Source organism: Vicia villosa, linkage group LG1 (genome assembly GCF_029867415.1).
Source record: "Vicia villosa cultivar HV-30 ecotype Madison, WI linkage group LG1, Vvil1.0, whole genome shotgun sequence".
Classification (NCBI taxonomy): Eukaryota; Viridiplantae; Streptophyta; class Magnoliopsida; order Fabales; family Fabaceae; genus Vicia; species Vicia villosa.
Window position 1 is genome coordinate 47,360,452 of NC_081180.1, and position 72,089 is coordinate 47,432,540.

Consider the following 72,089-nt stretch of genomic DNA (forward strand, 5'->3'; position numbering starts at 1 on the left):
TTATTTTTATTTTGTTTGGAAGTTGAACTGTTACTGAACTGAAGTTTTTTTGTGTTAACATAGCGTTGTGTTTTGGTGTTTTGTGCTGTTATTGATGAAATGGTGTGATTGATAGGTGAGGTTATTTGTGTTACTGAGTGAATGGCGTCCAATGAAGGATTTCTGACTGAAGGACAGAGGGAAATGTTGAAAATTGCTAGTGAAAATGTGGAGAGTTTAGCGGCTTTATCGTCTTCGCCCAAGTCACCGTCGTCCTTGCTTGCTGATCATCATATCAAAGCTCCTGCTGGTGGTAAGGCTCAGACTGCTGGGATTGCTGTCAGGCATGTGCGGAGGTGTCACTCTGGGAAGTATGGGCGGGCGAAGAAAGGTGAGTTGTGTGTTCTTCTGATATTTTGTTTTGAGTAGATTATTATCGATGGTGTAATTTAATCCACGTAGCCGACCCTATAGTGTGGGATAAAATTGATTGTTTTTGCTGTGGATTATCTATTCTATGTTTGTTGCTTTTAAGTTCCTATGCTGAGCAGTATTATCTAATAGCGGCGCCATGGCAGATATATGGCAGTTTTTAGGCTTGCCGCAATGATAGATATTGGCCGATATTGATATTGATATTGTGGGTTTTTCCATCATAATCTGTTATAACTGCGCCACAAAGCGGTTGGTATGGCAGGATTTGGATTTTAGTTCTCCACCATGGACTTCCATCCGCCATCGACAGCACTGATGCTAAGTGATTACACAATAACTTTGTTTAGGTTGTTGGATTTCTTGGGAAGGTTTTAGAAGTAAGATATTTGAGAGGGAATTGAAGATATATATATTTAGATGAACAGGTGATGTATTAGGATCTTCAAAACTTGTGGGATTAAGCTGATAGCTGGGATAAGAAAGTTTTAAATACTATGATCCCTCCTCTCGTGCCGCCAATGACCTTTTTTTTTTGCCATGGAAAATATTAAGATTAAATGTTGTTATTATGGTTTAGTAATTATTTCTGATAATTGTGGAATTATTAATTTTATTATTATGATTTAGCTGTAGGATTAGCCTTCCCAATCTATAAGAATTAATAGGTAACAGTGTCATCCAAGACATGAATATTTGGGCATCGAGTTGCTTCCTTCCCCATCATTCTCAAGGGTGGAAAATCATTCCTTAATTCCAAGGGCGAAGCTGTGTATCTATGCTAGTTCACACTATTACCAACAAAATGTATTTTGCTACCACGATGTCAATCTCATTGATCTTGAGGCATAGTGGTAGACATCAGTGCAAAACAAGACTGGAACTTGAGGTGAAAAATAATTGGTTATCTAGTGTTAATGGTGATTTTGTAACTAGCTTCCAAGTGAAAAGGTGTAAACTGATATGGCTACTAATATGTGCCTATGGATTTTGTTTATAGGCATCACTTCTGCCTTTTTGTCTAGATAAACTTTTGGCTTTTTGAATTTTAATTTTTTATTGGCAATTTTCATTAACTGGAGACGAAAATTAAGCTTTTTAGTTGGATATTTTTTTCCTTTCCTTTCTCCATAATTCAGGGCCAATATGTGATCATGCTGTCAATGTTCTTTAGTTGTTTTTTTTAATGATGTTCTGTAGTTGTTTTTTTAATAATGGTCTTTATGTGGCAATTGTTAATCTTTTGGATGCAGATGGTGCTGGTGGTAAGGGCACCTGGGGAAAATTGCTGGACACAGAAATTGATTCTCACATAGACCGCAATGATCCAAATTATGACAGTGGAGAGGTGAAGTATTTTTCGACTTTTGTGGTTTTGTTGACAGTTTCTTGCAGCATTTACCATGTTATATTAGCTGCTTAAAAATTTGATATGATGCTAATTGTAGCAGTGCAGGTTGTAGTATTTTTTTCTTTTTATTTATTTCTTGTTAGCTCTGTACCTGTTGCGCTTTATTCTCCTTCTCTCTCTGTTATATGCAAATGAATTCTACAAATAAGCACATAACATGCACCTATTTGCATACTTTTGCTATATATAGGAACCCTATCAGCTGGTTGGAACTACTGTTACTGACCCCTTGGATGATTTCAAGAAAGCAGTGGCTTCCCTCATAGATGAATACTTCAGTAATGGGGATGTAGATTTGGCAGCATCTGACCTCAGAGAACTTGGCTCAAGTGAATATTATCCATACTTCATTAAGCGGCTTGTTTCCATGGCAATGGACAGGCATGATAAGGAGAAAGAGATGGCTTCTGTTCTGCTTTCAGCATTGTATGCTGATGTCATTAGTCCCACACAGATTAGGGATGGATTTTTCATGCTTATTGAATCTGCTGATGATCTTGCAGTGGATATCTTGGATGCAGTTGACATCCTTGCTTTATTCCTGGCACGTGCTGTTGTAGATGACATTCTTCCACCAGCCTTCCTTGCCAGGGCAAGGAAGGCTCTTCCAGAATCTTCCAAGGGAGTTCAGGTAATCCAGACTGCTGAGAAGAGTTATCTCTCAGCTCCACACCATGCAGAACTTGTGGAAAGGCGATGGGGTGGCAGCACTCACATTACTGTTGAAGAAGTTAAGAAAAAGATTGCTGATTTACTTAGAGAATATGCGGATAGCGGTGAGACAGTTGAAGCCTGTAGGTGTATACGTGAGTTGGGAGTTGCGTTCTTCCATCACGAAGTTGTGAAGAAGGCTCTGGTGCTTGCCATGGAGATTCCTTCATCAGAACCTCTACTGTTGAAGCTATTAAAAGAAGCAGCAGAAGAAGGACTGATTAGTTCCAGCCAAATGGTGAAAGGGTTTTCTAGATTGGCAGAAGGTCTAGATGATCTTGCTCTTGATATTCCATCAGCTAAAGCCTTGTTTCAGTCATTTGTCCCCAAGGCAATCTCTGAAGGATGGCTTGATGCCTCCTTTACCAATCCAGCTGGTGAAAATGGGGAATTTCAAGTTGAAGATGAGAAGGTGAGGAAGTACAAAAAGGAAGCTGTGACTATAATTCATGAGTACTTTCTCTCTGATGACATTCCTGAACTCATTCGAAGTCTAGAAGATCTTGGAGCACCTGAGTATAACTCAGTATTTTTGAAGAGGCTAATAACACTTGCTTTGGACCGAAAGAACAGAGAAAAGGAGATGGCATCTGTCCTACTGTCTGCACTTCATATAGAGATATTCTCAACGGAGGATATAGTTAATGGTTTTGTTATGCTTCTGGAAAACGCAGAAGATACAACACTGGATATTCTGGATGCTTCAAATGAGCTTGCTCTTTTCTTAGCTCGGGCTGTGATTGATGATGTGCTTGCCCCATTGAATTTGGATGAAATTAACAGCAGGCTACCACCAAAAAGCAGTGGTAGTGAAACTGTGCGTATGGCTCGAACACTTGTTTCTGCTCGTCATGCAGGTGAAAGGCTATTGAGATGCTGGGGTGGAGGAACTGGATGGGCCGTGGAGGACGCTAAGGACAAGATCATGAAGCTCTTGGAGGAATACGAAAGTGGTGGGGTTGTCAGTGAAGCATGCCAATGTATCCGTGACTTGGGAATGCCTTTCTTTAACCACGAGGTAGTGAAGAAAGCTTTGGTTATGGCCATGGAGAAGCAGAATGATAGGCTGCTAGATCTGCTGCAGGAATGCTTTAGTGAAGGCCTTATCACCACCAATCAGATGACTAAAGGGTTCACCCGAATTAAGGATGGTCTTGATGATCTGGCTCTGGACATTCCAAATGCGAAGGAAAAATTTGCTTTCTATGTGGAGCATGCCCAGACCAAGGGATGGCTTCTACCATCATTTGATCCCTCTGCCACAGATGTCTAACCAAAGTACGTACCCAGGGGGCTGGTGGCTTTTAAGGATGGCATATGTATGTTCATTGTTTCTCCGATGTATGTTGTCCTCCCATTGGAGATCCATAAACTTGACATGATCCTTTCCATTTTCTGAATTGACATTTTTCTTTTAGAATCATATCTCACTGAGGTTCCTGCTATCTCGGTTGTTGTATAAAGTCGGTCTTTATTTTATTTACATCTTTTCAGGATGATGTTGCATCAAGAGGTAGTTGTCTTTTATCATGTACTCTCTGGATGAATGGGTCTGTTGGGTTGGGGTTGTTTACTTTTTCTTTTGCACCATTAGATCAAGTTTGAAAGATATATCAATATATCAACGGTTGTCCTTAATAACGCATAGATTAGTGAAATTTGCATCTAGTACTATGGTTAACAACAGGATTCATAATCGTGTGCATATTTGACAACAACAACAAAATGGGGAAGAAAATTGTCATCCGGTTAAACTAGGGAATATGACAAAATGTTTACCAGGCGACTGTCATATTCGCTTTGAATGATTAAAATACAAATTTTTGTGATCTTATCTTAAAAATGATTAGTTTCTACAATTGCATTTGTGCAAAAAGAAAATTGTTTACCAAAAATACAATATATTACTTCCATACCAGACACCAATTTTATTGTGTACACCAATTTTATTGTGTACATAATGTGTACTATTTTGTGATGTACCTAAATATAAATTAATGATTTTAATACAATTATAGTTATAATTATTATCGTCGATTTGAGAATCAGTTCTAGTATCAAGTGGGTCAAGCCCCTTTTCGATATTTGATTATTGTTTATATTTTTTATGAAAAAATTGTCTTATTTTAATGAAAACAAAAATTTAGAATTTGTAGAGATCAAAAAATTATTTATTCTTGTATTTAATTGAGAGATTTTCAATCACATCACTACTGTACCAACTAATGATTAGTAGAGTTAGGAGAGTTTTGCCATCAAAGTAACTCATGAATTTTTGTTTATATTTTTCGTGTAAATAAGATTTGGTTCTTGTTTATATTTTTTATGAAAAAATTATCTTATTTTAATGAAAACAAAAATTTATAATTTGTAGAGATCAAAAAATTATTTATTCCTGTATTTATTTTTAATGACGTGTGATTTATCACAAAAATTAAGGGATTGATTATATCCCTTTGATTTCTTTAAATGAGTTCTACTCAAATTTTTTATATTATTTTACTCTTTTCAATTATTTAAATAATTCTATTACATTTTTCAAATATTTATTTAATCTGTCAAAAATTTAAAATTGAGTGCCACCAAACCTATAATACATCTCACGTTTATTTTTCTTTTAATTTTTTTTTATAAAAAATACCTGTAGAAGCATTTTTTATTGTAACAACGTTGGTGAATTTAGAAACGGAAGTGACATAAAAAAAATAGTGTAGGAACGTTCAAATTCTACCGATAATTATGCTCTTAAATGTTAAAATGGAAATTAAGAAGAATCTTAAACAAAAATTTGAAAAAATGCTTCAATTAGGCTTTGTTCTAAAGAACATCCAAATCCAGTGTTTCTATCATAATGTATGTTAGAAGAATAAATTGTCTGACAATCTTTTTGTTTTAAAGTTTAATTTAATAATTTTTTTAATATTTTTGGGGAATCAAATTGCAATGCAGCTACAAAGGCCAAAATATTCCTTAATAATTTTAATAAAAATAAAAATCACTTTCTCTTTGAATATTTTTTCTCTAACAAACATAAAATTACTACCTTCATTTTTTAATATAGGCTCCTTTTATAAAAATTACAAATATATGTTTTATATAAAATGATTAGATGCTTGTTTACTTTGAATAAGATTTATATTTGAATGTTAATTATTTTGTCTTAGAGACAAACAAGTAAAATTGATTACACAAATAATAATAGACAATAATAATAATATTAGAAACTAGAAAAAAAAACAGAAATAGGGCAAAAAAATAGAGGATATGGTCCAATCCAATCCTACTCCCAGAACGGTCCAGTGATGTTGGCCCAATTACCTGAGGACAGTGGAGGCGCCATCACCTCTGCCTGTTACTGTGTTCGCTCCTCTCAGGTCGGGGACTGTCCTCTCGACCGAACAACTTCCATCTCAGTAGTAAGGCGCACACCCTGCTCCCATCAGGGGCGGAACAACCTCTGCATGATAAACGAATGTGTCGACCAAAAATACCTCTCTGCTCGACCAACGACTACTTTTTGGAAGTCTTTCAGGATTCTTGGACATACTCCTAGAAACCTGGCAATCACGCGTTTTTGGCCTAGATCCACGATCCAACTCAAAACGTGGACCAATAGTCAAACACTAGGGGACAATATAAAAACCCTCTCATTTGAGGGTCAAATAACACAATTTTAAACCCTTGAAGCACTCTCACGTATCTGGACTCTTACTTACTTACTCGTCAGAGTGCCTTGCAGGTACACTCCCTCTTTCTCTTCATCAGCACCGTACATACGTCTCTCTCCCACTTTTTGATTTCTCTGTCCCACTTTTTGATTTCAATCACCCTCTGGATCAATATACATTTGTTTTAATTTTTTATTTTATAAAACTTGTTTTGCTTTTACTCTATTTTGGTTATATTATGTATTTTGCTACTGTTTGACAAATACTCGCGTGATAAATAAAAAAAGAACATTGATGAAGAAGACTACTCTTACTTTACTGACATTTTAACATGTGGTGGTCTTATTATGTTAGGTTTCTACCACAAAGGCGGTTCTAGCAACCGTCTTTTTGCAAAGATGTGAGCGTTGCACATTGGCATATTTTTTGTGTGAGCAAGAACATTATTTGTGGTTAGAATTCAATTTCTATTCTCTTAGTAAACAAATATTTCTAGAACATGTAATATATATTTAATATTTGAGTGACTTTATATATATATATATTTAATATATACTTAATATTTGAGTGATTATATACACAAAATTATGATAATGAAATTATGATAATGAAATTTTTTTTTTATTTTTAAAATTGTCTTTTGAGAGCGTGTAAAACGTGCTATCAGATAGAGTTTTAAATTTTTTATAATTAAATTATAATTAAATAAGACTTCATAAATCTTTCTCTATTTAATAAAATCAAATATGATCTCTAACTATTTTGTCAAATTGTCATAATTAAACCATAATTTATTTATACAGCTTCCAAATAATTAAGACGACTTATTTATTTTCGGAAATGGATGAAATCTTTATTCTTGCTTTTGAAACTAATTCTCTCACCGTTTCTTTTTTTTTAAATGAGGATATATTAATAAAAAGAAGCTGTTACAAAAAGATAGGGGGAGCCAAGTCAAAACCCTATCAAAACGACACAAACCTAAAGAACGGTATACCGAGCCTGTTCTTAACAAAATCCGCCCTTAAGAAGGAAGGAATGGAAAAAAAAATGTATAATCAGGTAAAGTTAACCCATGATTGGCAAGGGCATCCGCACAACTATTCCCTTCCCTGAAAATATGAGAAACCAAAAAATTCCAATGAGTAACTGTCGCACGCTCGCGAAAAATGAACAGAGTCGCCACCAATATATTTATCCCATAAGGGAAAGGAATATCAGAAAACCTAACAAAGGAAGGAACGGGATCTTGCGACCAGAGAATCAAGGTACGGGAGTCGGTTACGCAAGGGGAAGGTATTAGCACCCCTCACGCCCATCGTACTCGATGGTATCCACCTATGTTTGTTTCTATCTAAAGGGTGTGTATGTCTATGTCTATATGCGAAATGAATGCAAAATGTAGGGAAAAGAAAGAATTGTACTCGCACGGGCCCTACCCCGCTGCCTACGTATCCTTTTCAGGAATCAGAGTTACCGTAGCTCGGCTAAAGATTTTCTGTTTGTTTTTGTGTTTTTTAGTTGGGCGGCGTTAACGCTCACGCTCTTGCATAAAGGATCGCCTAGGATGCAATGGAGCGGAGATAACTTGCCCTTAAGAAAAGAAAAAAGAGATTGGTTTGTGTCTTTTAGGGTAATTCCATGATGACAAAACCTACTACAAGGTCTCGCATCACTTCCTCACTTTTGTTTTAAATCTGACCATTTATTAGTGTTTTATGAAGTACTTTTGGTTGGTGTTTTTTATGGGGATTTTTAATTTGTGACTTAGATCATACCAAAAAGAGTTTTTGTCTGTTTTTGAATATTTAGATAACGCACATCGAGGCCTACGCCACAATCGTTTCTCTAAATAACGGTTAAGAAATACATCGAGATCTACATTCCAATCATTTCTTTTCCGTTTAGTAGAAATAAAAAAGGAGTTCCTTTGTGAATATTTAGAGAATGCACATCGAGGCCTACGCCACAATCGTTTCTCTAAATAACGGTTAAGAAATACATCGAGGCTTCACACCTCAACCATTTCTTCTCCGCTAAGTAGGAAAGAACATACATCGAGGCCTACGCCTCAATCATTTCTTTCCTACCATGAAATATAGCAACGGTATGATCTTCATCGGTTTTTTATTAAGTATTTTAAAAGTTGAAAAGAAGAAGAATGAAAGGGAACTAGCCTATTTCCTAATCTATGTTTATTCAAGAGAAATCCTAAGTCTAATGATCATTATAAATTGCATAAATGCATCGAAAATAATAGACAAAAACTAAACAGTTCATCAAGGAACATATAAAGCAAACAAAAGGGATTTTATCATACCCAAAATTATTTACAAAAGGAAACCAAATTACAAGTATACTATGAAAGCAATGATTTATTTAAAGGTATCGAAACAATTAAAAATCAACAAAAATATGACAATTATTTACATACCCAAAAACAATTTTTATGTATTTTTGTATTTCATGGAAATTGCAATTATCAAATAGGAAATAAAAGAAAACACATTTTTATTATTTATTTTTTTAAAAAAACTGCCAACAGAGGGGGTGAATTAGCAATTTCAATATGAACTGACTTCTTGTTCAGTGGCGTATCCGGGCCAAACAGGAGGGTGTGATTATTAACAAGATGCTAGGCCCAATTACGAGGCTGTAGGTGCATTAGCAAAGCGAGGGTGTGATCTAGAAAAGGTAACAAAGTCCAGGATCGTGAGGCCCAGCGTCACAAACCAATTAATCCATCTCTATTTCATTATTGTTTCATTATTGACACAGCAAGCACTTATTATTATCATGATGTAAGAAAAGAAAATAAGTGTAGCATGTGAACCTTTTATCAATTGGTGCAGGCTCCACTTAAGTGAGTAAGACAAAAACAAAATTCAGCTAATCACACAGGGCCACGTCACTACTCAATTATTGCAACACCAAAAGAGTTGGAAAGAGAACCAGTAAGGCAGCGCCACGCACGCAGACGGAGGGAGACATGTTAAGCAGACTCAACCGCCGGAGATAATCACCGATCACCTTCTCCGGCGTGCACCACCGTCCTCCGCCGCGACTCAAGTCCAGAAAAACAAAACTCAACCACTATTCTACTCGTAATCTCGCACTGAATCTAGATCCGGTCTCCATTCTTTTTGATTCCTCTTCTAATCCTCTAACCGAAGGCAATTGTAAAACCCTAGCTAACAAGATTTTCACTAACACTTGTTCTGATTTCAATTTCATACTCACACGCATTCAGAGAACCTAAGCACATAATCTAAACACGTAAACCGCGTACACAAATAGAATCAATCTTCAGAATCAACAAGCAGAATACAGAGAGAGCAAAACTAGCTTAGATATTGGCAAATGCGCATGTTAGCGTTATGATGCTGAGGCAGATCTGAACACTTACTTGTTTGACGAATCTTTGAATGAAGAGCAAGGATGAAGCTCCGCAACTCCTTAGCCGATGAACGCGAGACCGAGATGATATGAGCTAAGCTTCAGGTTCGAATCCGATCTTCAAGAGATAACGCTCAGAGATCTCGTGTGTTGGGGTGATGCTTAGATCTTGTTCAAGGATATGCGGCGTACACGACGAAAGTGATGATGATGCTTTGTTGAAGCTTGACGAAGATTGTTGCCGATTGATGAAGGTGACGATGGAGTATGGTGGTTGTTGTGAGTGTGATGATGGTCATGGAGATTGAAGGAGGTTGAAGCTATGGAGGTTGAAAAACGGTTATGAGTTTGTTATGGCGGTTATGGTAGTTACATGGAGATGAAGGTGAGAGAGAGAAAATAGAGAGAGAGAATGATGAGAAAGGTAAGGGATGAAGAGAGGGCTCGAGGGGAGTGAGAAGAGAGGTTTTGGGATGATGGTGTGAAGTGAATCCCTCCCAGGTGAATGAGTGGTGGCAGCTTTATATAGGGAGTATGTGAGCTTCCTCTTTGGTGAATGAGAGAGGTGGGGCCTGTAGTGTAGATTTGCAAACTTAATGAACAAGTTTGCAACTTACAGTAACTTTCACGTGCCTTTTCCTTTTCAGCTTTTGTGCATGGGCTTTTGTAGTAAGGGCTGGTGATGCAAAGGTTCATGGATTACTCGTTCCAACAATGTTCATGACACTCACTTTGGGTGTTCATAACTTCCTCTACAAGTTCTCAAAAGGTGTAATCTTGACATCAATTTGAAAAGAACATGAGATAGTGCAAGTTTCGTGTTGGGAAGATTGGAGTTGCAAGCTTGCAAGTCATTCAAACTCGCCTGGAAACATGGATGCGCATCTGGAATATGCCACGCGCGCATGACCTGGATCTGATGCTTGTGCCTTGGCAAGAATACGGTTAGGTTGGAGGATGACTTTGCAGTCTCATAACTTGCTCAATATGTGTCCAAAATCAATATTGCTGGGCTTATTAAGTAGAGGACATGGCAAGGAGTGGTTTAGAATCAAGCTTGTTCAAGATGGTGGCTTGTGGAGGAAGAAATTTGAGTTTGAGTCTGGCCCACCATGTGTTTGACAAAAAGCCTTGCGCATGCCTTGAACTTCTGCTCAGCCAGACGCATCATTGTGACTTGATGAGGACATGACTTTGAAAACTTACATCTCATTCCATATTTGTCCAATTATGCCAATTCTTGTTTCAATGGATAGAGGGGATGGCAAGGAAAAGAATGATACCAAGTTTGCATTCATGGCATTTTTGTAGGGCTCAAAAAATGGCTGGAGATTTGGCATGCCATGTGTTTGTGAAAATGCCAGGTCATGACCTGACTTGTGACCTGAAATGTGACTTGATTCAAATGAGTTTCCAGCAACTTCTGAACACTTTGACTCTTCATACAAGCTTCAAATGAAAAAGTGTCCAACTACAAAGTTGTTCTCCTCCATGAGAGGAACAACTTTGATGTTGGAAATTTCTTCAAAAAATGTCATTTGCCACGTGTAAATCAGGGCTGAAGTGGACTGCTCATCAAGATTCAAAGTGCCAAAATATTTTCTAAGTGTTGAAATTTTCCATTTTTGTCTCTTTTTTGCAACTTTTTGTCGAACTCCCGATTTTATCCATTCTTCGACTTTTCTTGATTAATTTTCCACCAAAAGTCAATATTTGAATAATTTTCCGATTTTGACCCGAAAGTCAACTGTTCCGACTTTTCCGACTATTGATGAAATTCCCGATTAAACCTCTTCCAATCAATTCTAGTCAAACGAACACCTCCACAAGGTCAGCATGAGAAGTTTTCCGCACATAGGAGCTATTCCTGATTAAGTGTTGATCAGAAAGTCAACGGGTTGACTTTGGTCAAAGAAACCCTGGCTTAAAGAACCAGACGATTTGCAAGCTTGCCCTGATTTGAAGTAGAGAGACACCCCAATCCAGGAGGACTTCAATGAACATAGAGCCACATGATTACCTCAGTTTCCTTATTCTCTTGATCAAACTTCTTTGCACTAGAGCCTTTTCTTGCTAGCCTTTGAATAGTACCCATGGTATGGATGCATGCATGTGGATTATGACCTAGGTGATGTATGTACATGAATGCAAAACCTAAGCCAGTTAGAAGTAAAGGGTAGGACAAATTTGGGGTATGACAGCTGCCCCTATTTAATCGTCTTACACCTGAAGGCGAGGTTGGCGTTAGCCTTTCGAACATTCAAGGTGAAAGAAGATTAAATACCAAGACCAGAAATTTGTCCTGAAGAGAAGATGGTGTAAGTGTTATCCTTATTTTTGTTTTGATATCTGCTGGGGAAAGAGAAATTTATTGTTTTTCTGGTGGAAATTTATGGTGAGTAATTGGAAGAAGGGTGATAGCTTGTAACGTAGCCTGAGGTGCCAATACAAGGTTCTCAATGGAAATGATTGTTGTATGAAACTGTGACTGAAAGGAAGAGATCTTGTGCGACTTATGACTCCACATCGGGGTGAGAAATAACAAACTCACGACTCATGAGAATTGAAAAAGACGAGGATAAGGTCGTCAGACCTACGATCCACAGGAAGGAAAAAGATGAGGATAAGGTCAACGGACCTACGATCCACAAGAACTGAAAAAGATGAGGATAAGGTCGACGGACCTACGATCCACATGAATGAAAAAGATGAGGATAAGGTCAACGGACCTACGATCCACAAGAATGAAAAAGATGAGGATAAGGTCAACGGACCTACGATCCACAAGAAATGAAAGAGATGAGGATAAGGTCAACGGACCTACGATCCACAAGAAATACAAGAGATGAGGATAAGGTCAACGGACCTACGATCCACAAGAATTGAAAAAGATGAGGATAAGGTCAACGGACCTACGATCCACAAGAATTGAAAAAGATGAGGATAAGGTCAACGGGCCTACGATCCACAGGAATTGAAAAAGATGAGGATAAGGTCAACGGACCTACGATCCACAGGAATTGAAAAAGATGAGGATAAGGTCAACGGACCTACGATCCACAAGAATGCAAAGGATGAGGATAAGGTCAACGGACCTACGATCCACAGGAATTGAAAAAGATGAGGATAAGGTCAACGGACCTACGATCCACAGGAAAATTACTGAAGCACTTAGACTGGAGATTGGGGATTGGTAAAACCAAGTATCGGCACCGTGGGTGGAGGAGATTTGTAATGGAGTAGCAGATATCAATGGGAGTTTGTAAGGACATTTTATGTGGGGTGTATCATTGTCTTGATTGAGGGATGATTTGCATTATCTGGCTTATTCTTTGTATGCATGTTTGACTTTTCTGTGGCGTAATGTTCCGCTTTGGACGGATATGCTACGCTTTTGAGGATGCAAATGCTATATGCAATGGATTCTATATGCAAAGAGTGCCAAATAAAGGCCCTTGGGGGAACAGAAGAAGGATCATTGGGGTCCGTTGTCTTGTGATCTTGAACCATCATTGCGAATTGATATCAGAAACCCTACAGTACCAAAGATTATTGGTAACTGCGTTGAGGGTTGGAACATAGCCCCGCTGGGGATGAAATGATCTCGCTCGACTTTCCTTACATCCTATGCCGCTTGGGGAATCATGAATTTTGAGAGACCGCTCTTCGTCTGCCACATGGAAGAGGGATATGGACCTTTTCATGTGCTCCATGCTTACCAGTACTTGATGAATTATACTCTGGAACTTTCACGTGGGATGATGATGACCTTTGTGGCATGTCATAAGCCAAGATGACGGATAGAAACTGCAACCTGCACAGGGAACAACGTTCGGACGCAAATGGTGCCCCTTAGAGCACTTTTATGTTTATGCAACATCATGTTTCGTTTTGATTTTGTGATTATTGTTCCCCATGCTTTCAATGCAACGTTTAATAACGAATTAAATCACATCTCGCATGCGAAAAAAAGAAAAGTAACAAGGAAAGCTTTTTATCAAAAGATCATTTTATTGATGGAATGCCTATGAATAGGCTTTTGTACAAGGAAGCAACTCCTAAATGAGGTAGTTGCGAAGAAGAAAATAAAATGCAAAGAGCAAAATGGCAAAGAGAAATGCTCGGATTTCCATTAAAACCGATATTGCTACAGTTCCCATATCCTCGATCCTCTCAATGCTTTGCTTCAGAAGGGAAATGGTTGGATTGATCTGTCCGTTCTGCCAAGGGCGTATAGCGGTCTTTGTGAAGGATATTCAGACTGCAGCCTCTCGCTTTTGATCCCTAACTTTTGCCTGGATCGCCCTTTCGGGTTTTCAATCCAGCGGGATGCCCCTTTTTGCCTAGGTCGCCCTTTCGGGTTTTCAACTTAGCGGGTTATTCTTTTTTGTTCTATCCCTAATTTTTGCCCAAACCCTTTTGGTTTGCCGGGATGCCCTTATTTTTGCCTAGGTACGTCGACCTAGCGGGTCTTTTATGCGTAGTATTTTTTGACTGAGTCTGAATTGACTGGAAGCGGAACGTCTTCCCCATCCATCTTTGTCAGGATTAAAGCACCACCTGAAAATGCTTTCTTCACAATGTATGGTCCCTCATAGTTGGGAGTCCATTTGCCCCTTGGGTCAGTGTGAATTGGCAAGATCTTCCTTACGACTAGGTCACCTGTGTGGAACTCTCGAGGCCGAATCTTCTTGTCATACGCTTTCTTGATCCTCTTTTGGTACAACTGGCCATGGCAGATAGCAGATAAGCGTTTCTCCTCAATTAGATTGAGATGATCAAGCCTCGTTTGAACCCATTCTGTTTCATCGAGTTTGGCGTCCATCAAGACTCTCAATGAGGGAATTTCCACTTCGACAGGTAGTACGGCCTCCATGCCGTAGACAAGAGAGAAGGGAGTTGCCCCAGTTGAAGTACGAACCGAAGTTCTATAGCCATGCAAAGCAAATGGCAACATCTCATGCCAATCTTTATACGTTCTAACCATCTTCTGGACAATCTTCTTTATATTCTTGTTAGCAGCTTCGACTGCGCCGTTCATCTTTGGCCGATAGGGTGATGAATTGTGATGTTCAATCTTGAACTCTTCACACAACTCTGCCATCATCTTGTTATTAAGATTGGACCCGTTATCAGTGATGATCTTGTTTGGAACCCCATATCGGCATATGATCTCCTTCTTGATGAAGCGAGTAACGACTTGCTTGGTTACGTTCTTGTAAGAAGCAGCTTCAACCCATTTGGTGAAGTAGTCGATAGCAACAAGAATAAATCTGTGTCCATTTGAAGCTTGTGGCTCTATCCGTCCGATCATGTCTATGCCCCACATAGCAAAGGGCCAAGGCGATGTCAGGACATTCAGAGGAGTCGGAGGAACATGAATTCTGTCAGCATACACTTGACATTTGTGACATTTCTTCACGTACACATAACAATCACTTTCAATCGTCATCCAGTAATATCCTGCTCGCAAGATCTTTTTGGCCATAGAATGTCCACTGGAATGAGTTCCAAAAGATCCTTCATGAATTTCCCGCATGATCAATTCTGCTTCGTGTCTATCCACGTATCTGAGCAAAACTGAATCATAGTTTCTTTTGTACAGGACGTCTCCTGACAAGAAGAATTTGGATGCTAACCTTCGAAGCGTTCGCTTATCACCAATCGTAGCATCTTCGGGATATTCTTGCTTCTCAACATACCTCTTGATGTCGTAATACCATGGCTTTTCATCATACACATCTTCAGTAGTGAGACAATGAGCAGGGAATGCATGGGCAGGCTCTTTGTAACGGAGGATCGTTATGTCTGGCACTTCCTTAGGGGAGCTAACTCTGAACATAGCCGCCAAAGTAGCCAAAGCATCTGCCAATTGATTTTCCTCTCGGGGGATGTGATTGAAAGTGATTTCCTCGAAAGCGGGCAACAACTCCAAGATATAGTCCCTATAAGGAACTAAATTGGGGTGTCGTGTTTCCCAATCACCTCTTACTTGATGTATAACCAGGGCAGATTCCCCATAGACCTCAAGGATCTTGATTCTCATATCAATGGCTGCTTCGAGACCCATTATGCAAGCTTCGTATTCTGCGACAATTTTTGTGCAATCAAAGCATATTCTAGCTGTGAAAGGGATGTGAGTTTGACGAGGAGAAGTCAAAACTGCCCCAATACCATGGCCCATAGCATTTGATGCACCATCGAACGTGAGAGTCCATCGCTCTCCTGGTTCGGGTCCTTCATTATCATCTAATTTCATGATATCTTCATCAGGAAAGTCGAACTTCATCGACTGATACTCTTCTAATGGCTGATGAGCAAGATGATCTGCAAGGACACTTCCTTTGATGGCCTTCTGTGTGACATACTGGATGTCATATTCTGATAAAAGCATTTGCCATCGGGCTAGTCTTCCTGTAAGAGCCGGTTTTTCAAAGATGTACTTTATCGGGTCCATTTTGGAGATCAATAGAGTAGTGTGAGTTAACATATACTGCCTCAGTCGGCGAGCAGCCCATACCAAAGCACAACAAGTTTTCTCGAGTAGTGAGTAGCGGGATTCACAATCGGTAAACTTTTTGCTCAGGTAATAAATGGCGCACTCTTTTCGACCAGACTCGTCATGTTGGCCTAGCACACACCCCATAGATCCTTCAAGCACAGTTAAGTACATAAGAAGCGGCCTCCCAGGAACCGGAGGCATGAGAATTGGCGGCTCTTGGAGATACTGCTTGATCTTTTCGAAGGCTTCCTGACAATGATCATCCCAACGGATATCTTGATTTTTACGCAGCAGTTTGAAGATGGGTTCACAGGTGTCAGTGAGATGAGAAATGAACCTGGCTATGTAATTCAATCTCCCAAGGAACCCTCGGACCTCTTTTTCATTCTTTGGTGCTGGCATATTCTGTATTGCTCTTACCTTGTCAGGGTCGACCTCAATCCCTCGTTGACTCACAATAAATCCAAGTAACTTTCCAGATCGCACTCCAAAAGTGCACTTATTTGGATTAAGCCTCAACTTGAATTTTCGCAAACGAGCAAACAATTTCTCAAGGTATACCAAATGTTCCTCCTCAGTTTGGGATTTTGCAATCATATCATCGACGTACACCTCAATCTCCTTATGGATCATATCATGGAAAAGGGTCACCATAGCTCGTTGATATGTTGCACCAACATTCTTAAGACCAAAAGGCATCACCTTATAACAATACGTACCCCACGGAGTGGTAAAAGTAGTCTTGGTCATATCTTCAGGAGCCATTTTTATTTGATTATAGCCAGAAAAACCATCCATGAAGGAGAACACCGAATACTGAGCAGTGTTGTCGACTAGCACATCAATATGAGGCAGAGGGAAATCATCCTTCGGACTTGCCCTATTCAAATCTCGGTAGTCAACACACATGCGTACCTTTCCGTCCTTCTTAGGAACGGGTACTATGTTTGCAATCCAAGGAGGATACTCACACACAGATAAGAAACCAGCCTTCAACTGTTTTTCAACTTCTTCCTTGATTTTCAAAGCCATATCAGGTCGAGTTCTTCGTGGTTTTTGCTTTACAGGCGAACATTCTGGTTTGAGAGGTAGCCTGTGCATAACTATATCCGTGTCTAAACCGGGCATGTCTTCATATGACCAGGCGAAGATATCAACATACTCTCGAAGCAACTCAATCAACCTTCTCTTTACATCACTTTCCAAAGCGGCACCTATCTTGACTTCTCTCTTTGTTTCTTCTGAACCGAGGTTGATGATTTCTATGGCTTCCTGATGTGGCTGAATAGATTTCTCCTCTTGTCTCAAAAGTCTTGCCAATTCCTCGGGGACTTCACAATCTTCCCCACTATCCTCATCAGCTTGGTCAATTGGATTCTCAAGGATATTAAGACGTGGAACTGTAACATTATCATTTTTGATGGAATTCGAGCCGGATCTGCACGATGGATGATTTATGCCTTAGAATGCAACACATAAAGAAGAAAAAGGGAAAAACTTTGCCATTTTTGAAAAAAAGTTTTTTTTTAAAGTAAAAACAAAAATGAAAGGAATGGAACAGTAATTGCATGCGAAGATATGATTTTCATTCAATATTAAACAAATTGAAACAACATGGGGGCCCTTCTTTGTACAAATGGTCAAAATGCTTAGGGCGAAGCATATGACTTATTGAAACAAGAAAATTACATCTCCATAAAAGTGACTCTGGGGATGTCCAAGATAGTCCAATTGTTGAGCTCCTGTCCAGGCGCAGCATGGCAAATGAATCTGGAGAGATCTTCTTCATCATCATCATCATCCACAGCGAGGACCTGACTTCCAGAACTGGTGCTTGCACTGACGAACACTTGAGAAATGGGGGGAATCACCTTCTTTCCAGGAATTATGCTGAGCTGAGTAGAAGAAGATGGTTGATACCCGAGGCCATACTTGTCTCGCTTCTCATGAACATCAATCAGCTTGCCCCAGGCACTATGGGGAGTACCAGCTTCTAAGAAGGCCTTAGCATCATTTAAAGACGAGAGTGGTGCTCCGAGTTCCCTCTTATTCTCAACCACGGGGAGTTTATCAACCGACACAATCTCTAAGGCCTGAAAAGGTGTCTCTTGTATCTCTCCTTCCACTTCAACATAACAGTATGATGCCAGATTATTGACTATCAAATCCTCTTCACCAGTGATCACAACAATCTTGTCGTTCACAACAAATTTCAAGCACTGATGGAGAGTAGATGTCACAGCTCCAGCAGCATGAATCCAAGGACGACCCAAGAGGCAAGTGTACGAAGGGTTTATATCCATAACGTAGAAGGCAATGTAGAACATGTGAGGACCAATCAAGACAGGCAGATCAATTTCTCCTTCTACGGACCTTCTAGAACCATCAAATGCTCTAACACTCATAGTGCATGGTCTCATCATAATCCCATCCATACTCGGCTTAAACAAAGTGGCCTTGGGCATCACATTAAGAGAAGAACCTGTATCAATCAGAACTCGAGACAACACAGCATCAAGACACTTGACGGAGATATGCAATGCTTTGTTATGTGCCCTACCCTCAGGTGGAAGTTCATCATCAGAAAAACCCAAATAATTACCAGCAGCAATGTTGGTCACAACCCCTTCGAACTGAGGTACAGTAATATCTTGAGTTACGTGAGCGGAAGCCAGAACTTTCATCAGAGCATCACGATGAGCTTCAGAGTGTACCAAGAGAGACAAGATGGAGATCTTGGCTTGGGTCTGATCAAGTTGGTCAATCACTTTGTAATCACTTTTCTTAATGATTTTCAAGAGTTGTTCGGCATCTTGGGCATTACGTGTTACAGGAGGATCAACAGCAACTTGCTTTCCTTTTGCTTGTGTACTAGCCTCTTTGTTGGTCTCTTTAGGAGGCGGAGGAGGGGCAGCAAAGATTCGACCACTACGGGTAATGCCACTAGTGCCAGTAATATTAATGATGCTCGAATTACCCATTGGAGGACAATCATATTTCTTCCCTCGAATATACACGGCATTATAGCTCCAAGGGACAGCCTTAGAATCATTCACAAGAGACGAGGTTGGAGGAGTCGAAGGAGCATTTGGAACCTGAATAACCAATGGAGTCCTCGGAGCCTGAATGACCAAGGGAGTACTCGGAGCACGAATGACCAAAGGAGTACTCTGATTCTTTGACACCTCAGCAGGATAGTAAGGTATCTCTAGAGTAGCCACATCTTCGACAGGAACGACCCTTTCCACTCTAAGAACACCTTCATCCATTAGTTTCTGGATTTCTTCTTTCAACCTAGTGCATTCCTCAGGGTTAGAAGAACATTGCAAACAGTAGTCGTGTAGTTCACACAAAACCTTTTGTTGCATAAGATATTCTCTGACAACTGCTAGCGGCATCCTTACCTCATTAACATCACTTACTAGGGTCTGATCATCACATGACTCAATAGCATTGGTCGCACCAGCATGAGGAGGCATAGGATTATTCTGCACATTAGGACCAGTAGGAGTGAACGAGATGAGCTTGTCATCGAGAAGATCCTGGACTTTGTATTTTAATGCTTTACACTTTTCAATCGTATGGCCTGGAGCGCCTGAGTGGAATTCACAGCGAGCATTAGCATCATATCCTGGAGGAAGAGGGCTAGGCGGAGGGCCCATTTCACGGAGTTGCACCAACTGACCAGCAAGTAATTGGGGAAGGAGCTGTGCATATGGCATCGGAATTGGATCTATACGCCTATCAGGGTACCTCTGCCTTTGTGGAGCTCTTTGACCTTGAGGCCTAGGATTCTGTTGACGATTCTGAGGAGCAGCAACTTGTGGTTGTGGTACGAAAGGCTGTTGGGGTGCCATCCATGGTTGTGGAAATGCAGCAGCGTATGCCTGAGGGGCATACGGATTGGGAACAGTATATGGCATCGGGTAGTAAGGAGGTGGAACAGCAGAGTATACTGGAGTTCTACCTTGGTCAACTGAAGCAGTACTGGTTTCACCTTCTTTCTTCTTCACAAACCCAAAATACGGCTTCTTACCATTACCACTTGAGTTGCTAGGACTAGTAACACCTTGAATGGTACCAGCTTTTACACAGTTCTCAACCCGTTCACCAATGATAACCACATCTGAGAAGGACGGAGAAGTATTACTAACCATGTGTTGAAGGTACGGCCCTTTCAGAGTACCCATAAACAGATCAATCAATTCTCGGTCAAGAAGAGGAGGTTGAACTCGAGCAGCAAGTTCACGCCACCTCTGGGCATATTCTTTGAAAGATTCTTCAGACTTTTGTGACATATTTTGTAGTTGGGCACGGCTAGGAGCCATAGCAGTATTGTAGTGGTATTGTTTCAGAAAGGCATCAACAAGTCCTCCCCAAGTACTGACATTGGCCCTCTCAAGTTTCATATACCACTCCAACGGAGCTCCTGTGAGACTGTCCTGGAAGAAATGCATAAGCAGAGGTTCGTTCTCGGCGTGAGCGGCCATCTTACGACAGTAAGAACGAATGTGAGTTTCTGGACAAGTAACTCCCTTGTACTTATCAAAATCTGGCACCTTGAACTTCGGTGGAATAACAATTCCAGGTACCAAGCTCAGGGCAGCGGTATCGAAACTCGAAGTTTTAGCAACCTCAACGGCCTTAAGGCGTTCTTCGAGAGCTTGGTACATCTTAGCAGTCTCGGTCAACTCAGCAGTAAGATCATGTTCAAGATCAATAGCCTCATGGTGGTCATCCACTACCTTTGCTATACCCTCAACAGGAATCTCCTTAGTTTTTACTCCCCCATCAGCAGAGTTAGTAGGAGTATCCTTGATCAATCCAGCAACGCTCTTTCTGAGCTCTTCTTGTCCTTGGACAACGACATGGAGAGTCTCCATAAGTTGGGTCATTCTTTCCCCCATAACATCCATATCCCTACGGAGGGCCGCTTGATTCTGTTCGAACTGATCCATGATTCTCTCGTTGCTCCTGGTGCGGTAAGGATGTAAGAAAGTCAGCTTCGTCGTCGGAAAAGAAATCTGTGTTGTAAGGGACCCCAATTAGTGTCTTGTATAATAACCTGAAAAATGCAATGTGACAATGTGAATGGATGTGTGCATGTGTGCATATGATGTGTTGTGTCATTTTCAGGGTATCCAAAGTAAGATTGATAGTCAAGAACAAATAACAACGTGACGAGAGAGATATCAAGTGAATACGGAAAGCAATTCATTTCATTCATAATAGCCCCCTAAGGCGAGTAGGTTCAAACACAAATAACAATGTTTCAATATAAAGAGCAATAGAGACCCCATCCAACAAATCTGGTGGTGATCTACAAACAAATTCAATTATCAATTCATCTCAATGTAGAACAAAGGCCCTCCTTGTCTGAAATGGGCGTCACTCCACTTCTTTGTTTCGTCAAATAGCTTCTTAGTCGTCTCCCGATCTCTTCCTTTGACAAGGCTTTGGATCACTTCATCCTTTCGGAACAACTGCGTGTCTAGATTCTTGCAGCAATCCCTAAGTTCGTCACACCCTTTGCATTCTGGGATATAGGTCTTCTCAAGTGCATTTGCTTCACTCATCATTTGATCTCTGAGCTTGACATTCTCTTCAGCTAGTCGGGCGGTGCGAAGGTGACTTCCTTTCAATTGGGTCTCAACTGCTATTCTCTGAGTGGTCTCTTCTTCCAGTTTCCTCTTCATGGTCCTCAACTCATATTTGGTTTCTTTCTCCAGTCGGAGCTTGTGGGCTTTCAGGTCTTCTTGGTACTCTCGTCTGAGCTTCTCTTTTTCTTCCTTTATAATCTTTTCTATAACCTTTTGAGGGTCTTCAGTAGGAGCAACAACAGCTTTTCCGTCCTTTTCAGTTCTAACTCTCTTCCTGGCTTGAGAAGACTCTCCTTTGAGAGTTTTAAGTTCACGGGCCAGTTCATTCTTTGTCTGTTTAAGGAAATAGCGCTTCAAATCCATATCCCTATCTTTCTCTTTCAGTCTCAAATTGGCGACGCGGACCTGGTCAAAACGTTCCCTTGACACCATAGTTTCCGATATCTTCGGAGGTTGTGCATACAAGAGAGGGACCCTCGGGAATGGTAACAAAAGTGTCTTGACTCTCTCCTTAACCCAATCGGTATAGGGCTCCATAGCAATGGCATTCTTGGCTCCCAGAGTGGATCTCTCACCTATATGAATGTTATTCCAGGCTTTCCTGATTTCCTCAAGCGCTACAGGGTCAGCTCCCTTTTCAAAGTACACGGATTGGTAAATCTCCCTATCCGAAGGCCCACTCTTCATGGTATAAACCAACTGACGAAGAGCTAGAATTGGGTTGTAGTTAATACATCCTCTTGTCCCAATGAGCGGGACGTTACCAAAGTTTCCGCACCTAATAATGACTTCAGATATGCCTGTTCGGAATTGATACCATACGATATCGTTTGCAGTAAGTCCCATGATTCTCTGAGACCATTTCTGAGTAGAGGTAACAAACGGACCACTAGCAGGCAAGTGAGATTTGAACCATTTATATAACAGCGGCAAGCAACCTCGAATAGCCCCCCTTTTACCATGCCTAGAGTGAATAGAATAATATGTGTCAGCCAATAGGGTGGGTATTGGATTCTTGTCCATAAAAAGACATAGAGCAGCCAAATCAACGAACTTGTGAATGTTGGGAAACATCACAATTCCATAGATCAGAGCGGCCAAAATAGCATTGAAAGCCTACCATATTCCTTTGTCAGCAAAATCTTGAGCTTTTTCAACCAGGAAACTCATGTAGAAGCCATGAGTATCACCATTCTTCTTCCAGTTATCATGAACATCTCCCAAGCTCAAATAAAGAGCGTTGGCAATGTAATCCAACCTAGGTTTCTCTGGGACACAAACAAAAGGCACTCTGTGTTGAATCTTGATGTTGAGGAGGTAAGAGTACTCTTCGAGAGTGGGAGCTAGCTGATAATCTGAAAATGTGAAACAACGGATATCTGGGTCGTAGAACTGAAGAAGAGTAGATAAGGCCCATTCGTCGACACGCGAGTACAGAAGAGATAATATGTTGCCATAATTGTCACCGAACACTGTTTCATTATGACCAGTGACCAATTCACCCAATTGTCCCAATTGAACCATACCCTCGCGATGGAAAGTATAAGTGTGTGTGCGCCTTGTAGCTCCTTGATTGACGGTCACGTTGTTATCCATCCTTGACAGAGATTGATATTTTCTGGATACCCTGAAAAATGACATGCAAATGAGAATTAACTTTTTCTTTTCTTTTTTTTTTTTCCTTTTTTTTTTTGAAATGTAAACATGCTATGATGAAAATGATGCATATTGGGTCTCCACGACATAGAGGGACCAAGGCAATAATTCTGAGCAAGAAGATATCATAGGATCAAAGGTCCGGCATAGATCAGAGAACCAGAAGAACCATAATCATCAATAGAACCAAATAGTCAACAACAGAACCAAATAGTCACCAACAGAACCAAATAGTCACCAACAGAACCAAATAGTCACCAACGGTACCTGTCATGTATATCCCTCCCCACTCACGGGTGTAGTCTAGGTCAGGGTAGGTCAAAATGGCAACCAGCGTTATCAGTCCTCCTGAGGCACCAATGTTGTTGCATCTACATGCCAACAATGATACCCCATTTGGACCTCGACTGGGCGTGGGTCTCATGATCGCACTAGACAAGACCTGACATCTCATCGGCGTCATGACTATCCACTCTATCCTAGGTATCCTATGTGTCACTCTGGCCTGGGTATTGGGCCTTTTACCTCATAGAAACAATCCCACCCAACCTGCAAAACAGAACAGAAGACCCCAAGGAACACAGAATATAATCCATATGCATGATGTGCAAACAGAAATAAACATGATATGCAAGCAGAAAAATAAACATGCAAACATATATACAAGGTATAGACATAAAAACAAATAAACACCCAGTAAATAAACAAACAAACGCAGGCTAGGATCGACTCGCTAAGGATGGACCAGCAACAGGTCTAGCAACATCCCCAGCAGAGTCGCCAGCTGTCGCACGCTCGCGAAAAAATGAACAGAGTCGCCACCAATATATTTATCCCATAAGGGAAAGGAATATCAGAAAACCTAACAAAGGAAGGAACGGGGTCTTGCGACCAGAGAATCAAGGTACGGGAGTCGGTTACGCAAGGGGAAGGTATTAGCACCCCTCACGCCCATCGTACTCGATGGTATCCACCTATGTTTGTTTCTATCTAAAGGGTGTGTATGTCTATGTCTATATGCGAAATGTATGCAAAATGTAGGGAAAAGAAAGAATTGTACTCGCACGGGCCCTACCCCGCTGCCTACGTATCCTTTTCAGGAATCAGAGTTACCGTAGCTCGGCTAAAGATTTTCTGTTTGTTTTTGTGTTTTTTAGTTGGGCGGCGTTAACGCTCACGCTCTTGCATAAAGGATCGCCTAGGATGCAATGGAGCGGAGATAACTTGCCCTTAAGAAAAGAAAAAAGAGATTGGTTTGTGTCTTTTAGGGTAATTCCATGATGACAAAACCTACTACAAGGTCTCGCATCACTTCCTCACTTTTGTTTTAAATCTGACCATTTATTAGTGTTTTATGAAGTACTTTTGGTTGGTGTTTTTTATGGGGATTTTTAATTTGTGACTTAGATCATACCAAAAAGAGTTTTTGTCTGTTTTTGAATATTTAGAGAACGCACATCGAGGCCTACGCCACAATCGTTTCTCTAAATAACGGTTAAGAAATACATCGAGATCTACATTCCAATCATTTCTTTTCCGTTTAGTAGAAATAAAAAAGGAGTTCCTTTGTGAATATTTAGAGAATGCACATCGAGGCCTACGCCACAATCGTTTCTCTAAATAACGGTTAAGAAATACATCGAGGCTTCACACCTCAACCATTTCTTCTCCGCTAAGTAGGAAAGAACATACATCGAGGCCTACGCCTCAATCATTTCTTTCCTACCATGAAATATAGCAACGGTATGATCTTCATCGGTTTTTTATTAAGTATTTTAAAAGTTGAAAAGAAGAAGAATGAAAGGGAACTAGCCTATTTCCTAATCTATGTTTATTCAAGAGAAATCCTAAGTCTAATGATCACTATAAATTGCATAAATGCATCGAAAATAATAGACAAAAACTAAACAGTTCATCAAGGAACATATAAAGCAAACAAAAGGGATTTTATCATACCCAAAATTATTTACAAAAGGAAACCAAATTACAAGTATACTATGAAAGCAATGATTTATTTAAAGGTATCGAAACAATTAAAAATCAACAAAAATATGACAATTATTTACATACCCAAAAACAATTTTTATGTATTTTTGTATTTCATGGAAATTGCAATTATCAAATAGGAAATAAAAGAAAACACATTTTTATTATTTATTTTTTTAAAAAAACTGCCAACAGAGGGGGTGAATTAGCAATTTCAATATGAACTGACTTCTTGTTCAGTGGCGTATCCGGGCCAAACAGGAGGGTGTGATTATTAACAAGATGCTAGGCCCAATTACGAGGCTGTAGGTGCATTAGCAAAGCGAGGGTGTGATCTAGAAAAGGTAACAAAGTCCAGGATCGTGAGGCCCAGCGTCACAAACCAATTAATCCATCTCTATTTCATTATTGTTTCATTATTGACACAGCAAGCACTTATTATTATCATGATGTAAGAAAAGAAAATAAGTGTAGCATGTGAACCTTTTATCAATTGGTGCAGGCTCCACTTAAGTGAGTAAGACAAAAACAAAATTCAGCTAATCACACAGGGCCACGTCACTACTCAATTATTGCAACACCAAAAGAGTTGGAAAGAGAACCAGTAAGGCAGCGCCACGCACGCAGACGGAGGGAGACATGTTAAGCAGACTCAACCGCCGGAGATAATCACCGATCACCTTCTCCGGCGTGCACCACCGTCCTCCGCCGCGACTCAAGTCCAGAAAAACAAAACTCAACCACTATTCTACTCGTAATCTCGCACTGAATCTAGATCCGGTCTCCATTCTTTTTGATTCCTCTTCTAATCCTCTAACCGAAGGCAATTGTAAAACCCTAGCTAACAAGATTTTCACTAACACTTGTTCTGATTTCAATTTCATACTCACACGCATTCAGAGAACCTAAGCACATAATCTAAACACGTAAACCGCGTACACAAATAGAATCAATCTTCAGAATCAACAAGCAGAATACAGAGAGAGCAAAACTAGCTTAGATATTGGCAAATGCGCATGTTAGCGTTATGATGCTGAGGCAGATCTGAACACTTACTTGTTTGACGAATCTTTGAATGAAGAGCAAGGATGAAGCTCCGCAACTCCTTAGCCGATGAACGCGAGACCGAGATGATATGAGCTAAGCTTCAGGTTCGAATCCGATCTTCAAGAGATAACGCTCAGAGATCTCGTGTGTTGGGGTGATGCTTAGATCTTGTTCAAGGATATGCGGCGTACACGACGAAAGTGATGATGATGCTTTGTTGAAGCTTGACGAAGATTGTTGCCGATTGATGAAGGTGACGATGGAGTATGGTGGTTGTTGTGAGTGTGATGATGGTCATGGAGATTGAAGGAGGTTGAAGCTATGGAGGTTGAAAAACGGTTATGAGTTTGTTATGGCGGTTATGGTAGTTACATGGAGATGAAGGTGAGAGAGAGAAAATAGAGAGAGAGAATGATGAGAAAGGTAAGGGATGAAGAGAGGGCTCGAGGGGAGTGAGAAGAGAGGTTTTGGGATGATGGTGTGAAGTGAATCCCTCCCAGGTGAATGAGTGGTGGCAGCTTTATATAGGGAGTATGTGAGCTTCCTCTTTGGTGAATGAGAGAGGTGGGGCCTGTAGTGTAGATTTGCAAACTTAATGAACAAGTTTGCAACTTACAGTAACTTTCACGTGCCTTTTCCTTTTCAGCTTTTGTGCATGGGCTTTTGTAGTAAGGGCTGGTGATGCAAAGGTTCATGGATTACTCGTTCCAACAATGTTCATGACACTCACTTTGGGTGTTCATAACTTCCTCTACAAGTTCTCAAAAGGTGTAATCTTGACATCAATTTGAAAAGAACATGAGATAGTGCAAGTTTCGTGTTGGGAAGATTGGAGTTGCAAGCTTGCAAGTCATTCAAACTCGCCTGGAAACATGGATGCGCATCTGGAATATGCCACGCGCGCATGACCTGGATCTGATGCTTGTGCCTTGGCAAGAATACGGTTAGGTTGGAGGATGACTTTGCAGTCTCATAACTTGCTCAATATGTGTCCAAAATCAATATTGCTGGGCTTATTAAGTAGAGGACATGGCAAGGAGTGGTTTAGAATCAAGCTTGTTCAAGATGGTGGCTTGTGGAGGAAGAAATTTGAGTTTGAGTCTGGCCCACCATGTGTTTGACAAAAAGCCTTGCGCATGCCTTGAACTTCTGCTCAGCCAGACGCATCATTGTGACTTGATGAGGACATGACTTTGAAAACTTACATCTCATTCCATATTTGTCCAATTATGCCAATTCTTGTTTCAATGGATAGAGGGGATGGCAAGGAAAAGAATGATACCAAGTTTGCATTCATGGCATTTTTGTAGGGCTCAAAAAATGGCTGGAGATTTGGCATGCCATGTGTTTGTGAAAATGCCAGGTCATGACCTGACTTGTGACCTGAAATGTGACTTGATTCAAATGAGTTTCCAGCAACTTCTGAACACTTTGACTCTTCATACAAGCTTCAAATGAAAAAGTGTCCAACTACAAAGTTGTTCTCCTCCATGAGAGGAACAACTTTGATGTTGGAAATTTCTTCAAAAAATGTCATTTGCCACGTGTAAATCAGGGCTGAAGTGGACTGCTCATCAAGATTCAAAGTGCCAAAATATTTTCTAAGTGTTGAAATTTTCCATTTTTGTCTCTTTTTTGCAACTTTTTGTCGAACTCCCGATTTTATCCATTCTTCGACTTTTCTTGATTAATTTTCCACCAAAAGTCAATATTTGAATAATTTTCCGATTTTGACCCGAAAGTCAACTGTTCCGACTTTTCCGACTATTGATGAAATTCCCGATTAAACCTCTTCCAATCAATTCTAGTCAAACGAACACCTCCACAAGGTCAGCATGAGAAGTTTTCCGCACATAGGAGCTATTCCTGATTAAGTGTTGATCAGAAAGTCAACGGGTTGACTTTGGTCAAAGAAACCCTGGCTTAAAGAACCAGACGATTTGCAAGCTTGCCCTGATTTGAAGTAGAGAGACACCCCAATCCAGGAGGACTTCAATGAACATAGAGCCACATGATTACCTCAGTTTCCTTATTCTCTTGATCAAACTTCTTTGCACTAGAGCCTTTTCTTGCTAGCCTTTGAATAGTACCCATGGTATGGATGCATGCATGTGGATTATGACCTAGGTGATGTATGTACATGAATGCAAAACCTAAGCCAGTTAGAAGTAAAGGGTAGGACAAATTTGGGGTATGACAGTAACAATATTGATGCAATTCAACCATATATTCCTAACTTGCCAAGGAACCTTATGCGGAGAATTGAAAGCTTTGACAACTGCGGTTGAGTCCGTCTCTAACCAAATATTATTCCAATTTCTCGCAAAGGCGAACTCAATTGCTAGGATAGCACCATAGAGTTCGGCCGTGAGAGAATTGGCTCCATCCAAACAAGATGCGAATGCTCCCAAAAAAGCACCATCACTGTTTCTAGCTATCCCACCACAACCAGAAGGACCCGGTAAAGTAGCAGCCCCGTCACAATTAATTTTGAACCAATCATTAGGAGGGGGCTTCCAAATAACCTCCAATATATTCAGAGCTCTAGGCGGACGGATAGAGACATCGAAACTCTTTATAATCATAAAATATTCCATGTTGATATAAGAACTAACAGAGGAACAATTCCCCGCTAAGGAGACAACGTCAAGAATATAAGAAATGGAGGAAGAAACAGAACAAAACATGTTATGGAATCTAACCTTGTTTCTAGCTATCCAAATTGCATTGAAGATGAAAATGAAAGCCGCTGTCGAGATCATTTTGCATTGGGCAGAAAAGGCCTTTTACAAATGCTCCAAATGTCGGGCCATCCGGAGATAGGAAAGGGAAGATTAAGAATGTTTTGCAGCCATTTCCAAAGATAAGAGGCATAATCACAATCGAAAAAAAGGTGTTGATCGGTTTCTTCTGCTGCACAACACAGGCCACATTTGGAAGCCATAGAGAAATTCCGACGTCTCCATTGCTCATCCGTTGGCACCTTCCGATGCAAAATTCTCCAAACCAAACAAGATCTTGACGGAGGTATAGATTTGGCCCAAATCCACCGCCACCACTCTTTCCGATTACCGTTAAGCCGCTTAAACTCATACACAAGCTTTGTAGATAAATCACCAAACTGAGAGTGAGACCAAACACGCCTATCCTGCAAGGGCTCTATAGGAATGTGACATTTAGAAATTTGCACTTGCATATAAGGAGGAATGATGGTGTCAGCTTTAGAAAAGTCCCAATTGCCATTGACAATGATACTGCTTACATTTTGATCCTTAATCGATGTCAGGTCAGTGAAGCTACTAAACAGCGGCGCACCACACCAATTATCATACCATGAGCTAATATCCTTACCGTTGCCCAGGCACCAAGAAGAGTTTGCAAGAACAGAGGGCATCTCCGATTTGACGCTAGACCAAATGGAAGAGAAGATATAATGATTAATGATCTTGTGTTTTCTCATAACTCTCTGCCTCATAAGGATGGCCCAGGAGTCCGAAGAAGAAAGAAGATCCCAAGCCAGCTTAAGATTCGAAGCTTCATTAAGCTTAACTAAAGATCGCAGCCCAAGGCCGCCTTCATCAGTAGGAAGACACATATCACTTCAAGCCACGGTAACCACTTTGGTTTTATTGGAATCACCACTCCAAATAAAACACTTAATCGCGCGCTCCAGACGGCGCATAAGAGAAATCGGCCATGAATAAATGGACATGCTATGAGTTAACATCCCTTGAATAGAGGACTTCACTAATTCCACCCTACTGGCAAAGGACAGCAGAGAACCTTTCCAAGAAGACAGTTTATTTATGATTTTGTCTGCTATAGGTTGTAAAAACACAGCTCTCGGTTTACCTTTAAAAATCGGGACGCCAAGGTAGGAAAAAGGTTGCGATCCTATCTTGAAACCCGATAGATCAGCCATGATATTAAGCCTGGAACTAGACATAGCACCTCCAAAAATGAAGGATTTGTCACAATTAACCACTTGTCCCGAGAATGCAGCATATGCCTGAAAAGTGGAGATGAGAGTTCTGACATTTGAAATTTTACCTTTACAAAAAATGAGAATGTCGTCCGCGTACAAGATGTGAGATGGAACCAGAGAGTTGTTAGGCCCCTTGATTAATTCCAGCTTATGACAAGAAACTACTTGCTTGAGCAGTCTGCTAAGAACCTCTTCTGCGAGACAAAAAAGTAGTGGGGACAGCGGATCGCCCTGTCGAACACCGCGGGAGCACTTGAAAAAGCCACTGAGAGCACCATTGATGTTGATAGACAGATTTGCAGAATTGAGAATAATGTTAATCCACTCACATAATTTGCTATTAAAACCAAACTTTTGGAGGACTTTCAACAAGAAGCGCCAATCAAGCGTATCGAAATTCTTTGCTATGTCCACCTTGAAAGCCAAATTCCCACACCAAGCTTTAGAGTCAAGCATATTGAAAGCCTCCGATGCCAAAGCAATGCAGTCATGGATATGTCTACCATGGATAAAACCCCTTTGTTCTGGAGAAACTAGCGAAGGCATGATAGCCGCGATTCTATCTGCTATAATTTTGGAAATAAGCTTGAACTTGAAATTGGAAACCGCAATAGGCCGGAACTGATCAAGAGAGTTAGCTCCAGTAACTTTAGGAATAAGAATAATAGTGTTAGAATTATATCCAGGCAGCACCCAGCCAGAAATAAAGAATTGAAGAACCGCCTTTGAGACGTCGCCTTTGATGATGTCCCAATATGTCTGGTAGAACACAGCTCCAAAACCATCCAGACCCGGGGCACTATCTTTGTTCAAGTTAAAAACCGCAACCTTAATTTCCTCCATAGAAGGGAGCAAAGTCAGAATGGCATTTGTATTGTCATCCACCAGAGTAGGAATAACATCGTCCACCACCGTAAAATCCTGCACAAGAGCATTGTTAGTGGAAAAAAGAGTTTTAAAATAATTAACTGCGTAGTCCGCAATATCCTTGGAATCCGATAGCAGAGTATCTCCATTTCTCAGCATAGATATAGGCCGAAATTTTTGCTTGATTTTGGAAATCCGGTGAAAGTATCCAGTGTTACGATCCCCCTCTAGCTGCCACTTGACTCTAGCTTTTCCTCTCCAGAAATGTTCTTCAGTCTCTAAAGCCTTAGTAAGATTAGTTTGGGCTTCCTTCTCTTGGTTCTTAAGGATTTCACTACTGCCATCATGCTGAATAAGGCCTTGTATATGATTAAGATTCTCTTTTGCATCTCTAACATTGGTCGTGAGATTCCCAAAGATGTTCTTATTCCAGCCCCTAAGTTCTTTTTCCAGTAGCTGGAGCTTTTTAGTAAGCACAAACATGGGGCAACCGATAATCTCCCGAGACCACAACAACTTGATTAACTTCTTGCACTGCTCATGAACCGTCCAAGCACTCAGAAATTTAAACTGAGCAACAAATTTACTCAAATTAATGTGAAATTCCAACAACAGAGGGTAGTGGTCGGAATAAACTTTGGCCAAAGTAGAAACCGACAAACTGCAGCAAGCATCAATCCAGAGGAGATTCCCAATGCACCTATCGAGTCTCCTTTCAACCAACATCGGATAGTCTCGCTTATTAGACCAAGTAAATTCCGCTCCAATGGTAAGAAAAAGAATGAGATTATTCGAGTCGATCCAATTTTTAAATTCTGACATTGGCATCTTGGCGGGGCTGTTCCTACCTCTGTGCTCATGAGCACCAACAATAGAGTTGAAATCACCATAGAAAGCCCAAGGACAGATGTGAGCAGTTTGTAAGTCATTAAGATCTTTCCAAAGCTCCCTCCTTTTAATGATATTAGTAGAAGCATAAATAACCGCTACGGCTATCAAATAATTGTCAAGAGAGAAAGAGAAAGCAAAGTATTGGTCAGACTCTGCAATGAAATTAGGGTGTAAGTCTAGGCTGCAGAATCCCCAAAGGGAGGGATGCACCAAACTATTTACAGAGAAGGGTTTGAAACCTAATTTATGGAACCAATTCATCGGAAAGTTTGCAAACTCCATCTTCGGTTCTGCAATGAAAATAAAATCTGGATTGTGAAGCTTAATCAATCTCTTTAAGGCTAATCTAGAAGGAGCATTAGCCACACCCCTTATATTCCAATACAAGCACTTCATGAGAATGACAGAGCTGGTCCTGCTTGAGACCTATTGAGAGATTTTGATTTGTTTCTAGCTGCTTGTTTCTTTTTGAGGATGGATACCACATTAGTGAAAGCACCATCAAGGACTGACTCTTCTTCAAGATCAACAAGACCAGCCCAGGAATTCTGCATTAATATAGCATCCTCATTCTGGACAGACTTTCCTCTATCCACAGCAAGTTGAGTAGGTCCTACAAACTCAGAGAATTGAGTACCTGAATCCTCAGGGGGCTGAGAAATAAAGTTCATAGGGTTTGGTACCAGGATAGGTGCCGCGGGAACAACCAAAGGATCTTTTGGTACCACCTCCTCAACCACAGTATCGCACTTGTCGGCCACAACGTCATTAGGCTTTGATTTCGGAACATAAGAAACTTTGGTCTTAGGAACTTGAGGTCCGACTTGCTTCTGCAGTAATTTACAATCTTGCACAGCATGTCCTAGCTTCCTGCAATGCTCACAAAACTGAGGAATGTTTTCATATTCGATATCTGCAAAAAAAGCAAAACCAGCACGTTCTACCAACACATTATGGTTCAGAGGCTTAGTCAAATCCATGTCTATAAGTACCCTAACATACTGCCCAAAAGTTCGGTCGATACGTGATTTGGACGACGCCGCATCGATGCAAATGGGAGTCCCTACGCAGCTGGCAATAGCAAAGAGGATTCTCGGCCTCCAGTACTCCTGAGATAAACCAAAAAACCTGACCCATACCTGCGCCGAAGTGTTACTTTGCAAAGAAGGATTGAAGTCTTTGGTCCAAGCAAAAAGCTTCAAAGACCCAGGATGAAGATTGATAGCACCAGATGCCCGAACTCTTCTCATATCTTCAATGCTCGCAAAGGTAAACTCGTAGTAACCTTTACCCAGAGACAACACTCCCCAGTTCTTTACTTCAGGCCAGAGAAGAATCAGCTTTTCTTTGAGAGCTAGCACCGTTAGCGGAGATGATCCTTTTGGCCAAAGCACTCTGCCATGGAGATTGTTTTTACATTCTGCTATACCAGCTTCATATTCCTCCTCTGGGATTGTAATGGAGGGGCGATCCCCTTTTATGACCGGATTTGGGAGTTGTGAAAGAGGAATGTCACAGACACCTTGAAAAACCTGAGCAAATGATTTGGGGCTATGAGCTAAGGGTTTGGAAGTTTGGGGTTTCATCCCCGTCGGGGAAGAGAGGACTTGAAGAGAAGAAGGTTGCTTTGAACATGGAGGAGAAACAACAAAATCAACTCTGGCTTCTGGGAAAAGGTCAAGGATTTCCATAGTTTCCAATTTGTGGTGTTACTCAAGAACAACGGTTCATTCCCTAAAAATCGCCGCCATCGCAGGTTTCAGCGCGTGAGTCATTTCTCACCGTTTCTAATATTGTCAAGAAACATCGTATCAATTACTCTCCTCTTATATTTTGATTCATCTTCTCACCTAATTAAGCTATATTCTATTAATAAAATATTTTTAATTATTAAAATTTATTCATATTTTTAAGTAAAACTATCAAAGAGGATACTTCCGCTAAATATTTTTTTTAAAAAGTAATTAATCTTTCTTTATCAACAGTAATTTTTTTTAGTTGATATAAAGTAATTATTCTTCTTTAAAAAGTAGTGTACATGGTTAATCCGTCGTTAATTAGGACCCAAACTGAACATGCAAAGACGTAATATGAAAAAGAAGAGAATAAACATATTCCGAACCAAGCGGCATAAGAACCCAAGGTCAGTGATACATGCGAAAGTAACACCCACCGTTTTTTCTCAAATTATTATCATTAAAATAAATATCATATATTATCCACAAATAACATAACGCCAACTCATACAAATTTCTATATTCTTTAAAAAAACAAAAAACAAAAATGGCAATTTAGTAAATAACAACACAAACAACGTCCATTTTTGTCCTAAAACTCCAAAAACAAACCCCACAAAAAAACCCCACTCACTCTCACACACTCACTCCTCTGCCACCGTTTTTCCCTTTCACCTCCTCTGTAACAACATCGTAAACAGAACAACCAAACAAGTAACAACCTCAATCCACACATTATTAAAATCAAATTCTAAACCCAAAGAAACTCTCACTCTTTTTTTAATTTTTTAAAAATATCCCAAAAGATAACTAAAAAAAAGCTAAGAATGGAATCTGAAGACTCTGTTAGGCTCTGTTTGGGAACCAAAAACAGAGCAACTTAATTGAATGAGCAATAATTCATTTTAGCAACTCCAAAATCACTACAATGGCGAATTCTGAAGAGGTTTTCCCATGGCTAAAATCGCTTCCAGTAGCACCAGAGTATCGACCAACTTTAGCAGAGTTTCAAGATCCAATAGCTTACATTTTCAAGATCGAAAAAGAAGCATCCAAATATGGAATCTGCAAGATTATTCCACCGGTTCCACCATGTCCTAAGAAAACCGCTATTTCTAACCTGAACCGGTGTCAACCCCGGTTCACAACACGTCAACAACAGATCGGATTCTGTCCACGGCGGCCTCAGCCGGTTCGACGACCGGTCTGGCATAGTGGTAACCACTACTCGTTTCGCGAATTCGAAGCTAAGGCGAAGTCGTTTGAGAAAAGTTACTTCAAAAAGGGGAAGAAACTTGGTCAGTTTTCTCCTCTGGAAGTTGAAGCTATGTACTGGAAAGCTACTGCGGATAAGCCTTTTTGTGTGGAGTATGCGAACGACATGCCTGGTTCTGCTTTTGGGGAAGTGAACGACGGTGGTTACGGTGGTTTTGGGGGAGATGGTTTTTTAACGGTGGGTGAAACGGGTTGGAATATGAGAGGGGTTTCGAGGGCAAATGGGTCTTTGTTGAAGTTTATGAAGGAAGAGATACCTGGTGTTACTTCTCCTATGGTTTATGTTGCTATGTTGTTTAGTTGGTTTGCTTGGCATGTGGAGGATCATGATTTGCATAGCTTGAATTATCTTCATATGGGGGCTTCTAAGACTTGGTATGGTGTTCCTAGAGAGGCTGCTGTTGCTTTTGAGGATGTTGTTAGAGTTCATGGCTATGGAGGAGAGGTTAACCCTCTTGGTTAGTTAATCATTGCTTTTATTACTTGTTAATCAATCAAAATGCTTAATTCTAAATGCAAACAGGACAGGACAGGACATCAAGACTAGTTTAAGAAAATAATGTAATTGCACGTGTCCAGAGCCATCTTAACTTTTCGGAGGCCCTGTTTGTTAGTCATGATTTAACTTTGACAAAACAATTAGGGGCTCTATTGTGCAATGGCTTAAGTGTAACAAATAATAGTCTTAAGAAAATAATGTAGCTGCACGCGTCGAATCACTGTCAGTGTCAGTACCGAGCACCTCACTGATATGAAGTGTTGGTAGTACGTAGCTAAATGCTAATGCTCTATTGTACTTGATTGAGTGCATTTTTGTTGTTTTTATGGGAAACTTATGGGGGTTTTGTTTTCTGATGCTAGTTACTTTTGCTATTCTTGGGGAGAAAACTACAGTGATGTCTCCTGAAGTATTTGTTCAGGCAGGTGTTCCATGTTGCAGGTACTAGATTTTGGGATTTTTTTCTATGATATCAATTTTTGTCTTCGGCGGTGCTGTTTTATTTTGTTTTATAGAGAAATAATTTCAAGTTTAAGTTATGTGGAAGTACTGTTGCAAACTTGCAATGCATGGTCTTGTTGGATATCTAACCTGAGACAAAAGGTTCAGCTGCATTGTTTTTTACAATGTGGGTTAGCTATTTTCCCTGGGGATTATTTGTTTGGTTACTTGATTGGTTACATTGTCTTCCGGATAATCTGGCAGTAATTTATTTGAAGGTTTTGGTTGAAAGAACGAAACCATAATTTTGTATCTGTAAGGGTTTTATGCTGCTCTGTTGTGATCTTATAGATTTGCTTTAGGCTAGGGACTTGTTTATGGCTTCTCTCCAGTGCCTTACTAGAGAAGTTTCAAAGGGTCTGCCTTTCTTATATGCAAGGAGACTTGACAGGCTTGCTTCATTGTGTCTGTTCTGTTTCACTTTTTGTTTCTGTATCTGTTTTGGTGGATGTTATATCCTCATACTTGTACTCTCTCTTTCTCTCTCTGTATTTATATTGAGAATTTGCATTTGTATCTCAAGTTTAATATCCAACTCCATTGAATCAGGTTAGTGCAAAATGCTGGGGAGTTTGTTGTGACATTTCCAAGAGCCTATCACACAGGATTCAATCACGGTGAGACAACAAAACGGCAAAAGCACGTTTCTTGTTTTTCTTTGTGGCTATGGGGTGTACTTTGGATAATTGTTTCTGTCAATAGTTGAATGTTTCTATACCTTTGGATGCACACAGGTTTTAATTGTGGAGAGGCAGCTAACATTGCAACACCTGAATGGTTGACCGTTGCTAAAGATGCTGCCATTAGGAGGGCTTCAATTAATTATCCTCCCATGGTTTCACATTTCCAGTTACTTTATGACCTTGGTCTTGCTATGTGTTCTAGGTTTGTCTCTCCTCACTGGTGTCTCTTTCCTCATTGGTCCCGACCTATGAAGTACAATCATCACTAGAACTAGGTGTATCCTTGTGTCCGACACTTGTGTATGACACCTGTTAGATAACTCAGAAATGTGTCCCAATTTTTTTCTCTCTGCTTTAACACTCATTGGATCGGTGTCCAACATCTAAATGATACTCGTACGACAAGTGTGTAACAACTTAGACATGTGTGCCAAAAAAATGTATTTATTTTCTTTGATTTGACACGCCTTATACACTCTTAGGACACATCTTTGGCACATCTACAAGGTTTAAAGATATGTCGAAACAATGAGAAGTTAAAACATTAAAATTTGATAACATTTTTAGATTTTTTTTATGGCAGATGGATAAATAAACCGCTCAATTTAGATGCATGATTCTCAATTTAGATCTTTTATAAATAATATGATTATTTTATTTAATTGGAAAAAATAAATTAATATATATGTATAAGAGTAGGGGTCCTATGGTTTTTTACATTAGCTGTGTCAAAATGTCCGTTCTGTGTTGGAGTCGGCGCTTCATAGGTCCCGACTTAGTTTAGTAGATTGCTGCAATTATAAGAAATATTTCATCTACGTTATAGTTTATATTGATGCACAGGTTTATAAAATGTTGATTAATCATACTGGATATAACCCGACATATATGTATAACTTCTGTTTGCCCATACAGAATCCCTGGAGACATCAGCGTCGGACCAAGAAGTTCTCGACTTAAAGATAAAAAGAAGGGTGTAGGACAAACGGTAATTAAAGAACTATTTGCACAGGATGTGTTACAGAATAATGATCTGCTGCATGCCCTCGGCAAAGGATCTTCTGTAGTACTCCTTCCTCGTAGCTCTTCTGACTTCTCTGTTTACTCAAAATTACGCGTTGGATCTCAACAACAAAAGGTTGACACTGATTTTTCACTCAATGTGTGCAATTCTGAGGGAACGAATTCCTCAAAAAAATCCATTTCAGATGATCTAGTGTTCAACAGGAATCATGGAATCAAAAAAGTAAAAGGTTTTTCTTCTGTAAAAGAAAAATTCACTACCTTGTGTGAAAGGAACAGGGTTTGTTCATTTAGTGCAAATGGTGACATATGCACTTCAAGTTCTAAAACATTGCAAAGAGACACCGAAAAAGATACAAGTCAAGGAGATGGGTTAACAGACCAAAGACTATTCTCATGTGTCACATGTGGAATATTAAGTTTTTCTTGTGTTGCTATTGTACAGCCTAAAGAACCAGCAGCTAGATACCTTATGTCAGTTGATTGTAACTTCTTCAATGATTGGATAGTGGGTTCTGGAGTAACTAGAAATAAGTTTACTGCTTCCCATGAAGATGCAAACATTTCCAAGCAGAGCACATATACAGGCATGTTCTATTTATTTGGTTTTGGTTTTTGGTTCAGTTTCATATAGTAGTGAAAAGTTGTTGTTCTGGGATTTTCCACATTTTATCGTTAATTTGACCCCACACTTTTTTTTACAAGACAGCCTATCTACTTTATATAGTCAAGAGTTGAGCAGTAGGGAGTAGGTTGAACGGGAGACATTTCCCATAATTTACCAATCAAGAGAGAAACAAATAATTTTTTGTTTTTCTCCTGGGCTCTTGATAGGAAATCGTTCTTATCCCAGATATTAGACTAAGGACAGATTTAGGATAGAATTACAGAGAAATGTATGGCAAGTAATTGCACTTGGCCCACAATACCCTGCCTTGGCCCGAAGGGAGGGGGAAACACATAAGTCGTGATATCCTGTTCGTATACACGTAGTCAAGGACTTACTGAATTTAATATGCTATAGGGTACTATTCTTGTTTCAAAACTGGTGTAACCCATTCTCCAAGATCTGTGGTCATTGGGGTAAATTTGCATCCCTCAATACTGATATATTCTTTTGTTGATCCGAAGGCTCAAGGGTGAGGACCCTTAACCGTTTCTATTATTTCAGTCCTTCCCTAAAAACCCACATATTGATAAAAATATAAGTAGAGAATGTTTTTAACTCCTTCACTGATTTGTTCACTAAACCAACTTGCTTGACAACTAGATTGAGTTTGAAAGAAAGAGTCCAGGATTAATGTTCATCAACAGAGGCAGTCATATTTCAGTTTCTCCCAATTGATACTGGGATTTAATTCATTCAACGCCTTTAACTATTGTCAATTCATTCTTTCCGTTGAGATCTAAGCAAGTCATCAGACCTATGATTTTAAGTCCCCTAAATTGTGAATGCGGTTCTGCTTGAGACACCTAGGCCTAGCCAATTGGATCATCCTTGGTGAAGGCGGTTGTTCGTACTTGACAATGTCAGTTGAAAGAACTGTGAATGCTAAAGTTTCTTGAAAAAATGAAGGGTGATGTGGCTTTTGCTGACACTAGGATCTCTGTCACTGCAGTGCGAAATGCTTGATTGTAATGTCTTCATTTATTTCCTTTTACGTAAAAACTAATCTTTCCTTTTGCCAAAAGGCTTGATAGGAACATAAAATTAGCCAAAGATTAGTAGCATAGTTGGGACCCAGAAGGCCTGTACGGGTCCTATGGGCGCTTTTGTAAACCAGGGAGACAATTGAGCTGATAAGTTGTATGTTTAGGTTTTTAATGTAGAATTTTAGTGAGTTCTTACCATGTTATTATTTATGTAAAGAGAGAGAAAGAGAGAGCAGCTATAACTAATGTATATATTATGCCAAACCTTTATGGTGTGAATGAGAAAAGAAGAAGTTTGGTTGTATCTTATCTACTTTTAATTTTATCTCCCAAAAGTTTTCTGTATATAAGTTGTCTGTTTCAATCTTCCTTGGCCAAGGTTAAACTAGTGACATATTTTGTCCCATCATGCAGGATGGACAAAACAGAATGCCAGAAATGATTTATACGATGTTCCTGTTGAATCTGTTGAACAACAGACACAAATTGCTGATCAAAGTCATATGGAAGCTTCAAATGCTGTAACAGAAAACACGGCTCTTGCATTGTTGGCTATAGCATATGGAAATTTATCCGATTCCGAGGAAGAGGATCAAAGTGACTCAGATATTGCAGTTGATGGTGATGATTTAAACACGACGAACCCTCCATTAAGAAGTAAATCCCAGGAGAGACCTTGTTTGCCTTCTCAATTCCAAGATTGCCATGCTAGCCCAGTAACTATTAATAATTATGAGAGTTATATGCATAAGAAAGTCGAGCGCATTATGAGCCCTTTTGATCATTCTACCTTGAATTGTTCCGAGGATACTCTTACTGAAATGCCTTTGTTGGGCAAGACAGTGATTCCCATTGACAATAAAAATCTATCATCAGTGCCACCATCTGATGAAGATGCGTCTAGGATGCATGTCTTCTGTCTAGAGCATGCTGCAGAAGCAGAGCAGCAACTTCGCCCAATTGGAGGAGCGCATATATTGCTCCTATGTCATCCAGGTTTGGCAATTCATTAAATACGATTTCCACTTAAGTTAGTGTGCATGTTTTTAGATATTATTAGAAATACTAAAATCCATGCACATATCAACATATCAATAATGTTTATTTATGATTTAAAGCAACATTTATATATAATTTTGTCATGCATTCGTAGTAATTGGTATTTATCGCCCAATTGCTACAAATTAACTTTTGACCTTGTCAGCATGTTTTGCATCCGTAGAGGATCGTAATTACTACCGTTTATACTTTATTGTTACTGGTATTCCTTTCCTTCCTAATAATTATTGATTTATACTGATTTCTACAGATTATCCGAAGATAGAGGCTGAAGCGAAGTTTGTGGCAGAAGAAACAGGGATTGATTATAAGTGGAAGAATACTGTATACAGGCATGCCAACAGGGAAGACGAGGAGAGGATTCAATTAGCTCTGGATAGTGAGGAAGCTATTTCTGGCAATAGTGACTGGGCTGTAAAGTTGGGAATCAATCTCTTTTATAGTGCCAATCTTAGCCGGTCTCCACTTTATAGTAAGCAGATGCCTTACAATTCTGTTCTGTATTATGCATTTGGTTGTAGCTCTCCGGTAAGCTCGCCCGCCGAGCCCAGTGTCTGTCAGAGAAGGACAAATAGGCTGAAAAAGGTAGTTGCTGGAAAGTGGTGCGGAAAAGTTTGGATGTCGAATCAGGTCCATCCCCTTTTAGCAAAAAGAGAGCTTGATGACTTTGAGAATGAGAAAAGCATACAACTGTGGCCATTAGTCGATGAGAACAATGAGAGACCAGAACGTTCACACAAAAGTAATACTACGAATAGAAAATATGGTCGGAAAAGGAAAGTGGCCGCAGAGAGTGAAGGAGATTGGGAAGGAAGTTTTTCTGAGGGGGATTGGCTTTCTGATAATTCAATTGAAGATAAATGCAATCAATCTCAAAGGAGGATTCTTGCAAGTAAGCGAACCAGGCATATTGAGGGACATGGCACTGCTTCAGAAGGGGATTATTCTCCTTTGCAGCTCCATAACATGCTTAAAAGCAAGCATACAAAATGCATGGAAAGTGATGCAGTTTCAGATGATTCGCTAGATGATAATACCCGCATACAACCTTGGAGGAATGCTATTTCGAAGAAAGCTAAATCTATTGACAGCGATATGGTTTCAGATGATACCATGGATTATGATTCTGATTGGCCACATAAGGAAGAGCTTAGTGACACGCAAAATGCCATATCAGAGGATTCATTGGGTGTTGGTTCTCTTCAACGGTATAGGAAGACTCCTAAAAGCAAGTATGACCAATCCACTGTTGAAGATGTGATTTCTGATGACCAAACAGAGGTTTATATTCAGAAGCAAAAACGCAGGGTATCTAAAAGCAGGCAACCCAAATATCTAATGGAAGAAGATGCAGTGAGATCTGATGATCAACTGGGGCACTGCATGCTGAAGCAACAGAAGAGGAGTCCTAAAAGCTGGCAGGACAATTACCCTGTTGAAGAGGATACTATATCTGATGACGAACCTGAATGCCGTTCTCGCAAGTATCAAAGAAGGGTTCCAAAAGACAAACAAGCCAAACCCATCGTTGGGGAAGATGTAACATGTGATGACCAGTTGGAGTGTCACATTCAGAAGCCCCGAAGAAGTATGCGAAGGAGCAAGAAAAATAAATATAGTGATGAAGAAAATATGGATGACTCTGCTGAAAGTGATTCTCATGTGCTGCATAAAACTCCTAAAAGGAAGCAAGCTAAATTCTCAAATGAAAACGATATAAACTCAGATGATCAGATGGAGGATGATTGTCATCAGCCACAAATGAGACCTCTTCGACGTAAGCAAACTAAATCACAAACTCTTCAACAAATGAAACAAGCTAACTCGTCTTGTGTGAGAAGCAAGCCATCTCGGCCTGTGAAACGTGATGCTCATTTGCTAACAAAATCAAAGGCTCCTCGGAAAATGAAGCAACAGCCTCTTGCGTGGAACGATCAATCAGTTAACTCCAAAGATGAAACTTCACAAATTGAAGACAATGAAACTAGAAGACCTCCCAGCATGCGCATTAGGAAAAGAGTCCAAAAAATTCAGAATGAATCCGAGGAGGAAACAAAAGAAAAAGAAACCAAAAAGAAAAAAGTGAAGACTGCAATAACTTCAAAGGTTTCAACTGGCCGTGTCATAGAGAAGGATGAGGAAGGAGAATACCAGTGTGACATTGAAGGGTGCACCATGAGTTTTTACTCTAAACAGGAGTTGATGCATCATAAGAAAAATATATGTCCTGTGAAAGGGTGTGGAAAGAAGTTTTTCTCACACAAATATCTGGTGCATCACCGCCGAGTTCATGAGGATGATCGCCCACTAAAGTGTCCTTGGAAGGGATGCAAGATGGCTTTCAAGTGGTCATGGGCTCGGACCGAACATATTCGAGTCCACACTGGTGCTCGTCCATATGTGTGTGCTGAGCCGGGGTGTGAACAAACGTTCAGATTTGTTTCTGATTTCAGTCGTCATAAGCGAAAAACTGGTCATTCAGTAAAGAAAACTCGTAAATAGCAAGTCCAAGTGTAATAAACATTGTTACTAGCATTGTTTGATAAATTTATGAATCTATTGTTTAACTGACAGGATAGGATTAGGTTTTGACAACATCTTAGGATATCCCTGTAATTGCAATTTGGAGTAACTGTTAACTCTGATTCTAATGTTTTATTTTTATTTATTACAATCAAAGCAAACAATTGTTTGGATATTATTTATCATATCATATTCTTGTACACACTCATCAGATGAAAAGGTAAAGGGCCATAAAAAGAACTCAATTTTTTTTATTTGAACTTGCTCTTATTGACGTAACAATCCCTGCACTAGAGAGGATTAGTGATATTTGTCATCCTCTTGATGAGCATGATAATGAGCTGCTACCTTTCATGATTTTAAGAATTTAAAAGTGATTTATTTCAAATGCATGCTTACAAGTCTCCAAATTTTGGTAGTTTTAAATCCTGTTTTTTAGAAGGATTTGGAACTTGTGCACTCCACATATTTTCACATATTGTTGTTCTTAACTAGGAAGATGTATTCTCACATGTTCTTTCACAATTTGTGTATTATAATTTTGTGCCAACAGCCATTTTTCAATCTCAAGTTGTTTGGCGAAAACCACCATAAGTTGGTTGGCAATAAATTTTTCTTTTCAATAGTTTTAAATATAAGCAAAAAGTCTTTTCTAATGATGATATCCAATGTCACTATTCTAAATATAGCATGCTTTTGTTTTTCTTCATATTCCAAAGAAAAAAAGTAGAGGTAATATTCGAAAGATGTATTTGGACAATTTTTTTAATGGGTGAACTATTTCTATAAATCTCCTGAATAAACTTAAAGAAAAGTTGTTGTTTGCGACTTAAAAGAAGATGGAAAGAGATGACTTTTCAAAAAAGAATTTTAAAAAGATATAGAAAATTCTTTAATATTTTTTGAAAAATAATTTTATGTAGAATGATAAAAAATATTTATGATTAATATATTTTAAAATTTTAAAATACTATAACATCATAGATTATATTTGAACAATTTGTCAAAATTCTAGAAAACCTTTCAAACCTCTCGTGTAATTCAATTTAATATTTCTTACTGATCTTCACAGGTTAGAATCGGTGGGCCAGCTACAACGGCGTGATCTTTGGAGGTGGTTGAGAAAAAAATGAGTTGTACCTGCAAGACACTCCAATGCCAAAGTAAGAACCAGAGCAAAGGTACAACAGAAAGTATAGGTTTGAGAGAGAAATGTTCAATGCCTTGCCCTCTCTGAGGTGAGTGTCATTAATAAGTTCTCCTTAGCGTGTGGTTATTGGTCACGATATTTTGGGTTGGACGCGATTCTTAGGCCTAAAATGTAGGCGACGATTGGATCTGTCCTCATCCAGTCAGGCAAGGCGAACTAGCCATTAGCAAGGACAGGAGTACTGTCGTGATCGAATGATACAACTTTGTGGAGGAACCATCATTCACGTGTGTTCGGCTAACGGATAGAGGGGGACAACGTCCTCTGCTTGTCCTAGCGCGTGAGCCAATGCTTATTGGACCGTTTTCCACTTATGAGTGGATTGGACCAATTCTGATAATTAGGCTAGTCCAGAACACTTACAAATTAAAAAAAAATCTAATAAATAAAAATAAATTCTTCCAAATCTTCTCTATAAAACATTTCATTATTTTCACTTAGAAATAGAGACATTAAAGTATATAATTCATATATCAAACAATTTTTTTAGCTTTATTCAATTAGTTAATTGGAATTTAATATAAAATTATATGCAAACACTTGTTACTAACTACATGGTACAATTCATATATTAATTTTTTTTGTCATTAATGAATTAATTAGTTAATTTAAATTTAATATAAAATTAAATACAAACAAATTTTTGTTAGTAAAAACATGGTTCAGATTAATAATTTAAAAATAAAATAAAATCAATGTTAAAATAAAAATAACTATAATACAAGCCCAATTGGTATTTCACTACCACAAAAAAATATATTTCACTATTTTGGAATAATGATTTCACCACAAATGATATGACCGTGATAATAAACTGGATAGCCCTCTACTTTTTATCACAGTTGAAATATCCAACCATAGTAAAAAGTGAAAAGATCATGGATTTGATATCCAATAAAATTATTTTGACGTTTTTCAAATGGCGCATATCACAATCTTTCTACCACGGTTGTTGTGTATAATTGAGGTGATAAATATACGTTTCCACACGGTTGAAAGAACCAACCGTCGTGAGAAATATGTTGTTTTTTTATTATATGTTTTTTATTTTACATAAATCTTATTACTATAACCAATATTTTTGTGAATCAGAATATATACGTAGAACACAACAACAATACATTTATGAATCAAAACTAAAATGTGTGCACCCCTTATATAATGACTCATCGTTATCACTACATAAAGTATCATACTTGTGAGCTTTCCTAAAATAATCTTCTTCAGTATTACATATCATATCTTCTAGTTGATCATCCATATCTATATCAACTTTATGTCTTTGTGACGCTGCAGTTTGGTTTTTATCCACTTTACCGTGTCACGTCCATGTTGAATAATTTTGACTAATTTTATCACAACATAGGTGATTGAATATCGATTTTTTTTTAATATTCCTTTTATATAACACAAGGACAATAAAAAATTTCATTGTTGTCATAACCTTTTTTTTTTCTGCGAATTCAATAACTATTTTCTCACACACCGAATTTAATACTTTTCATCCAACTATGATCAATAATACATTCTAAAATTTATATCAAATGCTTAAAAAATCACACATCTTGAATTTAAACTTTGCTAAGTATAAAATTTTTACTAAGTTACATTTCTTAAGCAAAACATTGTTAAGCCACAACAATACAACAACTACAACAACATATAACATTCTCAACAATACCAAAACACAAAAACAATCTCAATCCCACTCTCAATCACAACAACATATAACAGTAAAACATTTGCTAAGTTACAACAACTATACAACACCACCAACAACAACACAAAAACAACAACATGCAACATTAAAACTCTAGAGTTTAAGTACTAAACAACAACAACAACATTAAAGTAATATGAATAGTGGTGAATTTTTCATGTACCGTAAAGGTGAAGAGAAGAGTCAAAGAATGATTTCCGTGATCCCTTATTTTGAGTTTCGACTTTCCTTTCTTTGATTCGTACTGAATATGATGGAGGTTAATGAAAAAAATGAGATTACTGAATATGGGTTTTCGTTAGGGAGATGTTTTGTTCTTAAAGGTTTTCGCTAGGGCATATTGTTCAGTTATGAGGGAAATAACTCTAACTTTTTATGTTTTAATTTAAAAGAAATACATTTCGCCACGATTACTAACCGTGGGAAAAGGTTCTACATATTTGTTTATATAAAGGCTTAACACGTTCATTTCCCTTTTCATTAAACCTAACATATTCAACCTTAATACTTTACCTTCCATTCTTGTTGTGTTGTTTTATCACAAGCCTTGAAAATTTAGCCTTTGAAAATACTATATAGGGGTGTTCGCGGGCCAATTTGATTCGATTTTGAAAGAATTCGATGCCCAAACCAATCAAAAACATATAGAATGATTTGAATTGGATTTGCATATTTTTTCGATAAAGCCCAAACCGAACCAAACCAAAAAAATTACAGATTGATTTGTGTTGAATTGATCTGGTTCATTGAAAATAAATATACAATAATATTCTTTAATATTTAATTTACAACAATTTATTTTTTATAACAATATAAAATTCCTAATTTTTTTCATTTTTCCATATATGTTATCAATGTAAAAAATAAAGTTTAATTTTTTTTTATGAAGTGGAATATCTTTTTATGATAATGATGATACAAATCATATGAAATAATATGGTTGGTTCAGATACACGGGCTTGTAAGTGGAATTTTGAAAATCCGTTGTTCAAACTGATTAACATCAGATTTTATTGGTTTGGTTCAATTTTTACCCGAACTAAAAAAATTCTCAACATATTCCGATTTTCCCAGACCAATGAACACTCATATATACTAAAATAGTATATTAAAAATCTTGATTTGAGGATTAATGTCAAGTTGCACTTTATCAAGTAAACACTATGCTTGAACCCTGGGATTGATCTTCAACGCCAAAATTTTCAAGATAGTAAAAATGAATGAAGATTTGCAACATAAAAGTCTTTTAAAAATGAATGAAAAACTAAACTGTATGCGTAGAGATCGAAGCGTGTCCTTAAGAGAAACATTTCCTCACTGTTGGAAAATCTGACTGCGGTGAAATGTAATTTAATTTTGATTTAAAAAAAACGCCATATTTCCCCCGGTTGAAAATCTAAGGGGTGAGATTAGTGTATTTGGGGCACAATATATACGAAAGGTAACAACTCAAGACATTGAACGCCTACTATAAATGGGAAGCCACATGATTTTCCTTATATGTCAGAGAGCATTGATTGTATGCATTAGGAATGGAAAATTGTCATGTTGCATTGAAAGGGCAATATGTTCGAGGTGATCATGATAAATCGACCGTAATTTTGAAAGAGTGGCTTCACAAGACTTATGGATTTGACACATTTTTTGGAGTAGCGGGTTCTAAAAATGATGTCAATGTGTTAAACAATCTCATGTCTTCAATGATGTTTTCCAATGGCGAGCTCTTAGGGCCAATTGTACAAACAATTTTACTAAATACAACAAGAGTTATTATCTATCAAATATAATTTATTATGATGGCTACATTTATCAAAATCATTTCAAGGCCACAAGGGGATAAGAGAAAAGTGTTAGCACAACATCAAGAAGGTGCAAGAAAGGATATTGAACAAGCATTTAAAGTTCTCCAATCTCAAATTACGATCATATGTAATCCAACTCGATCTTTGCATTTACATCCATCATTTTGCACAACATGATTATTAAAGATTAGTGTGTCATGTCTGGTAGAAATTTTGATTATTTTTATGATCATCTAGGCAATGACCCGATTGCACTACTTGATAATTCTAATATTAATTTTCAAGAGTTCCTACATAGAAGATTTCATGTTCTTGGTAAAAACAATTCATCAACATCTTCAACAAGACTTAATAGAACATATATAAGAAAGTTTTGGACATAAAAATAATCATAATTGAAAATCGTTTTAAATCTAACTTTTTAATGTATTTTGTCTTAGTAATTTATTTTAACGTTAATGAATTTATTTTTAATATATTTTTTATGAATTATTTCTATGAATTATATTAATTAATATATTGTTAATGTGATATAATTTTTAAAAAATATATGTTGTCTTCTTTTAATATATGTAAATTATTTTATTTTAATTATATACTTTTATATATTAATTAATATATGAATACGATATATTCACGTGAAATGAAGTGGAATCTATTGTAAAGGTTTTGATGAGTTGTATAAATATTAGAAAATATAGTTAAATTGTTTATGTAATTGAAAAATATAAAATAATATAAAAAAATTAAATGAGATCCATTAAAAAAACTCAAATGATTTTGATGGAGAATGATAATCTGAATAGTTAAAAATGTAGTTGAGTTATTTATGTAAATACAAAAAATATAAAATAATACAAAAAAATTAAGTGGAATTCATTCTAAAAAATCAAATAAATTTGATGAATAAAGATATTCTTAAAAAGAAACAATGAAATGGATGGTTCCATTCTTAGTTATAACCCTCCTGCCCAACTTTGTTAAAGTGACTTTAGAGTTTAGAGCATAAATTCACCGACAAATACTTGTACCTCCTTTTTCTCATATACAGTAATGGCCAAGTTGAAAGATGCTCCAATGCTATTATTATATTGTAAACTTCATACACCTTTTATTTCAATTTCACTTAGCAATATTATTACACATATTAATTGTGTGATACATTTCCTTTCACAAAGATACAAATTTCTTTATAAAAAAGAAAAATACAAATTTACTTTTTATTTAGATTGAAAGTTTGGACTGAGTACACAATCAGCCTATTATGTACTTTTCAATATTTGCATTCTTATCCTTTATCCTTCATTGGTTCACTCCTGTAACGCATTTGCTCAGCCTGCTAGGTCAACACAAATTGCCCCTTCATGTCGTCTCAAATACAATAATTATAAAAAGAAAAATAAATTCCTAATGATTGCCCCAAATATATTGGTTGAGTAACAAAAGAAGCAATTTTGTGTAGAAAAGTTTGTACCACTCTTAATTACACCGACAAAGGTACAAGTTTGCATTTTTAAAACAATTTTTTAATTAATTTCTTATGATCTCTTTCATACGTAAGATATAGACGATTTCATAAAACATTGAAGAGGAAATATAAAATAACAGTGATATCATAAATATTTATTTAATACATATAGATAATGTATTTAGTGTATATATAATATATATATGATCAAAAAAGTTAATTTATTAATTAATTAATTTAATACTTGATAAAAAAACATATAATGTCTGTAATAGCTATCTGTATTTCTACAATTTAATAAATAAAAAAATACAAAAAATTAAAACTAATACATTTATATAACTTTCAAAAAATTCATTTACACTAATAAATAGTAACTAATTTCAATTAAAAATCAAGAAAATATATAATTTAAATAAATAAAGATATGATATATATATATATATATATATATATATATATATATTATATGAAATGATAAAATTTAATTAATTTAAAAAACAAAATCATATTCTTAAATCTTAATAATAGTTTATTTTTAAAATTTTTAATTTTTAATAAATTATTTATTAATTCCTCAAATAATCTCAAATTTTTTGTTTACTTATTTATATAATAATTTTTTCAATTTTGAAAGCACATTTTTTAGAGAAAAATAAATAATGAATTATTTTTATTTTATTCTAATAATTTTTAACTCATTGAATTAAATATAATTTTTTAATTTAAAAAACATAGTAAAAAATTTAAAATAAAAATATTATATCATATTATTTAATCTAACACTAAATTAAAACATAATATCATACATTTATCTTATTATACCTGATTCTCCGTATCTCTAACAAGACTCCAAAACTATTATAAAATACATATATAAAATAAATATTTGTCAAAATAACTCATTTTCTATGTAAGAAATTACTTATATTTTATTTAATTAAATTTAATTTTCATTTCGCGTAGAAAATTGTTAATTTATTAAAAGATATTTTAAAAAGATCTCTTTTAATATTTTACACAAGTTAAAACATATAATTAAGGGTCATGCTAACATGTGCCCTTAGGGCACATGTTAAAGATACTATTAATAGAAAAAGTTAAATGTAATTAAATGCAATAAAGTCATATTTAAATTTTCGATACATTGAATGCACGCGTTCCAAAAAACTATTTCTATAAATATCTAATTATCTTGTGCCTTTAGGGCACATATTAATAGAAAAAGTTAAATGTAATTAAATGCAATAAAGTCATATTTAAATTTTCGATACATTGAATGCACGCGTTTCAAAAAACTATTTCTATAAACATCTAATTATCTTGTGCCTTTAGGGCACATGTTAGCTTTTCCCTATAATTAATAATGCAAAAAAAAAATTACTCAATACATATTATTAACGATATGAAAAAAAATAAAAATAAATGATATAATAGAAAAATGTGTATTAGTTAATTTTTTTTTAAACATTGTACTATAAATAAATTATATATAGTTCTTGTCTCGGCCCGCAAGCAAGTCCAGCGTCCGCCAGGGCTAAATTCAACATGAAGGCCCAACAAAACAGTCACACTTATAAGTGTCGGAGCTTCAACCCATGTGCCCCACACAGAGCACGTGATCAACTGTCTAGCGGAAGATTCGGTCTTCCTCCTCCAAACCTTACGGGCAGTCCATCTAGGATGAGAGTCACGCGCTGGATCATAACATGTTGGATCCTAACAGTCTCCAATTTTGGACCTCAAATAATCCAACCTAAAACAACATATCTTGACCCAACGCTGAGGCTATAAATATTCTATTTCACAAGAGCCGGCCAGAAGAAAATTCACAGATCAAGGCGATCGTATGATCTAGTTAAGATTTTATATATATATATATATATATATATATATATATATATATATATATATAATTAAAATGAAAAAATAAAAGGAGCAATGTTGTATAAGTTAATTACATTGTCGAATAACATGTATTTTACTAAATTACATAAATATTTTAAAATTGATAGTAAGATATAACATAATATCTTGTAGATTTAATTAAAATTCTATTCTATTTATTCTATCTTATTCATAAATTAATTTTCATGTTTTTAATTTAAATATTTTAATTTATTTCTATTTTTTAATATTTGAATTAATGATGTGTAGAATATCATTAAAAAAACTCTTTCATAAAATTTTACAGATAATACACATAAGTTAAAAATGAAAATCACATTATTTCTTAGTGCAAACTGTAACACCCTTTTAAATCCCACAAAAAATATAACATAAATCAAAATAAGATATTATGTATATTAATTCAAGGATGTCATACATAATTTAAAAATCATAAACACCCGTCATGCTCTATAACACTTTAAAAATAACTCCAACAGATGCACTTTCGCAACGGATTCACATTGATCAGACAAAACTCATTATTGTCTTATAATAATTTCACTTGATTTAAAACTTAGGTATAATGGCCAAACATCACGTAATTTTATTAAAATAACACAATAGAAAAGAATACAAAGTATCACTCAAAACACGAATCAACAACGTTTCCCAGTGTTACATAATTAGAGCACGACTCAAAATCCAAAAAAAACTTTAAATAAATAAAGGAATAACTCCACTACTAATCCTTGCAAGCAAATCACCTCTACTTCTCAGAGTACCTGAGCAATGTCGTACAAAAACACCATTCCAATAGAAGGGTGAGAATTCATATCAGTATAGAGAATATATAATAATAAGCAATGTATAACCACCTACAATAAAGAATTCCACACATTTCATACATACATGTATTCAATACTTTATAAATACATATCACATCTTTAAACGTACGACATAACTCATTACATTTAAGATGCCAAGTAATCAAATCACAATCATCACCAAAGTACCATTCGCACAATTAGCACATAAACACACCAACACAATTTACATTGACACACGTGACTCCAATACGACTCGATGCAAATGCACGTGGTATCAATTTTATCCTAAGCGGATTCCCCGCGTCCATCCCTCAGACAGATAACCACCAAAATAAGTTCTTCCTCTAGACTTCAAACTCATCTCCACGGGTCGGGACAAGTCACTAGTTTCCCACAAAACTAACGAACATTGCCTCTTTCTCACTTGATAAATGAATGCATGTGTAAATATCGACAACTATATGCGATTGAGACCATCTCCAAATCTTAATCATACAACCATATATCCCACCATTCATCACATATGAATTCACCTCACATTTGCACAAACATACACGTATTGATGTTATCAATCACACATGAAAACATCTTTATAACACTCACCAAATCAACACACCACAAATAACATGTAACAAACAAATCTCAACAATGTTATTCTCTACCAATTGCAATTGACAACATACATACATGCAAAATTCAAGTATTATGTTCATACAAAGAATTGGCTCAAAAGTCGTCCAAACATCAATTCCTAATATATATATATATATATATATATATATATATATATATATATATATATATATATATATATATATATATATATATATATATATATATATATATATACACACACACACACACACACACACACACACACACACACACACACATACAAGTCATTTTACACAACCACACAGTGATTAAATCACCTACTGCCAACAAAACTATTTTTATTGAAAAGAATATCCCGCTAGCTTTCGAACGACACTTAAAACGGAGTTACAGTTCAAAAGTTGTGAATTTTTGAAATTTTAGAAAATATTCTGTTCGACTCAGGAAACCGGTTTTCTCAAAACTGGAAACCGGTTTCTACACTCTCAGTAGTGCAAAACCCCAACTTTTATTCAGGAAATTGGTTTTTTTTTTTTTCAAACTAGAAACTGGTTACTGCTGTGGAGAGGCAGTTGTTTACACGAAAATCACTTTTCACTTATACCCAAACATCCCCAACTCTCACCCACTACACAAAACAGTTTCCAAGTTTCAGTTCCTAATAACATGTCTCATTAGTAACATTTTAAACCACTCAATTCATCAATATAGAACATAATCACATGGATTGCACAAATTATTTCACACAAACACCCATAGTTCATGAAATAAAAGCATTCTAACATGTATTTATCATATAACATCAATTACTAACATCAAAACACATCTCAATCATCAATTTTATGGATTCAAATCAAAACCTAACATATCAAAACCTAGAATTTCAATTCCCAAATCCTAACATGTAACTATCCATTACTCATGCATCATATATCCCATAATAAGATGGATACCCACCCTTATCTTAATTCAAAAATTTTAATCTAGGGTTGCAGTCTTCTTCTCCCTTTCCCTTTTCTCTTCTTTCTCCTCTTTTCTTCACTTCTCTTTTTAACTTTCTATTTCTCTTATTTTAGTTAACACTTACTACATAATTTTAACACTAATGGGCTTACTAACGCAAATCCCCCTTTTACTCATCCTATTATTATTAGGCCTAATTACTTATTTAATCATTTTCACACCCAATAATCCAACACATATATAACACATATGTTCACAAAACAGATATTTAATTAATTACTATATCACATAATAATTAATAAAAATAAATAATTAATAAATAACTAATAACTAAAATCGAGGTGTTACACAAATAAATGAAAGGAGACAAAAACTATTAAAATTTAAAATATGAGAATTAATTTACTCAATTACATAAAATAAAAAGAAAATTGTAATTAAGTTTATTTTTATTAAACAAAACAATGTAAAAGTATTTAAAAACATATTATAATTTAGAACTATATTTGATTAGAATGAGGAACAATTTGAAACGGATAGCACTCCATTTATTAATATTAACTCCAAAATTACCATTTTAAAATGTAACATTTTTTAATGTAGTATAATAAAAAGAAAAAGTAACACACTACAGTAGAGTACACAACTACACACCATGACACCAACAACAAGCAATAACAACAACACTACACAAAAGTAGTACACACTTTTTCCCCATTTGTTTTGTTCACACACTGTCTCTGGTTTTTTCACTCACTCCCTTTCCGTTCCTCGCTCATTCCCCATATAAAAATCAACCACAACCCCTTTTTATTTACTTCTTTCTCTTTATATACAAATCAATTTCTGTTATTAGGGTTTGAAATGTGGAGGGAGAATGGAACACTCTGAAATCGATTTTGTTGCTGCTGTTTCCACCGCCGAAGAACCCCGAAGCGGTTCCGAGGATCATTCTCCACCGTCAGATCTCAATCATACGGTTAAGGTTGATGATGATGCGCTTGCTGTAGAGCTTCATGAGAAGTTGGATTTGAAGGTTGAAGATGAAGAAGGGGGTGCTGAAAGTGAAGCTGAGGTTAAAGTTTCCGAGTTTAAAGACGGTGGAGAGTCTGTGAAGGATGAAAATGAAGAATCTGTTGAAGATGTAGTGTCTGTTAAGGGTGAAGAAAGGGTTGATGGAGATAGCAAGGGTTGGGATACTAATAGTTGGAATGAGAATGTGAATGAAGAGCTTGGTGGTGGTAGAGATGGTGCTGGTTATGGTGATGATGGTTATGGTGGTGGATATGGTTATGGGGATGGAGGTGAAAAGAAGGAAGATGATTATGGTGGTGGTTATGGGGATGGATATGATGCTGTTTATGGTTATGGTGATGGAGTTGAAAAGAAGGAAGGTAACAACAGTGATGGAAATCATCAGTTTCCTTTGAGGCCTGAAGCTGAAGATTGTTCGTTTTATATGAAGACTGGAAGTTGCAAGTTTGGAACCAACTGCAAGTTTAATCACCCCATTAGGAGGAAAAACCAGGTTATTTCTTCTCTTTGTTGTTGATGCATCCCTTTAGATATGACATTGTTGGAATTCATGATATAAGCTTATATTTGTCTTTTGCTTCCAAAATACCCTTTGTTTGTGTGATGACATTTTGTTACATCGTGGTTGATTTGTGCCTAATGTTGAATTGTAATTTTCGGTGAACTTGGTATCTTTGCAAGTTGCAATGGTTTTAATATCACTGCTTTTGGCCTTTGTTTTTCTTTTTCTGTGACATTGCTTGATTAGATAGTTTTTCAGACTTCATAATTGTACTCTTTGTGAGGTTTCCTATATGGCATAAGGGCTCCACTTGGGTTATAAAAAGGAAAGATAAAGTTTTCCTTTGGAAGGGACAATAGCTTTGTTCATTCAATATTGAGCATGTCAAACAGGTTCTATTGGCTTTTATGACTAGGCAAACTTTATTTGATGTTCTTACTTGAAATTCTTCTTTGTTTTGGTGTTTTGACTATATATAAAGGCTGGAAGGGAGAAGGTGCGAGATAGAGAAGAACCTGCAGAGAACTCAGGCCAGACAGAATGCAAGGTTATTCCCCTATTCATTTTTCCAAGCAAATTTATATCGCAAAATCTAACTTCACACTATACTACTATCACTTTGATTTTCATGTTGTTATTATATTCATTATTCATTATTAAAATACAAGTTCCTCAAGGCTGTGGTTTTCCATGGAAGATTGTGTGCAAGGTTTATTCAAGGATGTTAAATCTAACATGATTGTTTCATTTCCTAGCATCACCTTGAGGTCATATAGGTCGATCATTTATGTTCTATTTTTGGGGCTGTCATACTATCCGGCGTTGTTTTACACTTTTGCTTGTGACACCAAGTGGACCTGAGTATGACAGCGGGACAGAAGAAATGTATTTTACTCTTACAAATGAATTCCTTGATTAATAATTACTAGTTGCTTACAATTAATAGATGTCACTTTTGGAGGATTATGTGTTAATCTAAGTTATCTGCCTGGTGTACGTTGGCCACAAACTTAGGAAGCAAACATGGTTGTTTGGTTTTTATCACGGCATATTAGCTGACAGAGTTCTTCTGTTAAGCTTTATCATGCTTTCTTAGCAAGGATAATATATGATATAATGACAATGATAATAGAACTTTTTCTGACATGTTTGTACTTCGTATATCTTTTTTATCTTATGCTATGGCAGTATTATCAAAGGTCTGGGGGTTGTAAGTTTGGAAAAGCTTGTAAGTTCAACCACACAAGAGGGTATGCAGCACCAATTTCAGAACTTAACTTTCTCGGCTTACCTATTCGTCTGGTACAAACTTATTTCTTACATATGAAAAGATTTTCACAAAATCATGTGTTTATATAAAATAGTTCCTTCTGAAATGTTTAAAATGTTTTGTTTGATAGGGAGAGAAAGAGTGCCCCTATTACATGCGTACTGGCTCTTGTAAGTTTGGATCAAACTGTAGGTTTAATCATCCTGATCCTACAACTGTGGGAGGAAGTGATCCTCAATCAGGATATGGTAATGGAGGGTCTGTTCCATTACGAGGTGTATCCCAACAATCTGCCTCTTCATGGTCTTCTTCATCAAGAAAGTTAAATGAAGCACCTTATGTGCCTATGATGATTCCGCCTACTCAAGGACTTGCTCCTCAAAGTCCTGATTGGAATGGATACCAGGTAAGTACATAGATTCGATGCCAAAAGCCCTCTGGCAAGGGGTAATTTATCTTCTATTTAGTACAATATACAAATTACAACATAGTCTTCTGTTTTCTATCAATGTTCTGTGGGTTAAATATTCAACTAGCTAAGCTCTCAAGTTATTTTCCCATCAATTTGATCTGTCTATGGTCTTTTAATTGTGAAGGCGCCTGTCTACTTATCTGAGAGGATCATGCACCCATCTTCTACATACGTCATGAACAACCCAACAATTGAAACAAATGTGTATGTGCCTCCTCAAAAGCAGATGCCATTTGAAGTGTATCCAGAAAGGCCTGGTGAACCTGAATGCAGCTTCTTCTTAAAAACTGGTGATTGCAAATTCAAGTCTAATTGTAAATTTCACCACCCAAAGAATAGGATGGCAAGGTTGCCTCCTTGCAATCTCAGTGACAAGGGTTTGCCTTTGAGACCTGTAAGTTACGCTGCTGTTTTTGCTTAGAACTATGTAACCTAGAGGTTGTTAGTTTCTGATTTAATTCCTTTAGTATGATTCGTCGTATGAGTCTACAAGTTAGATCGGGTAGTTTCTGGTGCTTAATATTTATTTGTCATTAAATCCAGGACCAGAGTGTCTGCTCGCACTATAGTCGTTATGGAATTTGCAAATTTGGACCAGCTTGTAGATTTGATCACCCAGAAAGCGCACTTCCCTTGATGATGCCTGGACTCGGACAGCAATCCTATGTAAACCCGGCTAATGCTCAGATGGCTGGGATGGGTGGAAGTGCTGGTGACGTGACAATTCAGCAATCTGTGTAAACATCTTTGTGAAGGATCTTCTATCTTTTTGGATACAGTCACCCTGAACATGTAGTTTTCTTCCTAAACATGATACACTTATTTAGCTTTTATGGCTCTGTCCAAGGCAAAATACAAGCTTTGCAGAGTATAACTATATCTATATATGTCAAACAGTTTTCTTATGTATTTATTACAGGTTACCTATGCATCTGCAGATTGATTATCTGTTAAATCTGGTTTATCTCTACTTTGGATTAAAGTTAAACTCGTTTGGATGGTTGTGAATGTAACTTTCTTGTGTAACAGTTGCCAATGGGGTTTTGAACTTGAAATGTTGGGATTGACGGTTGTGTCACGTCTAACCCTCAGCACCACCACCACCACCAACTACGAGTGGTGTAGCGTTGATTTCATTTCACAGCATTCACTTTGTTCTCTGCAGTTAAATGTTTCCAGCATTTGGGTCATTCATATGTTTACGTGTGCATTTGTTTTCCAGCCAAATTTCCAGATTTGGCTTCACCGTCGATGATGAGAAAGTTCTTAACTCTTTTTAGGTTCGTTCCTCTATTTTGAATATTTGTTGTTTTTCTTGTAGTTTCTAAATTTGATATGAACATTGCTTCCTTTTTTTTGTGTGTTGAAAAACCGTATGATTAAACCATTAAATTTGTTTTATACAATTTTTTTTTTTTTTTTGGGTTGGTATGTGGATATAGCACAACATTTTGGTTTTGAAATAGTTTCGATGATTCGATTTATATGATAGTCAAATTAGAATTAGTTTAAAGCAATTTTATAATATCAAATGTCGCAATCACTTTTATCCAATGTTTGACCAAACACACTCCTGAATTGAAAGAACCAAGATGAAAAAGAAAGCTGAAAAATTATAGAACCGGCTAGATTAGTTAGATAGTATTCAATAATATGGCAATATTATTTTGTACAAGAGTTTCTGTTTAATTTTTACAGTTTTTTTTTCTTTCTATTACACCACATTCCACACTATTATCTGTCACATGCAACTTTTCTTACATAATAAAAACTAAACAAACGTTGATCAATCTGAGAACTAAAAAAGAAAAAGAAAGAAAATTGGTGTGCAAAATTCAATTTGCTTACAACTAACATCAGCAGCTTATGATCCTGATAGAACATGGTTCAACATAACAAAAGTTGGGGTTTTCTAGAATGCTCCCATTGTCTAACCCTTACCCCCAGTATATTCCATTGGCGCATAAGTCACATAGTATCAACCGCAGCAAAACCACTTACTCTGCAATTTCATTCAAATTTCATCTCAGATATTAAATAAAGCTCATTAACACAGACACTGAAAAGAAAGACTAACATGAACATGAACTAGTTAGTTTTACCTTTCGAGGAAAATCGTCGTTTTGGAAGACAGGATCAGGCTTACGCGGGGTAGCAACGTGGACGGCAGTATTGGTCTTCTTCTCGTCTCTAGCCTTGTTGAAAATGACAGTAAAACCTTCAGCTGAGGCAGGATTGTTCACATCCCACTCACCAAATTTAGGCAATGGCCTACCTTTATCCTGCTGCATATATCACGAAAAATGTCGAACAGTTAGTGCAGCATCATCTTAATCTCATAATAGCATCTTCTAGTAATGCAAATCATATTGAGATAGATATGCGAATTTTTGTAAATTTATCAGACAATATAATAATACTTATATAAAAATAAACGACAAACTGACAACAAATTATGCCGCTATCTTTTTTGCAGTAAGATCTAACCGTTCAAACCTATCAATAAGATTGTGTAACAATTGGATCTAGGCAAATAAAAATTCATCTGTCTACCAAAAACAACAACAATGCACATTCATAAAATTTTCTAAAAAACAGCATTCCGTTATAAACTTATTATCATCAAATTCCTTGTGATACAAGCAATTTGAATCTTCAAATATGCCAAGGATGAACGAAATCAATTAAAACAAAAAAGTTTGATAACATGAATTATTGATTGCATTGCATTGATAAAAAAGGAAAGGAGAAAAGAGAAGAATGATACCGAAGCCATGATGTGAGAATCGCAGGTAGAGGTTTAGATTGAGAGGAAAAAAAGACCAAAATAAATAAATTGAGGAGGAACACAGAAAGTATTTTAAGGAGAATTCGTTTGAATGTACAGGAATGTAAATTAAAACAGAATTAACAATTTCATGTTGGACGATGGAGATGGAAGGACAACCGTTTGCTGTTTTTTTCATTCTAACGAAAGCAACGGAAACAGTGTCGTTAGTGGCTGCGTGTGCGCCTCATTTTTTTATGTTATTCTTCCCTAACTTCCATAACTCATGCCTAAAATAAACAACTTCCAAAACTCTATTTTACACGTAGTTTTTTGTTTTTGAACAAGATGAAAAATGGTTTACTAATAATGTTAATTTATACCCGTTGCAAATTAATTGTTATTTTGATAAATGAAAAAAAGTAAAATTAAAAAACATTTTATTTACTTTTGATAAAAAGATACCCTCTGTCTCAAAATATACCCTTTTTCAATGCACTAATCTTAAACGATTTTTATTTTGAGACGGAGGAGTATGAGAAAAGGGATGATACATTCATAGTGTAAATCATTTTTATAGTGTCAACTAATGACAATCATACAAACGACAATCATGTATTTCGCTAAGTTATACTAAAAATTTTAAAATACCTATATGATTTGACACTTTAAAATATCATAATTCTATGAATGTATAATAATTTTGTATATTGACAATTGACCGTACACTACCGTTAAACTTTCCGTAAGGACGTATGGTCATCTCAACATTAATTTAAAAAATAAATAAATCAATGAGATGAGGTTCAATAAATGGAGAAGATACATCTCAACTAGATTGATGTTGCTCTGCTAATCACCTAATAAAACAACATTTTAAAATGAATTATTAGTAAAAATTGAAATACAGAACAAACATTTTGAAAGGATTGGACCAAAATTCATGAAAAAAACAAGAGTCTCGTTAAAAAGAGTTATTGAAAAATTTAGTGAGATAAAACCTAACGATAGAAAATACCATTTTATTTGTTACCCCTTAAATTATATCTCACACCCATTATTTCAAAAATGCTCTTGATAAAATGGATAAAAAAATTCGGTACAGAAATATAAATTTTCAGTAAAAAGAAATTTTCTAGTAGTTCATTTGAAATTTTAGGTATGTTTAAATTTTTTCCAAAAAATTTAAATTTACCACACCGAAAACTTAGTGGTATATATAAATTTTCGGTAATGTATTAATTCAAAATTTTTAACGATCAGGATTTTGCGGACATCTTTGGAGGGTTCTGATTACACCAATAAATTTGTGTGGTATAGAATGAACATTTGTATAAATAGGGACATATCATATAGAGAAGGGCATCTCAAAAAAATATCTCTTCCTCAATTTCTGATTAAGGTGGAAGTGTATTTCAATGGAATCGATCCTCCTGTTAAATTCAAGCTTTCAGATGGCGCCGCATCCCTCGCCAACTTGAAAGACAAGTTAAATGAATTGGTTCGTGATACCGATAACATAAGGGTGAGAAAGATCGAGTTTCACGAACATTGGGTTGTTACAAATGGAAGGGTGAAATACAACTTCATTGAGTTGAAGACTGTCGAAGATGTCAAGACCATGTGGAAATCATTTCGCCGTAGGATAACTAAAGGTCCGATCGAGTTGGATGCGTAGATAACAAGATCCATCGATGAAAAAATCAAGATGTTGAAACGTCCAAAATCATCTGGTAGTACCTAGGTTTTTATATTTAGTGTTTTTTACTTTATGTTTGTTGTACGGTTTTATGATGTGTTCATCTTTGAATCATGTAATCCCCAATATATTATAAATAAATAAATACGATGATAAGAAGTACGTGTCACAAAATATACATATACATAGGCAAAATATAATACACCTACATAAGCCTTCAACGAGCTATGTCGGCTATTCTAGATAATCTTGTAAAAACCTCACCATTCGAGTTTACTAAACCCATGAGGTTATCTGTAATAACAACAATCAATTGGAGGCGACTATCCTGGTCCCCTACGGGAGGTGGCAGCACGTCATCAGCCTATACCTCAACATCAAAAACCCTAGCATCATAAGGCCCCAGAACATTAGAAGACCCTTCAGTCGGTGGTATGAGACGATGGTGTAATATACTCAAATACCACTCTAAGTAACCATCCTCAGACTGTGAATGATACTATACCGAAACTGCGCTAGCTAAAATCTTACTAGCAGAGTTGATGATGTGTCTATAAAACCATATATTAATCCCACCAGCTGGAGCCTCGGGAACTAGACGAGGGATATTATAGACAAAACCAAATTGTCACAGACACCTATCAGGCAAGTGTCTAGCCACGTGATTCTCCCACCACATATGCCCTGAATACAATGCAACATCGTCAAATGGAAGATGTGAGCGGTGAGCCGTGTATGGTGTCCAAAAGACATCATCTACTTTCAAAGCATCAAGTCTCCTCCTGTACTCCGTAACACCACACTTGGTTGTCCTTCCATATCCTCGCTAGTGTAGCACTCTCTAGGACACACAATTGTCTCCTATCACAGATGTGGGGGAAATGCTCGTATATCCAACACTAAATAAATAAAAACTGATTAATATGACATCCAATAAATAACTAATGGACTCATTAAACAAAGTAAAAATCAACAAAGAAATATTAGTATATCTATAATAGGCTCAAATAACTAGCTAGCTGTATGGCATGAGATTGGGAAACCATTCAAAGTGTCGTGTAAAGTATAGTCAACACCGCCACTCCCCAAGCCCAGTTTGGAGTCTTTAGACTACTGAACAATCAAAGGTAGCGAACATATTTATAAACATCTAACTTGTCCGCAAAGAGAGTACATACCATTAGATGTAGCATGTACACCCTAGCGGTAGCTTCATACCTCTGGGCCTAGATGTGGTCCTCGTACCTATTCCTCAGCCAAGACATCTGAAGGTGTAAGCCTCTATTAAAGGAAAACTCTACAAGCAACACACCCTTATCAACATCCAGACCCTTTACAACCTGTGCCAACGCCCACACTTGGTTAATATGAGGACAAGTGAAGAATGTACCAGCGATGGAAAGATGAAACAACGATGTGACATCATCCAATGAGATAGTCATCTCCCCCAAATGGAAGATGAAAGGATGATGTATCAGGGTGCCACCGTTCAACAAAAGCATACAGGAGGGAGGCGTCAAGCATGGTCAGTGAGCACTCGGGGAACTTCAGCAGGCTAAACCCATAAATAATATGCCTGAATTCAACATAAGTATTGAGTCACATCACAATCTGTAAATTAAAGAGAACTTGACACATAAGTATTGAGTCACATTCTAACTAAAAGTTAACCCAACTATTGTCATGAGAAAATTCTGTGGATTATTACTAAAAGTTTCCATAAAAAACCTTTAAAAATCTATATGTTTTACGAGTGTTATATTCAACTCAATATTAAGGAGAAGTGAATTAATAAACTTGAGTGCTTTTCGGAGTAACTAGAGAATGACAAATAACACATTTTTAGTAATTTTGAATTCTTGAATACAAGAATCCAGTGTTTTAAAAATCGGATCGAACCGGCCGGTCGGACCGAGAACCGGCCAGGTAACCGGTCTAATTTAACTGCTAGATCGGATATGTCACTGAACCGGTGTGAACCGATTAAAACTGGTATAAACCGGCGATTTTATTGAACCGGTGGTTTAAATGCATTTTTTAATTTTTTATTATTTTAAAAAATTAAAACGACGTCGTTTTCATTATTTTAATGAAAAATTAAAAATTTAAAAATAAAAGAAATAAAAGAAAAAATAAAAGAATGTTGCAGATGCAGTTGATTTTGTTACCGATGATTTTGATATTGAAGAAGGAATTCCCAACATTGAAACAATTTTTTCTTTTTTTGAAATTAAATTAAGTAAACAATGAAATTATTTTGTTATAAATTATTCAATTAGATTATGTTGCGATTAAATTTTATTTGCATTTATACTTTTTAATTTTGTATTATTTTATTATGTATGATACCTATGTTTAAAATTTGAATTTAAATTATAAACTTGTGAATTTATTTATAATATGATATTTTCAAAAAATTTAAGTGTTACTTATATTTTGTAGAGATTATATCATCTGGTTCGACAGGTTTTATACATATATAATTTTGTTATAATGACTGGTCTATTCAACCGAGTTATTCGGTTTAATTCGGTTTAGTCATGCGGTTCGACCAATGACCCAATGGTTCGACCAATAAACCAGTAACCCAGTACACTCGTCAGTTTGATGTTCAGTCCGCTTTTTAAAACACTGCAAGAATGCATATGCCATATGTCCTTTAGACATGAATGTTGATAAAAAATACTTTGTTTGATTTTGTTAAACTCAATCGAAAGCTCACTTTGAATATTGTCAAACTGAAACTTGTTCCTACAAAACTAAATAATGTAACTAACATAGAATTAGCACATAACATACTTGCAATAAATCGGGTGAATGTTATACGCAGAATGTTATATGCAAGTGCATTCAAGAATTTAAGATTTGAAACTACCACATCATTAGATGCCACTGATTCAACCCGGTGAAGTCGGCTATATGTGACCGCAACCGTTTTTTAAGACCTTGGTTATAAGCATGAAATATGTAATTTGATTTTGGTATCTGTACCACTTGAACCACAAAGAACATATTAGATTTAAACATTTCAGTTACAAAACATTTTTTAACATCATTTAATAATATTACACATCATCTCAACTGATATTAGACAAAACTTTACCTCCTAAAAAATATGTAAAAATTGTGTTCCTCAATTGACACAATTCATCTTTTTAACATAACGAACAACAAAAGGATTTGGCAACCAATTTTTAGACTTTTCTTCTCCTCCTCAACCCTAGCCGTCGTCACTTTTCTTCTTCTTCTGTATCCTCTAGAGAGGGGTGATTTAGGATCGATTTTGATTCAAAATCACCCCTCCAAATCGTTCTTGTTTCTCTATTAGTTAAATAAGTGATTTTCACATATATTTAGTGTTTTTTGTGTGTGTTTTCGTCATTTTAATGTGTCGTTGTTTGTTTTGATTTCCCGTCTTTGTGCGGTGTATTTTGTTTTTCTGTCTTTGTGCGCAGTGTTCATTTGTTTCAGGTTGAAAGATGAGTTTCGATCTAGTGCAGATTCTATCTATGACTTTGGTACCATTAACGCTACAGATCTGGAGACATGAATATTTCAGACATTTCAATATAGTCATAGTTATATTCGTAGGCATATGCAATTTGTCGTTTTATGCTATTAACATGGATGCTGTGAGTTTGTTTGCAGATTCATCCTTTTTGTTTTTGGCGATTCTTAATTTGTATTGCAACAATGTACTCTATCGATTGGAATGAATGAATATTTTATTTAGTCCAAAAGAAAACATAAATCATTTATTAAAGTTATCTGAATGCCAAATAAATTCTAAAAAAACTGGTATCAATCAAATATTTTCATCCTAATTCGATTTAAACAAAACTTTATTGTTTAGACAAAGCATTATTGTATTAATACAAATCTTTACTTCCAAAAAAATCAGAGAAAACAGAAATCTTAATGTTAGAACTTGTGATGTTAGAACTTGAAAACACATTAACAGGACTTGTTTAAACATAAAAGAAATCAAAGAATGTGTAGAAAATTTGCAGCTTACACAACATGAACATAAATATGCAGAAGAGTGGGAGAGATACCAAATGCAATATAGACAGTCCTTGCTTATCTTTGTAATTTGAATTCACACTCTGCACATATAGAATTCATGAATAACACTTCCTTCTATAAAGGTGCATCGTTTGAAAGAAAAGGTTCTCTGTAAGAAGTTTTTTTACACTATTAATGTCACAAAATTAAAGAACCAACAGGAAAAAAGGCATCACTCACTATGTCTGATGACTTTAATTCCAATTGCGCTCGCGAGATTCCTAGCTTTTGAACCATTATGGTCATACTCACGATGCTCAAATTTACATTATCAACAAATCAGCAGAAAACTATTATTTTACTATTTTTAATAAAAAGATCGGGCATTTCAACTTACACACTTAATACATCTTATGCAACTTCACTTTGTTTTATCATTTGACTATGAATCTAACACATAAACCAACTATGAAACTTAATTTTCAATTGGCCTAAAACAGGCAGTGTCATAGTAGGAAAGATCAGAAGACCAGACGTAGCTGCTGTCGTATAACCACAAAAAGTTGCAACTTGTGAGAACAATGAAAATAAGAAACAACATTAATTTGATTATAAATGAAAATTGTTAGAATGTTTAAAACAAATACATAAAGGTTTGACTAACCAGGTGTATAAAATTTGACAAACAAAATATTATTTATTGCATGCCTTAGCTCATTGGTTTGCCTACTATGATCTTCTAACCATCGTGCATATTGTGCGTCAAATGCCATTGCGCCTGTGTCTGCAGAAAAAACATATTGATATATCTCAAAGTTTCAAACTATGGTACAAACCAAGTTTCGACAAACAAAATTTTCAGAGGCATAATGTTAGCGAAATTCTTTGACATGAAAATTTAAATATAAGACTACCTATGTTGTGACATGGATATAGTTTTCGCAACCAAACTGGAAGTTCCTGACTATTGTGACATGGATATAGTTTTCGTTGCCGAAGCGAAGGTTCCTGAAACCGTTCACTAAGCATATTTCCTTCTTCAATGATTTGTGCAAGTGTTTTTTGGTTATAATATGACGGAGTCAGCTCGGATAATGGTTGTCTGTTTGTCATGTAAGTCTTTACGGTGGAAATTCGTAAACAACCGCTAGTCCTTTAGAAAGATTAATATTCCGGTTACTCGCATGATCGACTAGATTGATCCTAGGACATGGTCTAAGTTTCGAAATTTTAATGTTAGTATCGTGTTCATTATTGGTTTGTGTTTGTGGTTGATTTATAAGTAAGAAAGGGAAATGTAGTGAAAGGCAAAATAAAGTGCAGGAATGTTAAAGGATTTCTGACTGGACAAGGATAAATAAAGATAAAAGAATTTACTGAAGATAAATGTAAATTGATAAAAGGTAATGTATTTCGATTAACATTAATTGATAGTTCATACGTACATTCTCAGCACTCGTTTCTCGATGCGCTTTGATACTTTGAATATGATTGAGTTTTGTATAGATTTGAACACACTAAGATCTAAGCTAAGATTCTAATTTATACTAATTCGACCCTAATGACCCTTTCTTAAGGGAATGCCACGTTCTCTGTTTGCATGCCCCTCGATCCCTAAGGCTTCCACGCGTCCTTTTGGGTAAGACAAATCATTTTGAATTTGAATCCCCTTCTGTTCGAGGCGCCGAAATTCAACCAACGTGGATGTTGAAGCTTGCTCTCAAAATGCTTTGAAAATATCCTAAGTCTTTTATCCTTGTCTTCGAGGATATTTTCTTTAAATACCTTTCGACAAGGTAAAAATCCATTTTACACCAAATGGTACTTCGAATAGCCTTCAAAGGGCCATGTTTTATGTCTTTCTTCGAAATATCTCTTCTTCAACAAACCTGCTTTCGTCCGTCGAAATCCACACCTAACAGTAAGTTGGAGTACCTAAAAGATAATATTATCAAACACATAGAATGCATTAAAAAATCGACCTTTATAATTTCATACCTAAAATTGGATGCTCGTGAGGCATAAATTGTTGCAGATTTGACAAAATATAATGCGAATGATAAAAATTCCACTGATTCATCTAACCATCTCTGCTATGCCACTTATTTCATCTGAACACTACAAATCATCACATATTTAAACGCACATGATACCGTTCAACACAACAGGAATAGTAACACAATTCGATGATAAAAAGACAATACAACAATACACGATTCCTTGATTATAGAAACATTAACAACAACAACACGATTCTAGAAGAAAAAAAAAGCAATGTTAAACAGTAAAAACAACAACAACAACTTTTTCGGTGAAAAATAACAACACAACAGTACACGATTCCATGATAAAACGAAATCACAACAACATATCATTTTTAATGACAAAACACAACAACATACCTTTTTTGACCAGATTCACAACCACCACACTTGAGCTCGCCGTCACCAAAACTGCATTGCTCCACCAACGTAGTTCACACATCGGTAGCTCAAAATGCTCTAAGTTGGAAAAAGGGGGCCATAGATATGACGGAGAAGGGGAACGAAGGTGTTAGGGTTTAGGGTGGAGAGAGAGAGAGAGAGAGAGAGAGAGAGAGAGAGAGAGAGAGAGAGAGAGAGAGAGAGAGAGAGAGAGAGAGAGAGAGAGAGAGAGAGAGAGAGAGAGAGAGAGAGAGAGAGAGAGAGAGAGAGAGAGAGAGACTTTACCCGAGTAAAGAGACGACTCAATAAAATTTGAAAATATGAGATGCCACTTGAATGTTTAGAAGTATTTAATTGTATTTATAATTTTATTTAGTCAATTATAAAAAAAATATATATCGTAGTGTAAAATTGAATTTACTTAGGGTATGTTTGGATTGATGGAATATGATGGAATGGAATGGAGTGAAGTGGAGTGGTATTTAATCAGATTCCATTGTTTGGATATATAAATAATGGATGAAGTGGAATGGAATATGATGGAATCCATTCCATCCTATTCCATCATATCCTTCAATTTTCATTCTACATAATTTGGGGTGTAAACAATGGAATGAACTAAACTATTCTATTCCGCTCCGTCAAACTATAAAATATACACAAACAATGAAATAGAATCTCAATACCATTCCGCTCCGCTCCATTCCATTATATTTCATTCCGCTCCGTTCCGTTCTAGTCTATCAATCCAAACATAGCCTTAAAGAGCAAGATTAAGAGTGCTTAAGCATTTTCCAATTTTAGTTATGTAGATGATGTCACTAGAGAATTGTCACCAATGCACTAGAAGCACCTTCTTCATAGTTATCATCAAAGACATAAAATTTTTGAGTACAGAATACTTACCAAAATTGTTTCAAATAGTTTGATCCATGTGGAAGTGTCTCTCTCCGCCTGACTGCATTGTCAATTAAGAATAATTTGAAGTGTCATGGTATTAATATTAACAATGATGATTCTTTACTTTGTTTAGGAGGTTGTCCATAAGAAGAAAACTTTCAAGTGGACTTTCTTCGAGAAGGTGTGAAATTGACCTAATGAATTAGTTGGACACATTTATGCATCTACGTGTCACATTTCTCATTTCAATGAGGTACGTATTATTTGAAAGTTATTATACGTACTATAGCATTTAGGCTTGATCTAGAAAAAGCATCGAGATTTGAAGTACAGGTCGATGGTGGGCATTAATGAGATACATACATGAAGACAACAAAGATTGATTGCAAATTAAATTCGAGGGTCCAAAGGGGCACCGCTGTGCCGGGTTGGTGTAGGGACATGGACATTCAATTCAACGCCTCAAATCAATTATTGGAACAACGTAGGACCAGTTTTGGATCGGAGGTGGTACGCAATACATTTAAGTAAAAACGTAAATACTCCATGTGAATGTGCCGTTCATTTATGTTAGATAAATAATGTTGTTAGCAGTTAGAAGTTATATGTTGATAGCTTTTTCTTTTTTTTTAAATTAAAAATGTATGTTTTATCATTCATGAATTCAAGAGATGACAAATCATCCTCTCCCTAACAATTTATGACAAAAATCAATTTAATTCTTATATTTCAATACTACTAATTAATTAACTTCGGTTAGATAAGACATTGCAAGACCAGTTTTAATTGAATGAACAATGTAAGAAATAATTAGTTTATGGATGAAGATTGAAATAGAAATTTTTTCATAACACATTCAAATTGTAAGAAATATTCAATTTTACCTTAAAATATATGTTTTTAAAATAAAATATTAAAATTTAAAAAGTTGATGTTTTTTCCATTGATTTGTAATAAAATTATGTATGTTTTTTAACTTATAAATCACTAGTATATCTACCCGTGCGAGGCACGGGATAAAAACTCTTATGTTAAAAACATTTTATAATTATTTATAATTTACCAATAAAGTTATAATAACATTATAATTTGTTTAGGTTATTAGTTGTACACAATTTTTTTATCAATAATAAACTATATTTTGTTTAAAAAATTATTTTTATTACTTAAAAATTTAATTTATTTAATTGTAAAACAATTTTTAAATTATGGTGCTAATTTAAAAAGAATAGATTCTGTTAATTTTTTTTTGTAAGTTATCAAAAAAATCTTTTAGTCTTTAAATATATAATATCAATTAAATAATTAAAACGAAAATCTTTTTTAAAGTTGCTCGATACGAAATAAATAAATAAATAAGATCTCATTTTAAAGAAAAACAATCTATATGAAATCAATTTTAATTTAGAAAACTTATATATTTATAGATTTTTGTGAATAAAATGATAAAGATTAGAATCAAATGAAATTATAGAAATTAAAAGTTTGATTATTTATAGTATCTTATGATTTGAAGAGATTTAGTTTTTGGAAAACAACTTAATTTTATTATTCAATGTTTTTGAAATTATTTATAAAATTTAAAATTTCAAATAAAAAGGTTTTAAATAATTTAAAATTAGTTTGTCAAAATAATAATTTTTTTATAAAAATTTTTTTTTAAACCCTAAATTAGTTGAGGTTATTATGTATTACAGAAGTGGACTAATATAATTTTAAATGATTTTAAATTTTTCTAAATCAATTTTTATGTTAGAATTTAATAAAAAAATTATGTTTTTTGTGGTAAAAATAAAAACATTAATTTTTTATAAAGCAAAAGTTCTAAAAATTTTCCTTTTAGTTTGAAAAAGTTAATATTTTTTATTTGACACTCATACTATTATAATGATTCAATATGTAATTAAATTACTAATTCTTAGGTATATTTGTTATTTTATTTTTAATTATTATTCTTTAGATATAATATGTTCTGGCCTGGGCCGAGCAGGCCCAGCTCTTCTCACTAGCCGAGCAGGCCCAAGTCATTGGGCCCATTTACTGAATAACCGTCAAGAGTTATCCACGCGCGAAGACCACGCGTCACGCAGCGGGGGATTCGGTCAACCATCTCCGAATCCTACGCTATGCTCATCCAGAACGTGGGTCACCTGCTGACTCAGCCCTAGCACAAGGACGTTCTGGCAGTTTCCTAGCACGTGGGCCTCCAATTAGATTTGGCCCAATTAGGAAACCTTGGCCCAGCGCTGGGGGCTATAAATACCCTCTTTCACCAGAGGGTCAGGTATTCTATTCTTCACTCTCAACCCTCATTCTCTGATAGCTACTAACTTAAGCATCGGAGAACCTTGCAGGTACCCCCCCCATCTTGCTCTCCAAGCCAGATTCCGCTGCCTTGACGATTCTCCTGATCAGGTACGATCAGTGGCGCCGTCTGTGGGAATCTTGCTCCCCCTTCTTTAACAAAGATCAAAGCATAACCTTTCACGATCGTCATGGCTAACAACAACATCCCAAGCTCCGATCCCTTCCTCCTGGAACATCTGATCGAAGATTCCACCCGCGAGGTGACGAATCGTCGTCGGCAAGAAGAACCACAACATGCTCTTGCCGGACAGAGAAGGCCGAGACATGAGACCTCGCAACCTAGGAGGCAGCGGATCCAGAACATCCAGCAGCTGCAGGGCCTCCAACAGGTTCAGAATGTCGAACAAAACCCTCCCGAGGGACACGTTCAGAACGGGGAAGACGAGCAGCCCCGAACCCACAATGGGCCTGAACACCCCCGGAATGAGAATGAGACCGACGCCAGAGATTGGCACGCTGCTTCCTCATTCACCCACACCTCCGACAGGCAGAGAGCCCGTCATGAAGAAGAGGAGGAACCGCTCAACATCCCCGAGGATACTGACCCCATCACTGTCCTCCTACTCAAAGAACTACAAAAGACGAACAGCCTCCTCCGACTTCAGGACGACCGTATCCACGAGCTGGAAAGGAAGCGACGACACCGCTCCCCTCCGCGGAGACATTACCGGTCGCGCTCCTATTCCTCCTCGCGCTCACCTCCGAGGAGACACCGTCGGCGTTCCCCATCTTCTTCACGCTCTCCACCTAGAAGACACCGCCGCCGGAGGTCATATTCCCGCTCTCCACCAAGAAAGAGCAGGAAGAATCAGAGACCAGAGGCCACTGAAGCAAGAAGCCTCTCCCCCGAGCAAGGTCACCGGGGCCCTTCCAAGGCTGTGCTGAAACCCCGCGAGTGTCCTTCTCCTCGGGATAATCGCGTCAGCCCCAACAATGACCAGGGAAGACCCCGGCGAGGCAGACATTCAACTTCACCAAGACCGAGCGACGAAGAGGACTTCCGCAGCCCTTTGTCCGAGAACATCCGAAGAGCCCGCCTCCCTCGAGGGATGGAAAAACCCCCAGCGTTGG

General features: G+C 36.9%; 4 protein-coding genes across 4 annotated transcripts in view; 3 read left to right on the plus strand and 1 right to left on the minus strand.

The window, feature by feature from the left end:
* Nucleotides 1–4,043, plus strand: part of LOC131636749 (MA3 DOMAIN-CONTAINING TRANSLATION REGULATORY FACTOR 1-like) — a 4,423-nt gene extending 380 nt beyond the window's left edge. The window contains exons 2-4 of the mRNA XM_058907345.1: nt 116–370; nt 1,665–1,759; nt 2,013–4,043. Of these exons, the coding sequence (XP_058763328.1) occupies nt 142–370; nt 1,665–1,759; nt 2,013–3,806 (2,118 nt within the window). The 5' untranslated portion in view covers nt 116–141 and the 3' untranslated portion in view covers nt 3,807–4,043. The remainder of the gene's footprint in view (nt 1–115; nt 371–1,664; nt 1,760–2,012) is intronic.
* A 25,103-nt stretch (nt 4,044–29,146) lies between these two features.
* Nucleotides 29,147–29,983, minus strand: LOC131628440 (uncharacterized). Its single transcript, XM_058899307.1, has one exon. The coding sequence runs from the start codon at nt 29,981–29,983 to the stop codon at nt 29,147–29,149; it is 837 nt and encodes a 278-aa protein (XP_058755290.1).
* A 4,494-nt stretch (nt 29,984–34,477) lies between these two features.
* Nucleotides 34,478–43,256, plus strand: LOC131636757 (lysine-specific demethylase REF6). Its single transcript, XM_058907354.1, has 7 exons — nt 34,478–35,600; nt 36,004–36,082; nt 36,692–36,759; nt 36,877–37,027; nt 37,741–38,435; nt 39,916–40,497; nt 40,811–43,256. The coding sequence occupies exons 1-7, from the start codon at nt 34,796–34,798 to the stop codon at nt 43,060–43,062; spliced, it is 4,632 nt and encodes a 1,543-aa protein (XP_058763337.1). The 5' UTR covers nt 34,478–34,795; the 3' UTR covers nt 43,063–43,256.
* A 10,959-nt stretch (nt 43,257–54,215) lies between these two features.
* On the plus strand, nt 54,216–57,812 carry LOC131636764 (zinc finger CCCH domain-containing protein 67-like). Its single transcript, XM_058907363.1, has 6 exons — nt 54,216–55,106; nt 55,597–55,662; nt 56,304–56,417; nt 56,516–56,791; nt 56,982–57,251; nt 57,401–57,812. Exons 1-6 carry the CDS (start codon nt 54,456–54,458, stop codon nt 57,596–57,598), a joined length of 1,575 nt encoding a protein of 524 aa, XP_058763346.1. The 5' UTR covers nt 54,216–54,455; the 3' UTR covers nt 57,599–57,812.
* Nucleotides 57,813–72,089: the final 14,277 nt, after the last annotated feature.

Bases quoted from the DNA above. Each gene is read 5' to 3' on its own strand.
- LOC131636757 (XM_058907354.1), top strand. From the start codon at position 34,796: ATGGCGAATTCTGAAGAGGTTTTCCCATGGCTAAAATCGCTTCCAGTA. The intron at 37,028-37,740 runs GTTTGTCTCTCC...TTGCCCATACAG, and splicing joins GGTCTTGCTATGTGTTCTAG to AATCCCTGGAGACATCAGCG. The intron at 38,436-39,915 runs GCATGTTCTATT...CCCATCATGCAG, and splicing joins CAAGCAGAGCACATATACAG to GATGGACAAAACAGAATGCC.
- LOC131636764 (XM_058907363.1), top strand. From the start codon at position 54,456: ATGGAACACTCTGAAATCGATTTTGTTGCTGCTGTTTCCACCGCCGAA. The intron at 55,107-55,596 runs GTTATTTCTTCT...CTATATATAAAG, and splicing joins CCATTAGGAGGAAAAACCAG to GCTGGAAGGGAGAAGGTGCG. The intron at 57,252-57,400 runs GTAAGTTACGCT...CATTAAATCCAG, and splicing joins AGGGTTTGCCTTTGAGACCT to GACCAGAGTGTCTGCTCGCA.
- LOC131628440 (XM_058899307.1), bottom strand. From the start codon at position 29,983: ATGTGTCTTCCTACTGATGAAGGCGGCCTTGGGCTGCGATCTTTAGTT.